The 72,089-nt window shown below is 40.0% G+C and overlaps 2 protein-coding genes across 3 annotated transcripts in view; both read left to right on the top strand.

Moving 5' to 3' along the window:
- The window catches only part of LOC137294304 (DNA repair protein RAD51 homolog 2-like), an 18,422-nt gene extending 7,172 nt beyond the window's left edge, over nt 1–11,250 (top strand). The window contains exons 6-7 of the mRNA XM_067825304.1: nt 10,693–10,749; nt 11,049–11,250. Of these exons, the coding sequence (XP_067681405.1) occupies nt 10,693–10,749; nt 11,049–11,250 (259 nt within the window). The remainder of the gene's footprint in view (nt 1–10,692; nt 10,750–11,048) is intronic.
- Nucleotides 11,251–13,983: 2,733 nt separating this feature from the next.
- Nucleotides 13,984–69,792, top strand: LOC137293722 (DNA repair protein RAD51 homolog 2-like). 2 transcript variants are annotated; one of them, XM_067824431.1, is made up of 10 exons: nt 13,984–14,118; nt 14,499–14,612; nt 15,550–15,663; nt 17,492–17,619; nt 18,024–18,143; nt 21,998–22,181; nt 61,675–61,741; nt 62,041–62,165; nt 67,030–67,108; nt 69,517–69,792. In XM_067824431.1, exons 1-10 carry the CDS (start codon nt 14,035–14,037, stop codon nt 69,606–69,608), a joined length of 1,107 nt encoding a protein of 368 aa, XP_067680532.1. In that variant the 5' UTR covers nt 13,984–14,034; the 3' UTR covers nt 69,609–69,792. The 2 variants fall into 2 exon arrangements, with proteins under 2 accessions (XP_067680532.1, XP_067680531.1); XM_067824430.1 differs by having other exon boundaries at nt 62,038–62,165; nt 69,517–69,788.
- The last annotated feature ends 2,297 nt before the right edge of the window (nt 69,793–72,089 follow it).

Here is a 72,089-nt window from a genome sequence, read left to right as displayed (position 1 = left end):
GTCAAGGCCCGGACCAGTCTGGCATTAAATTGGTTATCAATTAAAAAGGAAATAGAATACTTACAAAGCCTAATTCACAGATGGGTCCAAAAACTTTGGCGCAGTGGCTTGTGCCACTGTGATTGGATCCAAAACAATATCTTCTGGAGTACCAAATGGCAGCTCTCTTTTATTACTGCAGACGCAAACGCCATACTAACGGCTCTTAAATATATTCAAGGACGGCCTACATAAACAGTATATTATCTATTCAGATTCTCTTTCGTGTCTTCAGGCAGTTAAAAACTTTTCATGTAAACATCCACTTTTGAGTAATATGTTCTGTAGATAGATGTATTTTAATGATTGGTAGTTTAAATTAGGAACTTGAATTGTTGGTGGCTGTACCCTCAAAGGGGGCTGAAGTATTGTAAACGTATTGCCCTCCTGAGAGGGTACGTAAGGCCCAAAATGTTCAAAGTCAATGTAAATTTACCAGAATTTTTAAACGTAGTATTTTTGTCTTTTCAATTTTGGCTAAAATTTCTTACAATCACCAGCGGCTGAGGAGATGGTGTTACTCCAGCTAGGGTCCATGCAGGTAGCAAAGGAACTGTAAGTCCCCATTACTTTCAGGGGACTACAGTGGAAATATAATCCCGATGTTAATGGTAAACTGCCCAATAGTGCAGTTGTAAGGCGTCTGCTTATCACGCTGTAGGCACGGTTCATTTCCCGGTTGAGACACCGAGGTTCGGGTCACGAGGTGAGTAGTGCGTAGTATCCTTGGACAAGATACTTACATCCATATTGTCTCAGTTCACCTAGTCCTAAAATGGGTACCCGTGAGGATGTGCTGGCAGTGTTTAGTTCAATGAGTCTAACAGCATGGTTGTATGATTCCCAGGGAGCTGAAAAGGTATCGGAAACTACGACAGTGTCCTATGACAGGGCATAGTACATAGCGCCGTGAGCAGGCCATATAAGCGGACTATCAATATCATTAACTCGACAACATCATAGATCGATTGCTGCTTGTCAGATCATTTGCACAGATTCCAAAACCCACAGTTGGTGCTGACTCAATGTTTTGACACTGACTGGAAAACTAGTTTCTTCCATATTGTTGTTTTTTACAGATAGATGTCCTTTATGACAAAGTCCGGATGGAAATGTTCGTTCTGGGTCGCATGAATTATCAGCTTTCGGTCAAATTGTCCATCATGACGTATCCGGGATACACGACCGATAGGTCTGAAGTATTTCTCATGGAAGGGTTAGAAACCACCGAAAAATCCACACCCGAACTGAAATAATTCATCACTACAACATCACGAGTCTAGCGCCTTTAACCCTGAAAGGTGATGCGTTGTTACGGGAAAGCATTGACGCATCGCTAAAAACTATCGTGCCAAATTGCACAAGGAGTGTTACGGTTAATAATTTGCCGTGGCAAAAGGTAAAAGAAATCCCCTCAGATAAATATAACACAGACAAGTCTAAAATATTCAATATTATGTGCAGAACGAGATACAAGGATTCATAATAGGGGTGTTGAATTAGGTTGAAAGTTTACGAGGAGGCAGACAGAGGGATGCAGGTCGAATGATGACCGGAAGATCAACTGGTAAATAAATTGTCTCGTTCTTTCAAAATGTTCATCAGTTTTAGTTCAGTCAGATGAGAGTAGTCCACAAACCGTCTTTTTTAGCCTAATATCGAAGATCTCTGACGGCCATCATCGTTATAGTCCTGTATTAAACATGGCTCTAAACAGACGCATGGCTCACTTGAAGTATATCAACATATTTTAGAATACGTGTTCTTACGTGCTTCTCGTACAACCGATTTATGTAGGAAGAACTGTCGAGGCCCTCGACTCTGTCAGCAGAAAAAGGAATATGTACAATATATCGTACACATGTGAGAACATAGATCGTATCACACACTTAGAACGTCCTTGATACTGACCTAATCATTAGTAACATACATCCGACATACAAGTGTAACAAGACACACACGGTCTAGTCTACACCAAGCAATTCTCCGTATGACATGTGGTTTCATGTATGTCAGAAACATGGTCAAGGACTGGGTTGGTAAACAAGCCTTGCGAGTTAATTAAACACCGACCCCGTAATACACAAATCGAAAATGAAATATAGGAGTAGATAGTAGAAAGTAGATTATACCAGTGAATATGATGGAAGTGTGTCGGGTATAGAAAGAGCATGACTTTGTTGTTGGTTACGACACACAATTACATTTTAAGTTTGATGCCTATTGCTGGATTTACGGGACTTGGTTATTTATACTAAGTCAACAGACTCCATAAATATTCATAGACAGAATAGAGACGCCGAGGCAGCACGATTTAATGACTGACAATACCAGACTAAGATTTTTGAATACCTTTGGTGAATACCTATCCTAAAATGTAATGAGACCTGTCCTTGGGGAACGACAGATTCTCAACACGTGAGAACACGTACTGATCCATGTGAAATAACATCATTAAGAAACAATTAATTATCTTAATGAATAATGCTTAGTATATATTTTCAGTCGATCCTCTCAGTGGCCCTTACTCATGCGTAGATGCATGTTCTAGGCAAACTATGCCGAGGGACTTGTTTTCCTCGACACAAAACGTTATGTGTATTCACAGAGCTAACGGGGACCCTCTAGTGTTGTTGATCTGCAGAATGAATGTAAGCCTTGATACAAGATGGTTCTGCCTACTTTCCATACCTTGGCGTCCTAATTTTATGCGTAATCGAATATTTCTCCGTGGAAGGACTATGGCCTGAAAGAATATTCCATCGTCTGTGTATCAGTCATGGTTGACAGGCCGTATGAGTGACGGTCTCTGTCGTCATCAATGTTTATGACGCATTACCAAATGTCACAAACAGTGATGTTACTAACACCCCTGGAACAACCATAAGCAACACTATGCTGACAGAAATCAGGAACCGTGACATATGTCAAAGTCAGCAAATCGGACCTGAAATTATGGCATGGGTGTTGACAGGTATAGCCACTTTTGGTGTGTTTGGGAATATTCTTGGAGCAGCTGTTCTACGAGACAAACAGCAATATCCTGCTCCTGTAGTATCTGTCACTCGCCGATATCGCCCTGCTTATTCTTCTGTTATTATACCTCATCTTTCAACCCGTTGCTTACCTACTGCCAATGGCCGTCTACACATTTGAAATTTTACACAAATTTTGACATAGATCTAACGAGTTTCCCTCTCGGAGAAGAAGGTTTCACTGTGTATATTGGTCCTGTGATGTTGGTGTTTCGATGTGTAATTCCTTTGATAATACTGGTAACTTGCAACATGGTTCTGGTGACCTCAAGACGAAGAATGAATAGTGGAAATCCCCAGTCATCTGACAGAGGGAGTGTCAAGTTGACCATGTTGGTCCTGGCCATTACAAGCATGTCTGTGCTCACCCATGTTGTCTCTGCAGTAGATCTGCTATTATTTGCTTTGGACTTCAATCTACTAAACAATCTAATTATCACAAGGATCGCCCAACTTTTGATTGTTATCAATTCTTCAACCAACTTTATATTCAATTACGTGTTTGGGAACACCTTTCTAGAAAATTTAAAATCATGCTTTAGATCACATGTCCGAGCACAGAATTGATGTGAATGTATGAATGATCCTTAATTCCTGTAATGTTATGGAGAGTACAATTTACATGAATATTAATAACATTTAGACATTACGTCATTTCAAAGATTCCAAACACATGACTGAAATTTGACTCAAATGTACATTGATACATTTGTTGCACAGGGTTTAGTCAGCCCCGGGTTTTGCAGGGAGATTACTTTCAAACTGAAGAGCATATTCTACTGGAATAACATGTGTACTAGGTTCCCGGGAGACGATGTTAATGGAGGTGGTGGTTCCTGTAAAGTCCACTTATTTTATGGTGTGTGTACTCATCCCACCAAGAGTCCCAGTGTTTACTTTACCTTTCACACAATCTTGACGAAGCGTGAAATTATCCAATATTTGTACATGCAGTATATTTCCATCGTGTTGTGTAAAAAACCCGTATCGCCACCACTGCGACACAGTAGACACAAACCCGTTGTTAATGGTAAATACCCAATTGTGCGTATTAGTGCAGTGGTAAGGCGTCTGCTTGACACGCTGTTGGCCCGGTGGAAACATCTAGGCTCGGGTTCCGAGATGGGTACATTTGTATTCTTGGGCAAGATACTTACATCAACATTGTCTCTGTTCACCCAGCTGTAAAATGAAAGGGGGTAGTAATATACGTAGTAGGCAACGTGCCTGGATAGGGGCACCATATACAGGTACTGTTGCCATTATTAACTTGACAACATCAACGATCGACTGTTGTTTGTTAGATCAGTTCCAAAGCCCACAGTCTCTGTTGCGTAGCAGATTGTAAGAACACTTTGCTGACTGCAGAAATAGTTGCTCCCGTAGCGCGGTTTTTAAGGACAAGAGTCCATTTACAGAAGCTTGTATATAGTTGAAGAGTTCAGATGTTATCAGTAGATATTATGCATTCATCATATGTATGCAATTCACGGAATCGTGTGTGTGTGTGTATATATATATACTATATACTACCCATTTAGTGTGGATAAGGTGCTATGTTCAATTTCATGTATTCCACTTCGTAATGTGATATTTTCGTGACTTATGTATCTTGGGAAATTCTTTGATATCAAAGCTGTTCCTGGTATGTATCTGTGCTTTTATCAAAGCTCATGGTATATTTTCTATAGAAGTCTAATTATGTATGATCATCCTGTTGCTGTATAATAAACCCATTTTGCTTATTCATTCATGTCTTGTGTTGTTGTGTGGGCTGGCTGTGCGCATTGTTACTCTACAAACGAGTTGGTTCCACCACTCCTGTTGTACCATAAGGACGGAAATGAGCAGGATGTACAAAGCGCCCTGAAGTTGAGCTGGATCTCTATTCACGCCATGTGTGTCGAGTCCACAACTCCGCTCACACTGTCCTTGTCATTTCTATCTCCGTAACAGACAAAATGAAGGTCGAGTAAGGTCCACGACGCCACGGGGTGACCGTATTCTTCACATTCAAGCTGTCAAAGTCTGGAACCAGTTTTTAAACCGGAAGAATGATCACTGTTTCCAGACGCTCTTGGCGCTCATTCTCAAAGACGTGTGGTGGCTGTTCACGTCAAATAAAGGCCTTCGAAACTACAAACACGATGCTCCCGGGAGTTTTAACACGCTGACCACCATAAATGAATTCGAGGGACGCTGAAATATTTTGAAAGCCACCATTATTGAATGGCACGTCCAAGCTTACACAAAATCAGTCAGTTCACTTCTGCCTTCACGCTTCAAAATGTAGGGAGGCTTTTCACCCCAAATAAAGGTCTCCTAAAATACAGAATGCTCGTTTAGATCACGCTGAACTCGATGAATGTGTTGGACATTGAAAAATATGTGTAGAAGCCACAATTGACTATTTTAGAATCGGATACATAAGGTCGCTAAACGTATAAGTTATATACATGTACAGCTTGAATGCACTGAACTGTTACGGCCAGTCCGCTGGTGTAAACAGGAAGTTCCTGATTTTGGAGGGAAAAATGTGTACCTCAAATCACCACTGCACAATTTCCTTGTTTATATTAGGTTGGCAGATAGGAGAGATAGTTCTAGGAACTCGAATCACGTGGCAGAATTTTGTTTTGGGTTTGATTCATACTAGGTTGACATCTACGAAACAGTTTAAGGTCAATCGTATAGGATATCTGTGTTCTTGGTCAGGAAGGCTTGGATGATTTGCTGTCGGCCCTGTTCTATGAGCTTTGTTCTCATTTTCGCTGACGTTAGCAGTAATTTTACGAGTCTTGGTTCTAATCTCTTCCCTCCTGAGGTTGTACTTGGCGAGTTCAGCCAAAATCAGACAAAACTCTTCCTCAGAGAGTTTACTGTCTCACAGCGCCAACAATATGTCCTCGTCGATTGTGTTCAGCTTGGCTTCGGCCAGCACTCGGATCTGGTCATGTTTTAAGGCTTATTATAATTCCAATTAGAGTTTATTGTCGATTATCTGATGTAAATGAAATCCGTCCACAGTTTCAAGCTTTTGAGCCACATCGTCCATGGTCGGATACAATCCCATTTTTCTGTAAGTTGGGAGATAAGGTTCAACTGGTCCTCCGTCAATCATCGACGAAAGTACATTCAGCTGATGAAGTACATATACTCGGATATATGAATGTAGTTGAGTAAAATGAGAAGCTCTAGAAAAAAAACGTGTATCAAATAAAAGTGTAAACCCTTGTATCACATTTACTTTTTTATAATCGTATCAGTTTATATTCGGGTTCTGGAGGGTGAACTAACATATTACCTGTTTGATATAGTAATGCTGATGTGTACACCATCTTTTCATTCAACGAATAAAACCATCCACTAGAACCCCATTACGTTTTTGTTCGATTGTATCACCATCATCACCCATGATGATATAGGGGTAGGTCAGGACCAGATTAATAATCCAGTTCCGCTCGACGATGACTTCACGTCGTGTGTACACCTGGCTTGTAAATGCAGGAGGTACAACATGTTTTCCTAGCCGGTTGGATTCAGGCTTGACATGTCACCCATGATTATGCTCGTATCATGTCTGTCTTCAGTTAATTTCGGATAATCTCTGATGCGTAAACATTGAGCTGAGAATTAAACTTTAAAAAATTTTCGTCAGCTCGATTTTATTATCCAACGTAATCGTGACGCCTCGCTTAAACACTGTCGTTTTGTTTCTGTATATAACTCGAGCAGACGTGATTTTGATATTTTGGAGCCCAACAGAGGTATACTCCCGGTATAGTTTCAATATTTGGGTTGGGCGATGCCTCCCCGAGGAGGACTTCGATATAAAGCGTTTTTGGTATCTCAAGCACCAACTGTAAACTCATATTTCGACAATCCGGTCGACTCGCTAGTAAATGACCCGCCTTATTCAGGATGAGGCTCATGACTACACTCCTTCGTTGCCACAGAGAATCCCCTTATAGAGGACTTTCGTTAAATAATGACCCTTCAACTCCACAAACACGTAGGGATAAACGAGTGTGTTATCGAGTAGCCAATCGACTCGGGGTGACATCAAAGGCAGTTGGTTATCATCAGTTAGGACGAACTGGTACAACGTGTTTCTAGAAACCATCACCTACCTATTTGTTGTCGTTGCGGACAAGATTGTACTGCGTATTTTTTACGAGACCACCGGTCTTGCCATCATCTGAATCTCACCACCACGGACTTCCGCTCTCCTGTAAGTATTGTTTCTTAATTCTAACCTGTATACATTGTCCTCGATGCCGGGCTAGTCGAAACTGACGATGTCGGATATCGTTATACTGGCGCATTTTTCCTCGGCCTCATGACCATTCTAGGATCTTGAGTGTCGCTCAATGCCGCATCACGCTGAGGTATCCTATATTCACTGAAATGTGTTTAATATCTAAATATTTTCTTATGGGTTTTTTTTGTACTGTCAGTTGCGACCTCCGTTGATTTTTTTTCCGTTTTCACAGGCACAGGCTCTCTCATTACTGTGGAGGGGCATTCACTTTGAACATTGTCCGCCGTGCACAGCTGATCAAGATGAATGCTCAATTCCCGTTACGGAACGGTTGGGTTGGTATGGTACGGCTGGGTAGTTTTGTTAAGTGATGGTGGTTTTCGTTGGTACCTCATTTGCTGGCAACCCTAGTGTTCTGGCCAGAGATCGGCTCAATCTTACGTTGGCCTTACTGTTGTTTGATAACACGACCACCCCATTCCAACCGTTCATTTTGAATTCAACTCCCCGCGGTTTGAAGACTCATCGTTGAGCGAGCACAGTGGGTAGTAGGTCAGATCACAGAGAGCGACTTTTCCCAACGTGTCATCAATCGCGCGCAGCAGCGGCAGGGGCTCTCAGCTAGTGTTTCCCGAGAGTGTTAGAGTATATATCACACATGAGACACTGCCATATACATTCAGTATGTCCACACCCAGGTACACACCGAGAATGTTTTATCATATAAACGATAAAAATCGTCACCGCTACCGATCTCACGCGCGTGAAGATCGTGGTGGATGCCAAGACTGGGTCCCAGTTTCGAGTGTGCTCATCGATGTCTTTGACAAGTACAGGCTGACGGTCATGAACGTCAAGGCAGTACATGCATGGTTTCAGAACCCGATGCAACTGTGGCAGAATTTTGCCGTGCGGTGCGCGACGACAGGGAGCGGTGTGACCTTGAATGACATGCGTCGCAATGAAAAGAGTTGGTCCCTCTTATATTTTCAGATACTACCAGATCAGACGGATCCTGGAAGAAATCAGTCGATTTCGATAGGGCAAGGCATGGGATCCATCGAACAAACGGGATTTGCGGCGAATTCAACATGGGTGATGTTTTTGACAGCCTCACCGTCTTGTACCCGACCATGTCGTATTTTCGCATGCGATGTGCTCATAGATTTCGTTGGGTTTCCCCATGTTATTCACGAGTTCTCCACGAACGGTTTGCAATGCCCTGTCTAGCCCTTGCAGTTTCTGAATGGAAAATTTGAAACCTGGCAAGAGCTCATTCCAACATGTGTCCAACAGGTTTTTGATGCTTTCTGACATTTCTTTGGCACGTTGGGGCACGTCTCTCAGATCGTCTCTGGCATTACCGAGTTCGGTCTTTGCATTTTGCAGATCTTGACGACCGTGGGGGGATGTTGTTTGGGTCGTGCACCACTTCGAAGGTTATTCATCATGAGGGAAATTAACACCATGTTTTCCGACCAGAGTCGACAGTTTTCTCATGAGTGTGTTCATGAAATCAACCCCTTAATTGGCGTTTTCAGGGAGCAATGAACAATGCCGCCCAAATGAAAGCGGAAAGGAAACGTCACAATTTGGCCGTGGAGCGAGTACGCGGAAAAAAACGCATGCAGAGAATCGGTTTCATCAAACAGCAACTCCAACGTGAAAAACATGCCATTAGAACGTGCAAGGACGTCCACGACGCCATGCACAAATACTCTATCCTCACCGGCAAACAGCTCGCACCCCTCGATGACGAACCCACCCAGTATTACACCCTTCCAAGGAACAGCAAGATCGGGAGCTGATCTTCGTCGCGCTTGGGTTAGTTTCGGCTGTGTTGGTCGCGAAACAATTAGACTAAAATATATTCAAGTGCAGAAAGAAAACACATGTTAAGTAGGATTAAGGGAAACTACACTGTAATTGTACTGTATATAACACTTATAAATCGACCTATGCTGTATGTCGCAATGCAAGTTAAAACTAGCTTGCCACATGATCCAAGTCATGTGATCCGGAAGTTAACTTTCTGGAGACAGCATAAGTTCGAAGCGATGTCGTATGTTTTTAAGGCATTTTTAATTAACAAAAGAATATGCAATTGCCAAAATAGAAACTTTTTGTCATCGATTCATGTTTTTCATCTAACTTACCATCTGAAGCTCCACACGCTACACTATTACATCCGAGACAACCTGACAAATTGTAACCTGCGTTCCGCCTTGCATGTATTATCGGTACACTTATATGTTAACTTAAGGGTTGGCATACACATGGCGAGTCTCCAAAAGGGTTAGCATACACATGACGAGTCTCCGAAAGGGTTGGCATACACATGACGAGTCTCCGAAAGGGTTGGCATACACCTGACGAGTCTCCGAAAGGGTTGGCATACACATGACGAGTCTCCGAAAGGGTTGGCATACACATGATGAGTCTCCGAAAGGGTTGGCATACACATGGCGAGTCTCCGAAAGGGTTGGCATACACATGGCGAGTCTCCGAAAGGGTTGGCATACACATGACGAGTCTCCGAAAGGGTTGGCATACACATGACGAGTCTCCGAAAGGGTTGGCATACACATGGCGAGTCTCCGAAAGGGTTGGCATACACATGACGAGTCTCCGAAAGGGTTGGCATACACATGACGAGTGTCCGAAAGGGTTGGTATACACATGGTGAGTCTCCGAAAGGGTTGGCATACACATGGCGAGTCTCCGAAATGGTTGGCATACACATGACGAGTCTCCGAAAGGGTTGGCATACACATGGCGAGTCTCTGAAAGGGTTGGCATACACATGGTTAGTCTCCGAAAGGGTTGGCATACACATGGTGAGTCTCCGAAAGGGTTGGCATACACATGACGAGTCTCCGAAAGGGTTGGCATACACATGACGAGTCTCCGAAAGGGTTGGCATACACATGGCGAAAGGGTTTCGCGAACTACACAAGCTCGATGTGCTGAAATGTCTTACGGTATATGTAAAGCCCACGAATCAGTCGTTCATTAACCACAAAACTAAAGGATGACGTTAATCAATAATACTGTGGTGGCGGTCATGGCTGCCTCCCATGAACCAAATGGGAATCCATGCAGGCGTTCCAGCTATCCCACGATGAGAGGTCTCTGGGTTCGACTTCCGGGTGTAGAACGCCCATCTCCTACTGAACGAGTTTCAAAAAGCAAACCCGTTACCATCAACATGATTGGTCACGAAGGCAATAAAGCCATCGAGCACCGAATGACCTTCACGTCCGGAGGCAGAATCAATTTATTTCAGATCGAAAAAGGCGACCAGTATCACTACACGTTGATCAAAAGTTTGAGCAACTCAAACTTTTTTCACTTCAGGAAAGCTTTGTCGGAGAGATCATTGCCACCGGTCCATACCGAGGTGCCGCCCATAACGTGTGTAACCTCCTGCTCAGAATCGATCCCTAAACCCTCCCCATAACAGTGATGTTCCATAGTTTGAGAGGGTCCGATGATCATCTCATGTAGGCAATCTCGAGCATCAAGGGCAAGTTAACATGCATCCCCAACAACATGGAGAAATCAACAGCACTCACTTTCTCGTGTCGTCACCCCACCGTTTGTTCAAGGCCAGGAATACCTCCATGACCACTGAGCGATACATCGACGTGGCAACTCGGTCCCTGCTGCTCCAAAAGATGTGTACCCGTACAAGTGCATGGGTGATTGTCCAGGTTCGACGAGACGACACTACCTTCCCTCGACAACTTTTACAGCAGCGGAACAGACTCCACCATCTCCGTGTACGAGTACGAGCATGCCCAGGACACGTGGGAAAAATTGGGCTGTCATACCCTAGGCTATCCTCACGACCTGTATTTAAGAACGGATGTGCTCCTGCTGGCCGACTTGTTCAGACGTTCTGTACGTGTCTGAAACAGTATCAACTCGACCCCAATAAGAAAATGGATGTCAAGCTGGAATTGTTCACTGATCATGACAAGCACCAAGCTACATCCTGGAAGTGGATACGTTTATATGAGCATATGTGTGATTCCTAGTTCACACGGAGATAATTACATACAGAAAGTGTATATAATCATAGGTGTGATATTTAACTCACTCAGAGATACCTGCATACAGAAAGTTTATATGATCATAGGTGTGATACGTAGTTCACACGGAGATACCTGTATACAGAACGTATTTATGAGCATATGTGTGATTCCTAGTTCACACGGAGATAATTACATACAGAAAGTGTATATAATCATAGGTGTGATATTTAACTCACTCAGAGATACCTGCATACAGAAAGTTTATATGATCATAGGTGTGATACGTAGTTCACACGGAGATACCTGTATACAGAACGTATTTATGAGCATATGTGTGATTCCTAGTTCACACGGAGATAATTACATACAGAAAGTGTATATAATCATAGGTGTGATATTTAGTTCCCACGGAGATACCTGTATACAGAAAGTTTATATGATCATAGGTGTGACACCTAGTTCACACGGAGATACCTGCATACAGAAAGTTTATATGATCATAGGTGTGATACGTAGTTCACATGGAGATACCTGTATACAGAAAGTGTATATGATCATAGGTGTGATACGTAGTTCACACGGAGATACCTGTATACAGAACGTATTTATGAGCATATGTGTGATATGTAGTTCACACGGAGATAATTACATACAGAAAGTGTATATAATCATAGGTGTGATATTTAGTTCCCACGGAGATACCTGTATACAGAAAGTTTATATGATCATAGGTGTGACACCTGGTTCACACGGAGATACCTGTATACAGAACGTTTATATGATCATAGGTGTGACACCGAGTTCACACGGAGATACCTGTATACAGAAAGTTTATATGATCATAGGTGTGATATTTAGTTCCCACGGAGATACCTGTATACAGAAAGTTTATATGATCATAGGTGTGACACCTAGTTCACACGGAGATACCTGTATACAGAAAGTTTATATGATCATAGGTGTGACACCTAGTTCACACGGAGATACCTGTATACAGAAAGTGTATATGATCATAGGTGTGACACCGAGTTCACACGGAGATACCTGTATACAGAACGTTTATATGATCATAGGTGTGACACCTAGTTCACACGCAGATACCTGTATACAGAAAGTTTATATGGTCATATGTGTGACACCTAGTTTACACGGAGATACCTGTATACAGAAAGTTTATATGATCATATGTGTGATACCTAGTTCACACAGAGATAATTACATACAGAAAGTGATATATGATGTGTAGAGAGAATGTGGGTGACACAGCGACGTGTCTAGAAATTCAGACAAAGTTCGGGAATATCACATTTCTTGGCTATGTTTGGTTTCTTGTCCTGTGCGCCGTTGTTTTGGAAGAAAGCTGTAGTTATATTATATCAATTAAATCAATCAAATGGGAAGCTGATCAAGAGCTACTGCACTGAAAGGCACGAATGTTGAGGCAGTAATGAAATATCCTGGCCTCCCTCAAACGGACCATCTGCTTGGATAATTAACTCATGCACATACAACTAATGCAACACCTAATCAAAACAGGCGGCAACAAAAGATGACATATCCTCCGGCTCCAACTTACTTGGAAGAACAAATTGTTTGATAGTTACATGTCCAGCTTGGTGATTTTTTGGACTAGGTCTGAATCGTTTCATGGAAACCATGAAAAATATAAATGCCAAAAATCTGTTAAAGCAAAAGGCACCACATGAAGATCTGCCTCATAGGTTCTGTAGAAAGATATTGAACGGTTTTCGAGTTATGCTCTGGAAACAAAGCCCACCCCACTCTTTTGAGACTATGTCCAAATCATTTCCATGGAAATTGAGGAACAAATATGACAAAAATCTGTAAATACAAAAGACACCACTTTAGCTTATGTTCGGTATATCTACCAATTTTTGGTGCAAAATATAAAACGGTTTCGAGAAAAATAAAAATAACAAATATCTGTAAGTAGCAACAGGCACAACTTACGGATCTGCCTCACATATCTGCCAGGTTTAGCTGAAAGATATTAACAAGTTTTCGATTTGTGCTTCGGAAACGAGTTTTGATCCAGAAACAAAGCCCACCCTCCCTTTTGAGACTAAGCCCGAATCGTTAAAAATATAAATAACAAAAATCTGTAAATAGCAAGAGGCATTACCTTAGGTTCTGCTTGGTACATCTACCAATTTTAGTTGAAAAATATTGAACGGTTGTTTAGTTAAGATCCGGAAACAAAATGATTACGGACGAGGCGAGGACTATGTCATTACATGCCAGGGATGGGGTGGGGTCGATGGGTGATAAAACAGCTTGAAATGAAAAATCTAAAACTTTATTCCTAAATGCTATAGAGACACTATCCTGTTTCAGTAACTAAGGAGAGTTGTTGCTGTTGATCTCACAATGTCTTAACAGTGTTGGATTAAAATTGTTTCCTATACAATTTGTATGTCTATATTATTTTATTTTTCCTATTAGTTAAGAAAAGTAAATATAATATCCCAATAGAAAACAAGACAAACATCATTCAAAATACACACGTATGAATATGGAAGTTGGGTTCGAACATATTTCAGCATCTCTGAACTAATGCTATTTCTGGAAGAGGTCATGACAAACGAACATTTAAGTTACTTCCCTTGGCGAGGTTCCCGCTAGATTCGAAGATGTTAGAGCGATGTCGTCTAAACGATTGAAGCGACTTAATCTACCAAAGGAAGCTCTTGAAAAACTTACTCAGCATAATATTGGGTCGTGTCATGTAGGTGAAGCACCTATTTGTACATGTTTTGTATCACGTAATGAAAACGAATGCAGATTTTGACGTCAATGACTTATCAATAAAGGGGCGTAAGGATTTTATGGTGCTTTAACTATAAGATAAACAGTTACTCTTTACTTTGGTTTTCTTTAACACGAATATCAAAAATCCCTTTGATCACATTTTGTAATTTCATTTTGTCAAGTGAAGTGAATCATAACAGGTTTTATAAGGGTCCACAGTTTACTTGGTTCTGAAGCAGGTAATCAAGACCCATGCACATTCGAGTCATAACGCATGGTCGTTTCCACCAGCGCAAGCTTTAGGAATAATGATGCTGGTGAAGGCTGTGCAGTTTTCATGATTTTTACCTCTTTCAGGATGTGTTGTCACGATCGACACTGGAGTTGCTGAAACTAACAGGATGTGGCTACCCCACAGTTACGGACATCATTGACCAGTGCTGCCAGGCTTGCATACCCCCAGTTGTCACGGTCAGTTGCACAAGCACTGAACTCCTCAAACCCATGGCATCTCAAACACAGGGCTCCTCCAATATGGGACTCCTCAAACACAGGGTTACTCAAACATAGGGTTCCTCAAACAGGGCTTCTCAAACATAGGGTTCAGTGTTTGCGTTAACACAGAAACATGCATTTTTCACGCAAAAAAATAATAAAACCTCGCAAAAAAATATTTTGTGCGCGTTTTGGACACATAGATTCTGATCTACATAATATTAAAAATTACCGTAAAACTGCAACATATAGACAAAGAATCAGTTTTAACATGATTCAGAATTGTACTGAAAATTTCATGCGCAAGATTTGGACTACATATTTATAATTTTATTTATGCTGATCGAGTCCATCAGTCTATTTCAAAATCTGCTGTCTGTGGCCAAGTTATGGTTTTGGAAAATATAGCTTGTTATTTTATTATAATGACAAGTTGGACTTACTGGAACTGAGGGTTTTGCTTGTTTCTAGATCAGAATAAATGAACCTTTCACTGTAATGTGCTGATGACTTGTGATTATGTAGAATTTAATTATTATTTATTTTTATTTTTTTTTTTTTCTTGTGGTTTCATGACGATAAGTCAGGCCTTACTGAAAATGACTGTAGTTCTCATTTTAGGAGGAGAACTGCTGAACCATTGAATATTTCTTGATGAGCCTTTTTTTTTCAGCTCACTGAACGAGATTCTTGTGATGATTTTGGGTATTGGCAAATACAGAAGGGCATTATTTTCTTGTAGGTTTCAGATGTCCATTGGCGATGACCTAACTGTGGAGTATAAGCAGCCAAACCCAAAGCTGCAACAGTCCGAGGGGAAATATCATCTCCTAATTTTTGTGGTAGATATCATAAACGCTTTACTGGGCTTAGCATTGAAAAACAGCAAAATGATGCTTGTCATGTTTCACAGGGGATTCAACTATGGCAAGTCCGCCGTGAAAGCCAATCTGCTTTTCTTCCCACAACTTTAGCCGACCTAGACAAGGTCCTACATGGAGGACTGCCAACAGGAACTATCACAGAGGTGAGGTGGTCAAGGGGAGGTAACTCTTTCAGTTATTTTTTATTGGAGATAAGAGTATTTTGTGTTGTTGTGTGAATGTGATTACTTTCAATCGTAAAACTGAAGAAGACATTTGAAAATGGAAGGTCCAAATTGTGACAAATTCTCCAAAGTGCTAACAGGTGGAAAATGTGGTCTTTATGTGCCACATAGTGTTTTGATATGTTTACGTATGGGATGAACTGCGAAAAAAATTCAATTTTGTGAGAATGAACACTGAAATGTTACTAAGATTGTAGTAGTTCATTATCAATAGGATTTGTCTTTAGTCATCGAAACCAAGTACCCAGGTAGGTACGAGGGTTGGCTGAAAAGTTCTCAGCCTGAGTGGTTTTTCCCCACCAGGTAGAGACAGGTGTTTGCCGCCTATGAGGACAATCATTTAGTGAATCATAGACACAAGAACTACAAACGTATTAATAGTTTTATCTCAACTACAGCTCTTTTGGTAAACCTACCCTCTGAAATCATCAGAAATGGACAAAACTGAATACAGGGCAGTCATCAAGTACTTGCAAAAGAAAGGGATGTCCCCAACACAGATACATGCTGACATGGTCTCCACTCTAGGGGATGATGCTCCTTCATTTTCCACAGTAAAGAAGTGGGCTGCAGAATTTAAGCGTGGCAGACAAATCCTTGATGATGACCCACGCTCAGGAAGGCCTTCAACAGCAACCACTCCAGAAAACATCACGCGAGTGCTCGATATGTTGATGGATGATCGACGATTGACTACTCGACATATTGCTAGTGTAGTGGGCATCTCTCATGAGAGGGTTGAGCATATTATCACCAACGAATTAGGAATGACTAAAGTTTCTGCAAGATGGGTGCCAAAGCTCTTGACAGCAGAACAGAAACGTGTCAGGTTCCAGACGTCCCTTGGCAATTTGCGTCGTTTTGAAGCAGATCCCGATGATTTTGTGGCACGATTTGTAACCATGGATGAGACCTGGATACATCACTTTCAACCAGAAACAAAACTACAGTCAAAACAGTGGAAGCATCCTGATTCACCAGCTCCGAAGAAAGCCAAGTCTGTTCCTTCAGCTGGAAAGGTGATGGCATCAGTCTTTTGGGATTCCAGGGGTATTCTGCTCATTGATTATCTTGAAAAAGGTCAAACTATCAACGGCAGATAGTATGCTGATCTACTGAACCAGTTGCAAGAAGCAATCAAAGCCAAACGACGAGGGATGATCGCTAAAGGTGTCCTCTTCCACCAAGACAATGCGCCTGTTCAGAAATCGGTGGTGGCCATGTCAACAATCCGCGATTGTGGCTTTGAACTCATTGACCATCCTCCTTATTCACCTGATTTGGCTCCTTCTGACTTCCACCTGTTCCCCAAAATGAAAAAGGAACTCGCCGGTCGCCATTTTGCAAGTAATGATGACGTCATTTCCGCTGTGACTGATCTTTTTAGGGTAGCTGAAGAAGATTTCTTCCTGACTGGGATTCGGGCCTTGCAGCATCGCTGGCAAAAGTGTGTGAACTTGGAAGGGGACTATGTAGAAAAATAAATTACAAACGTGGACTTTGTAACTTTTTTTCACAGTGAGGCTTAGAACTTTTCAGCCAACCCTTGTACGGACACTTTACTCATTCTTGTCCTGATATAGATGTTTTTCAGTCCCAGCCCACTTAGACTCCATGTCACAATTTCTATAAGTATGATAAAAATATGATGTGACTCCTACTCATTTGCCCTCCTGACTGCATGAATGCCCAGTTCTACATTATGTCAAGCAGAAGTTCAATCTACTGACTGATTCCTGTTTTCCAGATCGCTGGGCCTTCAGGCTGTGGGAAGACCCAGTTCAGCATAATGTTAAGCGTCCTTTCGGCCATGTCGGGGGATTCAGACACATCAGTGATCTACATTGACACAGAAGGGGCTTTTAGTGCTGAGAGGTTTGTTTTTTGTCACCATCAGTTCACAAAGATTAACAAGTCTACATGAGACTTCCGTCCAGTCCTGTCAAGAACAAGTGTTTAATGTACTGCCGCGATCGGTGTACCCCTGATTTCAGTTGTTCGGTTGATATATTCAACACTGTCTTTCCTTGTATGTGTCATGATACATGTTCATGATGTATTCTGTCAAACTGATGTGAGGACTGGGAGACTGATCGCAAATGTGTTGTAAATCATATTGTTCAGAGTGGCCGATGTGTTTCAGAGGTTAATGAGCTGTTGAGGTAAATCAGTTGCCAGAGAACATGGAGTCTGCAAACACAGGGCACAACTAGTTGACATTTCTCTAGAGATAAGGCAGGAAAACTGAAAGGTAATATAGTACGTCATTTTCATTTCAGACTGGTAGAAGTAGCAAGATCGAAATTCCCATCACATTTTCAAAGTGAACAGGACATTGTGGATCTTGCAAGTCGGGTTCATGTTGACTCCATTCAGTCATGCATCAGTCTGATGAAAAGGTTGGTTCACTTATTCCATTGGCAAACAAATTTTAATTTTTCACAGGCATGCCATGATGACGATCCTTGCCAGGATAAGCCAAACCCTCTCTGCTGCCTATTATCTTAGATGACTTAAACATAGCAATAATGCACTTATATAGCACCTTATGTCCAACCAGTGCTGCTCAGTGACGCTTCAAGACCTGTCAAGGTCTGGGTTAGAAGTTTTATCTTGAGTAACCCATACTTATCATAAGGGGTGACTTCAATATTGGTGGTCAGTCTCTGTGACTTGGTTGACACATTTGGTTTGCTAGGGCATAGATGTCACTGTGTTGTCTGGTCCAGGGTTGATTATTTACAGACCACCACCATATATCAGGAATATTGCTAAGTGTTTGTTTTCAGGTAAACTAACTCACTCACTCACTCACTTACTCAGAGGCGCTTGATCACAGTGTTGCCTTATCCACACATTTTGTCTTCAGTCACATGTGCGGGGCAGTGCAGGAGCAGGATTATAATACCATTAGATCTCACATAGTTAAATATCATGATGGATTAAATTATCACTCCAGTCATACCAGAAGCTACCTTAATGGTCATTTTTGGTTTTTGGTTATCTACCTGAAATTTGTTGGACACAAACATAATTTTAAGTGTGACTTGACCCCATTGTACTTGAGGGAAGTTAAATTCTGATATTCATTATGGCCACTGGAGCAGCCGAGAAAGTTCCGAAAGCCAACAGTCCTGACTGTGAAGGTATCATGTGATATACTTACTTCTTTCTTCTCTAAATGATCTCAGAACATGTTGCAGGTTTATCATGTGATATACTTGCTTCTTTCTTCTCTAAATGATCTCAGAACATGTTGCAGGTTTATCATGTGATATACTTGCTTCTTTCTTCTCTAAATGATCTCAGAACGTGTTGCAGGTTTATCATGTGATATTCTTCTCTAAATGATTTCAGAACGTGTTGCAGGTTTATCACGTGACATACTTGCTTCTTTCTTCTCTAAATGATCTCAGGACATGTTGCAGATTTATCACGTGATATACTTGCTTCTTTCTTCTCTAAATGATCTCAGAACATGTTGCAGGTTTATCATGTGATATACTTACATCTTTCTTCTCTAAATGATTTCAGAACGTGTTGCAGGTTTATCACGTGACATGCTTGCTTGTTTCTTCTCTAAATGATCTCAGAACATGTTGCAGGTTTATCATGTGATATACTTGCTTCTTTCTTCTCTAAATGATCTCAGAACATGTTGCAGGTTTATCACGTGATATACTTACTTCTGTCTTCTCTAAATGATCTCAGAACGTGTTGCAGGTTTAGGCTTCAACAACTTATGTGGACTTATTGCAACAAGCTCTGCATGATTTCACGAGGATAAGTTGTATGTTAGGATAAGTGGATTATGTGATGTGTGAGATATAAAAAAGCTTTTTAAGTAAAGTACATGTATGTCAGCTTTCTGTGACAGTTGTACAAACAGTAGTTTGAGAGAAATATTCACTGTATAAACAATTATCAGCATTATTGCCCGTCTCTGACAAGGGGCGATACAGTTACCATAACTGTGCAATCGCTTGCCACTGATCCGGAACAAACTGTTAATTTTCCACCTCACCTCTCACAGATAAGCTATGATGAATATGTGTTAAACTCATACATATAAACTTTAAGAGAAGAGTTGACGCTTTCTACACATGGTCAGACTTGATGAATCCTTGAAGCTATGTCTCCTGATGTGAAAGATTGACTCTCAACCTCCATGATGAGCTCAGGACTTGGTGTGTTATGATATTTCTGAAATGAGGCATTTTATTCTCCGATTTGCTTTCTTATCATTAGCTCAATCTCACCCACATTTTTACCATAGAACTTCAAGTAAATTTGGCTTGTCAAAGTCCTGGGTAAAGTAGCCGTTGATTTAAAGAAGAAACTGAATTGTGGAAAATATGTTGCTTTGAGTTGGTTTGGTAATTAAGCATCTTGCTTAATTCTTGCTCTCCGGACCAGACAATGTAGCAGTGTCAGCCACCATGACAGAACTCAATTCCTTTCTCACATCGGGAAGGTTGGGTAGACAAGCATGGGTAAAATGTGTGAAGCCCATTTCTGGTATACCCTGCCATGATATTGCTTTAGTATTGATGAAATTGGCTTAAAAAACACCTCACTCACCGGCTCACTAGCCCACTCAGTCACAAGCTCACTCACAAGCTCGCTCACTCACTCACTCACTCACTCACTCACTCACTCACTCACTCACTCACTCACTCACTCACTCACTCACTCACTCACTCACTCACTCACTCACTCACTCACTCAAACAGCAAACAGAGTATAAATTATTACTTGGTTAGTAAGCCTTAATTGATCACTTACACACTAACTCTCTAGAACAGATCGTGAATTGTTATTTCATGGTAAGTGTGCCTTTATGTTCACTCACGCTTGAGAACAAAATATTAATTATTACCAGGTGTATGCCTGAACTGCCATGCTCCACTGTTGAAGATAGTTACATGATTCATATGAGCAATGAGCAGAAACATTTTGAAACACATGCTCCTTTCTTGTAATATTTGGCAAAATGGCAACAGATATCAAATTAAGTTGTTCTGGGTATTTGGGCATGAGATGATCACAGTCAACAATGTCATCATATGGTTGAAAGTCTCAGTTGAAATGAAAGTTTGGAATTAAAGTTACGTTTGTGTTTTCTAATTGTGTTCATTACAACTGAATATTTTATTTCTAGAAAATCACCCCACAACAGTATGAGTTGTACAAATGTGCCAGCAAATTGTACAAGAAGTTAACTGTAAATATAAACTACTGATGAAGTACCAGTTTCTCACAGATAGAAAAGGATTATTCTTTGACAGCAACCCTAATCAGGAAGGTGTATAAATGTCTATATTCCCCATCTCTCCAGTCTGCAAAATGATAACCGAAGACTCAGCACAGTAGCATCTCTCCACCACTTACCTATGTTTACACTCCACGCCCTAGTGTGTACCTGCCCCCTGATAAGCTGCTATTTTGGCCCCTAACACAAGGGGGCCAGTGTGGGAGAAGGAGTGGTATTCCACAGGTATCTGTATCAGACAGGTATCGCCCAGCAGCCTTTGGCAGACCACCACCATGGAATAATGAGGAAAGCTTTGCAAAACTGATCTTATAAACCTGATTTCCCAGTATACATTGATTACCTGTTCTCTGATCAAAAAGTCTTAAGACTGAATTCATATCTCTATATAACCCATGTTTGTATCTGATTTACAATCTTTCCCTTGAGACTCACCATGTGGTTAAATGTAAATGAAAATGTAGAGGAGTGTGCAGCCCCTTCACCTTGTTTCTGCACTTTGGTGCTAGTGTTGTTTTTACTTACCAGACAAAATATAAACTGCTTGTCCTGTCAGCAGCATGTTTGCTGTATTTTGTCTTCAAGATTGTGTGCAGCTGATGTAGACCATGACTGTCATCAACACATAGGACAATGGTCAGGTACTGGGAGGCGGATATGTAAATTTACAGAATCTTAACAGAGAGAAAAAAATATCAAGAATGGGTTGCTGGTGATGGAGTAAATACATGGAAAAATATAAATACCTTTCCAGTGATGATGTGTGATGCACAATGTGTAAAGCGACCATTTTGGATTTACTGTATGCTCCACCTGTCCTTGAATAGAAACAGCAAACAACCTCACTCACTTACCAGAGGATTGATCCAAGCACAGTGGTATGACCAGGGTGAGAGAATTTACTTACAGAAGTAAAGTTATTAATATCAATTTGTGATATTTATATTTTTGCCATGCTTTAAAAATTCAAACTTTTTGCAGGTTGAAAAGTTTGGAGGAAGACATTATCACTAAGAAAGTTAAACTGATCGTGGTGGACTCTATTGCCTCCCTGGTGCGGAAGGAATTCAGTACAACCGTTGGTCGGAATCTGACAGACCGCACCAACTTCCTGTCTCAGGAGGCAGCCATCTTGAAATATGTCGCAGAGGTTTTCTCCATCCCAGTGAGTAGAAGGGAATACTAAAAAGGGTTTTGCAGTTTAGAATATTTCAGGCCCAAAACAAAGTAAATATACTTCCACCATTCATACTTGAAACAAACTGGTACGTTGAAGCTTGGGGATTTCATCAGTGAGTAAAGTACTAAATATCATTGGACATTGGACATTGGACATCATTGGACCTGTGTTCATTGTGGACATTGTACATCATTGGACCTGTGTTCATTGAGAACATTGTACATCACTGGACCTGTGTTCATTGAGGACATTGTACATCACTGGACCTGTATTCATTGAGAGTATCTTACATCATTGGACCTGTGCTCATTGAGAACAGATTCTATCTAGAATATTCCATCAATGATTGTAATATCAGTCTGTCATTCACAAGCTTAACTCCACCCACTGAGATGAGTGGCAATGCCCATCAAGATTTTATCATTTATGCTAATGTCAGTGAGAGATACCAAGCTGTCATGGGTGATATTATTGTATATATCTACATGGGTGTTATTGACGTATGTCTGGGTGGTGTTGATAAATACTGCTATATGTGTACACTGATGTTAAGACCACAGTGACCCTCTTGTTCACAAACCAAGGCAAATCTGAAATCATCTTCAAATACAGGTGGCATGAAGTTTTTGACTGTTTGCATCCCATAGGGTTAAAATGACAAAAGGACAAGTGGAAGATAAACATATGAAAAACTCTGGAAAATACAAATACCAAGTGAAGATTATATATGATTAAAAATATGATAGCTAAAAACATTGTGTTGATCAATGCAATGCTTGATGGGCAGATATAGATAATAACATGGCAAATAGGCCTCACACTGGAGACACACTTTTGTCATGATCAACATGCTGGGATCTGTCATTGAAATTTGTAACCATGAAGTGCACCAGTATTAGATGTCATAAAGAATCTGATGATGATTCAGAAGTATTTTAAAATTTTCATGCAATGCAATATTATATAGGTCGATATTTTAATTTCTCTGTGTTGATACTGTTAGCAGTACAAGTTTACAAGCTAAAGTATTGGGAATGTTTTGGTCCGGTTTGGCGAAAACAACATTCATTCACCCGAAAAGAGGCATATTTATGTCTGTACTTGTCTAGAATAGTCTTTGTGCTGCAGACATATATCAGTGTTTTGATGTGACAGACGTGTTATCTGTGCTGCACCTCTCAGTCCCAGACTCACCTACATATATATCTGTATACCGCAGTAATCAGACCTTGCTTACCAGGCCGCCATCAACATGCGATGTTTACTGTCTGAGTAGAGGAAGTCACCTCATACAGTCTGTCTGGCCATTCTGTGAACGTCATCCTGTTTCAAGTGCACCGCATATCTGATACGTGACCGAATACTTGAAACCATTGTACTCCATTCATCGTTGTAGGGGCTGTCTCAAAATATATTTACACTTTTTGTCCCTCACAACGCATTTTGCGGGGGGGATGAAAATGCACCCTGTCTGTCCATCCGTCCTTGCACATTTATCTTTTCCGGAGCCAAACTTTAAAACCATTCAGTATTTCTTCACCAAACTTGGCACATAGATAGATTTGGTTGTGTATTAGTGCCTTTTGGTAGTTTGGGTATACTTAATAAAATATTTTTCGCGTTTCCATAGTAACCAGTGTGACTTGAACTGAAATTGGAGGTAATACGGGGGATATTGATGACTCTGTCTTCTTGTTTTGACTATATTCTGGAGTATTTGTTGTATCTACTCTATTTGTCTTGATGTTGATCTATGTGTCCTCTGTACGAAACTCTTCCAAAGTATTCATCATGCTGATGTGACATTTGGTGAACATGTTCTGTATGCCCCTCGGTATACCAAAGAGAATTTCTGTTTAACTATTTCAAAATAAACATAATCAACATTACATTGCCATACCGAATTCGTGATTAAGCAAACCTTTGTTTTGAAATATTTAGAAGATTTGATTGACATCCTACCTTCTTGTGACAGCTGATACAGCTTAAGAAGTCCAATCATGTTCCGAGAAGCATGCTTGACGTCTGTTACATAAGTTGTTCTGACCATGTAGGGCCAAGCAGTCAAAGGTGTGTCTGTATGTAGATCAGTGTCCTGTGGGACCTTGCATTTTCTTCCCAATTAATGTTTAATTGAAAAAATTACTCAAAGTAGTTTAAAACATACTCACTAGCTGACGTACTGTTTCATGCCTGAATTCATAACTCAGATGTAAGGGCTGACATGATAGAAGAAATGATAGGGGAAGGTATTTCTTCTGCTAATTACCAGCAAGTACCTGACTCTGAAAGTATGGGTTTGAATCCTGGATGAGGCTCAACCCTCCAGAATTACTAGAATTTGTACTTTACTAAGAAAATGTAATCCCAAATATAACATATGTTACAGTATTACCACATACCAAAACTCTAAATGAATATATCAGTTTTACGAGACTAGGCCATTACTACATATCATCCCCAAGTTACCTGTACTTCAGGTGTATACAGATGACCTGTTCCATTACAGTGTCAGTCAGTGCTTGCAGTGACATCTGATGTTAAAAATAGTTACATGGTACGGATGTTAGTTTTCCTGGATGTGAGTCAACAGGTATACCTGCCACCTAGATAGCCACTTGATTAGTTGCAATCAGCATTGATGTTTAATATTTTCACACAAATCACACAAGTGAACTTCATGCTGAGATCTAATGAAATTCACCAATGATGTCATGAAAAGAAGAAACTAACAGACCAAAGTTCAACTCCCCAGTTTCAGAAGTTTGCAAAACACAAGGAAAACAATTCAAAATTTTAAATACAGCCAAGACATGAAACAAATGTTGAACCCTTGACTAACTTACCCAGTTGTATTCCATGTATGCAAGATGGCTAAATATTGTTTTATTACAACTGGAGAAATATGGTATCATCATTGGTTCTGTGGGCTCTGAGGGGAATATGTTTGTGACAGACAAAAGATGATACTTGGTTAATATTTAGTGAAAAGAGCAAAAATAGCAATTTTCTATTGCCCTTTTCCATGAACACGACGACAGGGAGAAACGTTCTGTCAAAAGCTGGATGGAAGAGATCCACCTTCAGAGCCCTTCTCTTTTGGAACTTGCTCCCAAAGACAACTTTTTGCTTTGACACTGTCAATGGGAAAATTTTTAAGAATTAGAAAAACATTACTGTAGCAAAATTCTGTTTTAGGTGCTGAATTTTGTATGTCTTGTATATGTATGACGGATGTTAAATAGTGTGTTTTATTGATTAATTATGCTGGAAGTGAATGTGTAAAAAACTGTGTCCAGTTGGTTAATCAATGCACCAGTACTGACCTATGTCACATACATTGTCTGTGACTGAGAGATATGGGTATATATTTCCCAGCAGTTTGTGGGTGACTGTGTGGTGTGATGTCCATGTTCTAGAGTGTCTGCTGGCTGACCTAGCAAAGTGCTTGAAGTGTTAGCCATTATCTCACATCATGGCCAGACAATGGTAGATAATCAGCCAGCCGGTAGATAATGCAGACAATGGTGATAGCATATGGGACTGTAAATCGGGCACTATATTCCTCATTGACGTTTTGCCATTTGGTGTCATCATGAAAATGGGGGGAGGAGGATGGAGATTTAGCTCCCTTTACAAGGAGCAGGATTTGATATATTGAGCATGGTGGGAGATGACACAGATTTAGGCCACTTTACAGGAAACAGGATCTGCATAACACACTCTGCTTCTTCAGCCATGAGTACAAAGGATCCATCTGTTTGACCTGGAAATCTCAGTGCATGATCATTCATGTTACAGTAAATTATACATCAGTACATGTAATAATTCGGAAACTGGATATTTTGATAGAATATCGGATGTTTACTGATAACAAATTTAAAACCCGTAGGAAAGGATTAAAAGAAATCCAATAGACAAATTTTAGTAGTTTTTCAGAAATCATTTTTCTAAATTATGAGCAAGCTAAAAATCACTGACATGGAATAGATAGGAACCCTGGTAACCAGATTCTTGGGGCAAGGGTGGAAGATTTTTGTTTGAAGTTTTTCCCTTACATTAAGATATTTGTATAAGTAAGAGTCCTAATGCATTATATATGCTATTTGTGGATGTTCCAGTTTGGACTGATTGTATCTGGGAGCTGAGTTGTATGATTGTATATTGATTTCGAAAATGACTTTGACAGTCACCATGCATTATGAATTTCATGCAAGCATGTTTTTTGTGGAAGCATTTTGAGGTGAATGGGTGAATGAGTTTAGTTTTATGCTGCACCAAGCAATATTCCAGCTATATGGCAGCGGTCTGTAAATAATCGAGTCTGGAACAAACAATCCAGTTACCAACAGCAAGAGCATCAATCTTCCTAACTGGGAACTGATGATATCTGTCAACCAAGTAAGCAAGGCTGACCACTCAATCCAGTTGCAGCCCCTTACGTTGCGTGGATTACTGAAAACTAATGGTCTTACCCTGTTCCTTCATGGGTAACAAGCATTTTGTGGTGAACATGTTTGGGATATAATTAAAAATTTACTTTGAATGTATTTGTGTGGTTACTCAGTGGTGAACACCGTCACAGAGTGACAGACATGCCCCAGTGTAGTGTTACCTTGACAACATCCAGGAGCCACACACAGTGACAGACATGCCCCAGTGTAGTGTTACCTTGACAACATCCAGGAGCCACACACAGTGACAGACATGCCCCAGTGTAGTGTTACCTTGACAACATCCAGGAGCCACACACAGTGACAGACATGCCCCTGTGTAGTGTTACCTTGACAACATCCAGGAGCCACACACAGTGACAGACATGCCCCAGTGTAGTGTTACCTTGACAACATCCAGGAGCCACACACAGTGACAGACATGCCCCAGTGTAGTGTTACCTTGACAACATCCAGGAGCCACACACAGTGACAGACATGCCCCAGTGTAGTGTTACCTTGACAACATCCAGGAGCCACACACAGTGACAGACATGCCCCTGTGTAGTGTTACCTTGACAACATCCAGGAGCCACACACAGTGACAGACATGCCCCTGTGTAGTGTTACCTTGACAACATCCAGGAGCCACACACAGTGACAGACATGCCCCTGTGTAGTGTTACCTTGACAACATCCAGGAGCCACACACAGTGACAGACATGCCCCAGTGTAGTGTTACCTTGACAACATCCAGGAGCCACACACAGTGACAGACATGCCCCAGTGTAGTGTTACCTTGACAACATTCAGGAGCCACACACAGTGACAGACATGCCCCAGTGTAGTGTTACCTTGACAACATCCAGGAGCCACACACAGTGACAGACATGCCCTAGTGTAGTGTTACCTTGACAACATCCAGGAGCCACACACAGTGACAGACATGCCCCAGTGTAGTGTTACCTTGACAACATCCAGGAGCCACACACAGTGACAGACATGCCCTAGTGTAGTGTTACCTTGACAACATCCAGGAGCCACACACAGTGACAGACATGCCCTAGTGTAGTGTTACCTTGACAACATCCAGGAGCCACACACAGTGACAGACATGCCCCAGTTTTGTGTTACCTTGACAACATCCAGGAGCCACTGAGTGGTCGTCCATCGTACATGTCTCAGATGTACATAACAGTCAACAAGCACTCTCAACAATGGCACTGTCTGTCAAGAAACCAGGGATAGAATGATTAGGAGTATGTTTTTTTATACTCCTTAAACCACTGCACAAAGCTCATTTAGCTTACATGTGTCTTTTATAGAACTCCAGAGGTGTACATCTCATTTTTTGTGTTTGTATTTTATGTTTTTTTGTATATTTAGAGACATTTGAACTCACATAAATTTTGTTGAATATCTCTATGATGATAGTGAAATAGTGGATTAAGTCTACCCACTTCCCCACTAAAACTGTTCAACAGATTTGATTATGCTCATACATATGTTCCATTGGGACTCGAAAGGTGTGCATATCATAATTGTATACATGTTTATTGAACTTGTTCATTAATTTTGTTCAATTATTGTTCAATTATATCAGAATAGGTTGTGTTATCTATCCCCTCAGCACATTGTTTTTAGTATTTTCAAGTACTTCAGTGGGACTCTAAATGTGTTAGCTTTTAACCTACCATATTGAATATGTTCCAGAATATGCCAAAACTTACTTTAGCTTCTACAGCAGTCTATTGCTTTCACTTGCCTCCACAGTGATATTACTATTGCTAGTTTATTTACCCTTGTATAATGAACCCTAATGCTATAGGTAAGCAAAAACAACATATGTGCCAGTATTTTTTCTTGTGTCACAACGAAGACATTCACATTGCCTTAACCAGTCTATTGCTTCTTGTGAAAGAATCAGCTTCAACTGCTCGTCTGAGGCAAAGTTGTCTCCCTTTGACCAGTGATACTAGTTATCTGGCTGCGTTATCAAACCAGGGAGCATGTAGTCGGCCATCACTGATGCTGCCACCAGTTGACAAGGTGAAGTTAGGATTGTTGCATGAATGACTGTCATTGGAAACAGAAATAAGGCCAGTCATATTTTTTCAAGAGTAAGCACAAAAAAAAAAAAAAAGCTCACTTGAAAAGTATTTAAAGGTCACATGCAACCAAAAATACAGACATATTTAAAACACAATTATCACTTATTCATGACATACAATATGCATTGCTGATTGTGAAAATAACAAATAAACAAAATTATGAATCAAAATTGCAAATCAGAAGTGCAATATTTGTACTTGGGTTTACTTCTCTCGAAATGAAGCACCCGGGGGACCAAACACGGTCAAAGTAGGTGGGTGGGCACTCATGTGCAACAAGAAATTTTCATTGGCTGGTTCATTTGCTGATACGCAGAAGGCTCATTGTGTGCGTACAGAGAAGATCTGTTTGATTGGCATTTCAGAAGTATGGTGACTAATAAGAAATTTGGATAACAACTTCTTTTATTGTATATGATGTGATGTTTCGGTATGGATTCATATACCATTGTCAAGCAAGAATGATAATGGTTCAAGAATCCATACCGAAACGTACCATCATATACAGTAGAAGAGATTGTTATCCATAGAAAATGTGTATAGAGATGTTTGGTTCTGCATTTCCATTCGATCCAATCAAGGAGACTCAAAGATTCTAATCAACAAGTACTGAAATGGTGAACTGCTGCATGGCTGGAAACTGTCGTTCATCCAAGTACAAAGCAGAACTTGAAAGTGACAATCTGAGTTTGCACAGGTTTCTGTTGGATCCAGTCATCCGGGAAAAATGGATGCAGTTTGTTTGCAACCCACAGATATAATAACATGTCATGTGTACAAGTGTCACACCTGCCTGTCCGTGATGTTACATAATGTGACAGAGACAGAACCCAGGTGCACAAGCCATGAAGCAAGGTATCCTGTTTATGATGTACAGCCTGATAGGTGTTAAGTTCAAATGGCATGTGGTCAATGATTGAGGTTGTGTATTGCATATTGCCAATAGCAGGAGGCAGACACACAGGTGTCATTAAAACAGACATTGAGTTTTGTCAGTGACAGAGGCAGCTTGTCACAATCAACATGTTTCCACAGACATGTACTAAAACATTTCAGTGTTCATACCGTGCATTTTTTAGCTATAAAATTAGACTTCCTACTCTCTGCTTTCTTAAAAACTTGGTTTGCAAGTCTGCAAGTCTGCAGTGTACACTTATTACTGCAGACCCAAGATGTTTGTAATCACAAGAAACATCTCTTGTTCTCCAACTTCGACCATTGCGGCAATCCTTGCACACATCACTTGCTGTGTTTTCACTCAGGCACCTTCCAGGTTCAAGCCGTGTGAACCTAATCACTGTGCATGCCTTATGGGCATAGCACAGCACAGGTGTTGAAACCGCTTTTTCCCCCAGCACTGGGGGAAAATTAGTGAATCGTTTGAACTGCGATTTCGCTGGCTTTGTGTCATTGCTTTATTTTTCAATTTATAAGTTGAATTTGCAATTTTGATAGTTTGTCCATACTGAATGGTCTCAGAATCTGCAAAGTTGTGTTTTGTTTTGCGTGTGATCTTTAATCCTAATTTTAAGATATATGGGAGTGAGACTTTGACTACACATGGCAGTTTATTGAACACTTAATATATAACAATATTCGTGTTAGAAATCAGTGCTTCAAGCACCTCAACTTGGAAAACTGTGCCTTGAAAAACTCATGTGTTTTGTTGCTCTGAATGGTCCTTTTTTAATTTTTTTTCTCCCCTCCAGCCTTTACGTTTTATGAGGACAAAAATCCTGATACAATAAAAATTGGTCTGGCTTAAAGGGTCTTTTGTTACGTTAAAAACAAACCAAAATGCAAGTCCCAAGATTAGAACATCTGACAAGTTACCCTCAACTAATGATTAACATGTCTCCAACTGATGCAGTAAATTACTGGCAACTTTCAGATGATACAATTTGATAACAACACTCAATTAAATTCAAAATCAATCTCAAAGCAAATGGTTATTTTTGTTTCTATAGTAGGATTCTTGTCATTTCTTGTCAGAAAGGAGGTATTAGCCATCAATTATTGGACACACAGATAACATGGTATATAACCAATGATTGATGATTAACTGCCAACAACAGATTGTTACAAAACCACAGTCTTCTTTACATTGGTGGCATTCTGTAATCAGTGAAAATTATAAGTACTTCTGTATACTTGGAGGCCAAATTACTGCAATATGTTTTTTGCCTTGGTGTAAGTTTATAGGAAACTGACTTTAGTTATTAGGGTCTGTATCCTCCATATATTCCATGTTTTGTTAGATTATATCAGGTCTATCTTTCTGCGTAGTTGTCACTCAATAAAGAGCAGCTCCTGATGCCAGAGATTCCTAGTTGTAACTCACTAATGTTTTATAAAGCAAAGCAGCCATACTTTTCACCATGCACACACCAGATATTGTACAAAATAGAACATGAATGAGAATCACACAGAAGAAAATATGCTCCATAAAAAAGGTCTAATGGGAAGAGTAAGTCAATATGGCTGTCATCAGAAAATGGTAAATGAAATCTCAAGGCCAATTTGAAATATATCAATCTCACAAATAAATGTTCTTGCAGCCTGTAATTGGGGGCACATTATCATTAAGAAGATCCACGTTTCAGGTTTAGTAATTGTGGCCATTTTTTTGTGAAAGTCAAGTGGTTTACAAAAGATTACTTCCAGATCTTGTAGTCATTAACAATCAGTTATCATTCGTTGTCTGCGAGAGAAAGGCAATTACATGGAAGTTGTGACTGCTTAGGAGGGACGGTGTGGATTTCAAAGCATTGACAGTACAGAGTTATCTCCCCTCTAGCCTCCTGCTGCGGATAGGTGAACATAGAAATGATAAAGAATTCTAATTAGAAACCGGTGGAAAATAAAGATGACACAAGCTGCTGATATTTGGAGAAAAAGTGATTTTATATGTGAGGGGAATGTTTCATAAATTGAATGCTATTTCCTCCTCAAACTTCATTTCCTTAGGTAAATATGTGAATTACGTTAGTCCGAAATTTTCCAGTGTCATTGTGAATAGAGTGATAAATTTGAAGTTCTCAGAGATTTTGTATCTGAGGTCATTTTAGTTTCTTGCATTTTGCAAGAGAGCGTTTGGTATATGACTCCAGAACAGGGACCTGCCCATGTTGTAAGGCCTTGCATCCTATGGGGATAGTGTTGATACAAAGTCAGTCCTGCATGGTTAAATAGATGGGACAGGTAAAGTGTGCAACCTTCCTGATTGAGTTCATTGTGGAGGTACAATGTGCAACTGAATGGTTGTGTTGATTGTGGCTTGAGGTAGTGTGTGCTACTGCTGCAGATTGTGTTATGTTCAAGTATCTATCTTACCTAATAATTTTTGAAGTTATCTCAATAATCAGACATGAGTGAACAATAACTATTGAAATTTGATAAACAAATTTTCCAGTACAAGTTTAAGAGAATTACCGACAGAAAATCCTCTCTTATCACTGAAACTGAATGTATATGGAAGTCGTTCACAAACCAAAAAACACCAAACCATTGTTGACACCACCCCTCCACCTGTGTCTGTTGACTACAAGATATGTGAAAACAAAATTTACTGTGTTACAACAAAGACAGTTTTCTTGATTGCTAATTAAGAGCAGTTCTCATCATGTTTAACATATGTATTGTTATCAGGAAGACATTATTCCCCTGTAATAACATCTCTAAGAGATAAGGTCATGATTTCTGTGTATTGTTTCACTCATGACATTTCTCAAGCTCGGATTAGGTAAATTTGTTTTGATTGTAATGATGGGTTTTGTTTTCGGAGCTGATAGTACTGAAAGTAATTGTTCAGATGAAACAGCAGACAATCGGTTCCAAATATATCTCAATCATTGCTTCAGAATGATCTAACACTTGGATACTGTGTATCTGTTGGAGGTATGTAGTATTTCTGGTTTGCTGCCTTTCCAAACACCATTGATCTTGTGTCACAACACATTTGCAAAATACTGGTGGGTGTGTCTCAGAATCACAACTATTGTCATCACATCTCATAACTGAAAAGTTGGATTGAAATTATTTTCAAGTTAACCGTAGATTTTGAAAATAGCAGAACTTTTCATGAACAGCCATGAAGCAAATGACTGACTCTACAACATATGGTCCATTTGGACTTTTAAAAAAATGAACGAAAGGAAGAAAAGCAAGGAATTTCATTACTGATGAAAGTAAGAGGAATATATTCTGGGATATATCACAATAAATGAATTATAAAACATGTTAGGTCTGTATTCATGTCTTAGCTTTAGTAGTGGTGAATGTCAGGTCTGGATTCATATCTTAGCTTTAGTAGTGGTGAATGTCAGGTCTGGATTCATATCTTAGCTTTAGTAGTGAATGTCAGGTCTGAATTCATATCTTAGCTTTAGTAGTGGTGAATGTCAGGTCTGGATTCATATCTTAGCATTATTAGTGGTGAATGTCAGGTCTGTATTCATATCTTAGCTTTAGTAGTGGTGAAAGTCAGGTCTGTATTCATATCTTAGCTTTAGTAGTGGTGAATGTCAGGTCTGTATTCATATCTTAGCATTATTAGTGGTGAATGTCAGGTCTGTATTCATATCTTAGCATTATTAGTGGTGAATGTCAGGTCTGTATTCATATCTTAGCTTTAGTAGTGGTGAATGTTACATTTGTATTCATATCTTAGCATTATTATTAGTGGTGAATGTCAGGTCTGTATTCATATCTTAGCTTCAGTAGTGGTGAATGTCAGGTCTGTATTCATATCTTAGCTTTAGTAGTGGTGAAAGTCAGGTCTGGATTCATATCTTAGCTTTAGTAGTGGTGAATGTCAGGTCTGGATTCATATCTTAGCATTATTAGTGGTGAATGTCAGGTCTGTATTCATATCTTAGCTTTATTAGTGGTGAATGTCAGGTCTGGATTCATATCTTAGCTTTAGTAGTGGTGAATGTCAGGTCTGGATTCATATCTTAGCATTATTAGTGGTGAATGTCAGGTCTGTATTCATATCTTAGCTTTAGTAGTGGTGAATGTCAGGTCTGTATTCATATCTTAGCTTTAGTAGTGGTGAGTGTCAGGTCTGTATTCATATCTTAGCATTATTAGTGGTGCATGTTACATTTGTATTCATATCTTAGCATTATTAGTGGTGAATGTCAGGTCTGTATTCATATCTTAGTAGTATTAGTGGTGAGTATCAGCAATTGGTATCAGCCATTTTGCCTTGTTTTTAGATGGCACTTTTGTCTTTTTAATCCAAGGAAAGTTGTTACATGTAAGGTATTTCCAGATGAACATTGTTTTTATCGTGGAACATCTGTTTTTTGCTGAAGTAAATAATTTGTTTATTTTCACAAGAAACACTTACTCTATGTAAGTTAGTATATGAAGATAAGAACTGCAGTGATTTATGTGTTTGGATATGCTGTATATGATGGAGTTTGTGGTGTATGAAAGGGAGTTTAGTTTTGATTGTAATTCAATGTCTTACCACATCACCTGGAAGGAGGAATCATTGCTAAAATAATAAGCTTTGAATAAAAGGGCTTTGTCATGTAAGAAATACATTCAGGGTTGATCTGAAGATAATTTTAATTTTCTTCCTAACAGTGGAGGTATATTGTCATAACCCATCACCCTTTTCCCACCCCAACCAAACACTCCTGCCCTCCATCACCCACCCACAACCCTCTGTCACCCCAACCAAACTTCCTGCCCTCCATCACCCACCCACAACCCTCCATCACCCCAAACAAACACTCCCGTCCTCTGTCACCCACCCACAACTCTCCGTCACCCCAACCAAACACTCCTGCCCTCCATCACCCACCCAAAACTCTTCATCACCCCAACCAAACACTCCTGCCCTCCATCACCCACAACCCATCGTCACCCCAACCAAACACTCACTCCCTCCCTCCATCACCCACCCACAACCCTCCGTCACCCCAACCAAACACTCCTGCCCTCTGTCACCCACCCACAACCCACCAATCCCCCATCACCCTGGTGTTGGGTTTCCTGTCTGGTGCACTTGCTGTGTGACTGACATACAACAGAGCTGGTCCAGTACTCCCACATGTTGGTGTTGTTGCTGCTACTGTTGCCAGCTGTGTGTTACCAGTGGTGTGGTGTGGGTTACTAAGGGTAAAAAACAGGGACCTTTTGTTGGTAATAACTGAAGGATCACATTAACTAAATGTTGCCACATGTACTTTGTACAGGGGTGTTTCAGACGTTAGATTTATATGAAACTTTACTCAGTGTTTGATAGATTTATATGATTACGTCTCAGCCTGTTTGGATTCCAGTGAGTTCCAAAATGAAAACCGGTGTAGGTAAATGTTATTATTTCATATGTCAAGATAAAACATTGAATATTTCATATGTGAAACTATTAAATGTGCAATGTCTTTGAAGATGAACAACACCGTTTAATATCGTGTACCAAGTATAGCAAAGAAAGGGAATCACTTCTACAAACTTAATGCTTTTTCATGATCGTAAATTTGCTTCACTCTCTAAGAAGTTGAACAGTTTTGAACATTTTTTAGGACAGAAATCCTGAACCAGTTTCTAAAATGTATCGTGGCATTTACAATTTAAATGAATTTTGTTTATTACCATAGACTCCTCATGTTGTTTCCATGTGATTGTACTACATATAATTTGTAAAATTGTTGTAATGTACATCATTTATGTATCTGTATTTCTATATGTTTGTAACTATTGTGTTGATAATTGTAGTTCATAGAATATTGCTACTGTTTCTTAATGGAAAGCTATGCAGTAAATCCCTTATATCTTATAAATATCTTTTTCGTCAGTAGCCATATTCGATAAACACAGTAGTTACAAATATGTAGAAATACAGATACATAAATGATGTACATTGCAACAATTTTACAAATCATGTGTCTCATATTTTATATCTTTATGCGTTCCTGAATGAATTCACTTTGCTGCAAATGCTACCCTCTGCCTGGTCCTTTCCCCAGTATTTTAGCTGATCTGTGTAGTGCTTGTAATATTGAATGTATTTCTTGTATGTTTTGAAACTAAGGACCTGTGAAGGTCCCGGGGTATGAATAGGCCTTCAGCAACCCATCCTTGCCATAAAAGGCGACTCAGCTTGTCGTAAGAGGCGACTAACGGGATCGGGTGGTCAGACTCGCTGACTTGGTTGACACATGTCATCGGTTCCCAATTACACAGATCGATGCTCATGTTGTTGATCACTGGATTACTTACAGACCGCCGCCATATAGCTGGAATATTGCTGAGTGCGGTGTTAAACTAAAACTCACTCACTCACTTTGAGACTAAGTCGCAAGTGATTTCATGGCTTTTGTTTGGTTAACCAAGCAGTTGATTGAGCATTTAAAGTCCCAATAGCTGGAAAAAAACTGATTAACACCCACACACAGACTAGTACCTGTTTCCTGACAGGCAAATAGTGTAATGGTTGGGTCATTGTCAAACTGACATAATATTGTTTTGATGCATGTTGTGTTTTTAGTGTTGATAAAATATGTTATCATTCTTGTAATAATTTATCAAAATTGGATTCAGTATGTTTTGGCCATTGGGAAATTATGAATTTGTAAAACACTATCAGACCTGCCTACCTGGCATATTTTGGCATATTTTGCACAATGTTTATAATTAAATACGATTATATGCCTATGTAGCAGATTGAGTTATATCAGTCAACAGATAGTTTCATTTCACACTCAAGTTCAATTTTTTGTGTTAACCATCAATGAGAACGTCCTTGTCTGTTCTTCCAATATTGTTTATCATTGCCATCATCATGCATATGATACCCGAGTCCTACCCATACATTCCAAATGCCTATACATGGCAACAGCATGGCTGACCAAGCCATTGACAACCAACCCTCTGGATTAAATAATCCAAAATTTATCTTTCGATCAAAAGTTTTTTGAGAAAAAAACTTCTATCCCCGGAGTAAGCTCGTCAACTGAAGGAGCCAAGTATGTGTATTGTACATGTTGCCATACAAACATCAATGTTGTGCATTCGGGAGACAAACTGGGGGGAGTCAGATTATATTCCTTATGAGATTGTACACCACACCTTAAAATACACTTTTTAGCCACCATGAATACACTTTGAGGGCAAGTGTGGTAGGCAGGTGTGCACTGTTCACAACTGTATAAATAGGCAACATGGCAACATTGCCACACAGTGTACAAACCAATTTTTAACCACCCACCATGTAATGATGGGGGATATAGTGGACTCCTCATCCGTCCGTCCGTAATCATTTTGTTTATGGACCATAACTCAAAAAACGCTCAATATCTTTAGACCAAAATTGATAGATATGATAATCAGCACCTATGGTTGTGCCTTCAATATTTTTCTGTAACACTTGGTAGATATATCAGTTAGAACCTATAGTAGTGCCTTTTGCTATTTACAGGTTTTTGTGATTTATTATTTTCTCGGTTTCCATGGAAACGTTTCAGACTTTGTCTCAGAAGTGAGAGGTGTCTTTCATTTCCGGAGCACAACTCAAAAACTTCCTAATATCTGTCATCAATACTTGGTAGATGTATGTGGCAGACCTCAACGCGGTGCTTTTTGGTAGTTACAGGTTTTTTGTTTATTTATCATTTCTTTGTTTTCCATAGAAACGATTCTGACTTAGTCTCAAAACGGAGGGATGGGCTTCATTTCCAGAACACAAACAAAACATTTCATGATATCTTTTTGCAAAACTTGGCAGATATGTTGAGGAGACCCTAAAGTGTGGTGCCTTTTGCTATTTACAGATTTTTGTGATTTATCATTTTCTGGGTTTTCATGGAAACGATTCTGACTTAGTCACAAAATGGAGAGACTTCGTTTCCGGAGCACAACTCAAAACTATTTAATATCTTTCAGCAAACCTTGGCAGATATTTGAGGCAGACCACAAAGTGGTGCCTTTTGCTATTTACAAAGTTGTGGCATTGTTATATTTCCCAGTTTCCAATTTTCATTGGAGACAGTTCGGACTTAGTCTCAAAATGAAGGGATAGTCTTCGTTTCCAGAGCAGAAATCGAAAACCATTTCATATCTTTCAACAGATCTTGGCAGATGTATGAGACAGATTTTGAAGTGGTGCCTTTTGCTGTTTATATTTGTATATACTTTTGCCATTTATATATTTCATGATTTCCATGTAAATGATTCAAACTTAGTTTAAAAATCATCAAGTAACTGTCAGATGATTTGTCCTTTCACATATGTGGGGGCCGAGGGGATATGTCATCTTATGATGACTCTTGTTACGTTTATGCTTCCATAAATGTTGGAAAATGAAGGCAATGTCCATCTTTTCCTTTTTCAAAGCTGTTTAATTTTAAGAACAAACCATTTTTCTCTGTGTTTCTAAATGCTAAGTCTTTTTAAAGCACACTGAATGTTCAGAATGACAAATAATCCCTCACAAGTAAGCCATACTTGTAGTCCTGGGAGAACTGGATATGTAATCTTATTCCAGTGGATCCTGGCTCGTGTTTTGTCCTCTAGGACCAGACTTGATCATTTAGACAGGGAACATTGCTGACAGTTACTCAAAATGTTAACTTTGGACTCTGTGACATAGTTTCACTAGAATCATTTTAGTTCATTATTTTGTCATTTTATGCCTCATTTGGGATTATTCCAACTCCCCAACAGTATTGAGGATGATATAAGTCTGCAAAGACAACCCAGTGGCTGATAGTATGAACATCTTGCCACATCAGGTCATAGTGACATAGCAAATCACCAAACCAACAATGTTGGCACCCGACCTATTATAGACATATTCAGCTTAGGTATACAAGATATTTTATTGCACAAACTTTCCATGTATTAACAGTGACAATATTCTATGAACTACATAAATCAGATGTATAATAAGTCAGATGAACAGTACATAAACTAATACAACTTTGTATAATAGCCAAGGCCAATGTAGAGATCTTCTACATCCACTAGAAGGTGTATATATATGATAGCAGATTATCTATCAGGTAGATATCAGTATCTATCAGTATCCTATATCTTGCTTTAAAGGAAATGAGGGAGGATAATTCTATAGGTGTGTCATCCATTAGATCTATATCATTGTTCTAGTTTGTTACCGATGTTCTTTGTTTACCCAAACACAGTTGTGATTGTCAGGTTAAAATGTCAAATGTACATGTGCTGTAAAAAACACATTTTCAGAATATTTGTGTTGATATGACGTCAAATTGAGTTAATTGCTATAAAAGGTTGAAAACTTCAGTTGAATTCCACATTTGTGGTGTTTGTGAGAATACCCACCTTTATTCCACCATCTCTGCCTCCCCAACCTTTACCTATTTCTTTCTTGCCCAGCAGCAACTGTAACAGCTGCACAGCCTGTCAAATGTTTCTCTTCAAATTAGAGGAATTTGAGAGAAACTAAAAAATTATTTATTGCCGTGGGTGATACCTAAAAAATGATAGCAATAGCATAAAGAAATTTTCATTTAGGGAGCTAAAGAATTTGAAAGAGAATATAAAAAATGCTGATGAATTTGAGATATTAGGGAAAAAACATGTCTGAAAAGCTGGGGAAATATCATTTTATGTCATTTTGTCCCAAATCTTTGTTCGTTACATTCCATCAACATTCTTCCTAAATATTTGAAACAACCATAATGAAAAAATTACTCTTTACTTCAATCATTTGACCATGATGCATTGGTGGTTTGACTCTTTAATTTGCCAGTATCACTTGCTTTGTCATCTGGCATTGGCGAACAAAATTCTTTAAATATGTTGGATGTTCTATAGGGTTGGGTTTTTTGTCCTCTTTATGACACCAACTGGCTTATGCATAGAAGTGTGGAGATGTTTGTTGACTTTACACAAGATGCAAGAGGACACATATATTGAGTTAAATCAGAAAAACGTTGTTTCTTTGTCTCATTCCAATTTATCAAAATATGTTCTGGTTTTTCACAGTCATGAATGTTAGAGATAAAGATTGCAGGTTTCAAGCTAATAAATGTCAAGAGCATATTTGTAACTAAAAGGTTTCCAATGCTCTGAAATTGAAGAGGGCAAACCATAAGCTAGCTGTTAATGTGGTCAGGCTCAGGGGCTCAGGTTGATAGTTTAGACAGTGTTTAGATCCAGACTGATGTGCTTTGTTTTTTCAGTCTCTCCTTCTCTTTCCCTCCTTTAACTTTTCCTCTGTCATTGTATAGTTGAGCCACACCCATGATTATCTGGGTTAGAATTGATTCATGTACACATGTAATTGTATCCCATTTGTACGTGTTGATAGATGCTCATGCTGTTGATCCCTGGACCTGAACTCGATTGTTTTCAAACCACCACCGTGTAGCTTGATGGTAAGTGTGGTGTTTAACAACAGTCTGGTATGTGTATATCTTTCTCTCTCTTCATGTATGGTGATAAATCTTTCCTCACTCCATCCTGTTATTTATTCTTCTTTGCTTACTCAGTCTATCCCAATCTTCTCTCCTTTGCTGTTTTATTCTTCCTTGTTCTTCTGTTCCCTGCACTCCTGCATCTCTCTATCTCTCTCTCTCTCTCTCTCTCTCTCTGTGTCTGTGTGTGTGTGTGTGCATCTCTGTGTGTGTGTGTGTCTGTGTGTGAGCACACCACCCTCAACCAGCAGTGTGAATAGCTGTCTTGCTCAACACATCAAAGTGTGGGAAAAAATGTGTGCACCTCTGAGGGCAAGAGGTTACCGACTATACCAGTCAGAGCATCATCGGCCAGCTCAACTTGCTAACGACATAATTAGTGCTGATGGCAGTAGGAAAGGAATAACTCGGCAAAGGCTTGCTTGAAACAGGATGGATATTTAGACTAAATGAGGCATCTTGTTGAGGATTTTAGCATGCATGCAGGTTTTGATCCTGAAGTAGGGAACAGTTCATGGTTTGCCAGTACAGAATGTGACATGTTTAAGATGCTGTTAGCGCCTTTGTTAACACGATGTAGTCAGTGGGTTCAGTGGCAAACCCCCATATATACGCTATGGCACACTCCATGGAAATAGAATACATCTTGTTTGGGAAGGGCTGTGTATCTTAGATCATTATGATTCTTGTCTGTTTCCTGCTTGAAAAGCAAAAACAGGTTTAAATAAAACTGTGGAAAGTTAGCCAGAATGTATTGTTAGAGGAAAGGATAGTCAGTAATTTCCGTTGAAAGTTAACAAATGTCATACATTTTAAGAAATCCTTCAAGAGGACATTGTGTTGATTAAGTAACTCAAATGGTTTTGATCATGAGCAGGATCATCAAATAGTAAGATAGCCTGTGTTTGGTCACTGAAGAATATAATTAATATGCATAAATGTTCTCTGCAGTAACTGTAAACCGGTGCATAATTTCTTCCCATCCAACATTTGAGGAGATATCTGTAAATCACTCAAAAAGTTGGAATTTTGCACTCCACCTACGGGCTAATCTAGCCAAATATTATTCAAAACATGAGGCGGAATCTACAGCCATCTAACCTGAGATAGCTCTAAGGAGGATAAAGAGCTGATGTATTGTCTCTTGTGTGTTAACAATCTCTATGGAAATAGCCTCGGGACAGTGGATAATGGCAGTGTTTATTATTTCCATGTGATTCCAATGCTTCTTTCAGTGATAAGAGCTTCAATCTGTTCTTATCAATCTTAAATCGAGTGCTAGGGTGTAGGCCTTGGATCCTTTTCCTCATTTTTTCAGCTCTCCAATTTATATTTTCTTAGAGGGTGTTGTTGTATATAGTTGAATAAAATGTAAATAGATAAACAGCAGATAAAATGGGGAAAAAGAAACGATGCTGAACTGATGCTTCTATCAGAGCCGACATCATTCATGTTCCCAGCACTTTTCTGTGGAATTGTCCATTTGAGTGTTTACACTGCTCTTATCAGAAACACTCTTATTTTGCATGATGTAACCTTAGATATTGTTGAGTGTAACACCTTGCTTTGTAAATGTCAAGGGTGCAGAATTACATTTTGCATTATCTGATAAAAACATTGTGTTCAGTGACTTGTAATTGGCTTAGTTAGTCAAGAGATTGTTTCAACAGAAGGCTCTATGATGGAACTGGTGTTCATCTCAGCTATCAGCTTCAAGACACTGTGCTGCTTTGAAAACTGAACTTCCTGAAGATATGTGACTTGTATCTATGCACATTTAGCAAGAATAGACCATTAGCCGGATAGGTAAGGTTAGCTTACTACCTATGTGAAAGGTATCAAACAACAGACAGAATGACAGCGTTTGCTGCAAGAGTTTTGTGTTTTACAGGATTTTTCTTATTTTCTCTTTGTGGGGAGAACCAATTATTTTAATTGAAAACCAAATTAAAAACCGTAAACAAACGTATTAAAATTCAACATGAAACATTATGGCCAGAATGTGTGAAAGGAATGATTTTCACCAAAACAGATCTGCTCCTACCATTGGCGTAAAGATTCTAGTTTGTGAAGCAGAGGTATCGCATGACCTGAGACATTGTATCTTATCTACATATATTAACTGTAACTGTCCATGAAGAACCAAATGTACCGATTACATGTACCTCTCATTTTTCACCAACATTTGCCATGACAAAACTTTCAGCATTTTATTAAGCACATGAACATTTATCCCTGTCACTGCCTGTATGTTAACTGTGCTTCTGGGTGGTGAAAGGGTCCATGAACATTTATCCCTGTCACTACCCGTATGTTAACTGTGCTTCTGGGTGGTGAAAGGGTCCATGAACATTTATCCCTGTCACTGCCCATATGTTAACTGTGCTTCTGGGTGGTGAAAGGGTCCATGAACATTTATCCCTATCACTGCCTGTATGTTAACTGTGCTTCTGGGTGGTGAAAGGGTCCATGAAGATTTATCCCTGTCACTGCCCATATGTTAACTGTGCTTCTGGGTGGTGAAAGGGTCCATGAACATTTATCCCTATCACTGCCCGTATGTTAACTGTGCTTCTGGGTGGTTAAAGGGTCCAAGAACATTTATCCCTGTCACTGCCCATATGTTAACTGTGCTTCTGGGTGGTGAAAGGGTCCATGAAGATTTATCCCTGTCACTGCCTGTATGTTAACTGTGCTTCTGGGTGGTGAAAGGGTCCATGAAGATTTATCCCTGTCACTGCCCGTATGTTAACTGTGCTTCTGGGTGGTGAAAGGGTCCATGAACATTTATCCCTGTCACTGCCCATATGTTAACTGTGCTTCTGGGTGGTTAAAGGGTCCATGAAGATTTATCCCTGTCACTGCCCATATGTTAACTGTGCTTCTGGGTGGTGAAAGGGTCCATGAACATTTATCCCTGTCACTGCCCATATGTTAACTGTGCTTCTGGGTGGTTAAAGGGTCCATGAACATTTATCCCTGACACTGCCCATATGTTAACTGTGCTTCTGGGTGGTGAAAGGGTCCATGAAGATTTATCCCTGTCACTGCCTGTATGTTAACTGTGCTTCTGGGTGGTGAAAGGGTCCATGAAGATTTATCCCTGTCACTGCCCATATGTTAACTGTGTTTCTAGGTGGTTAAAGGGTCCATGGACATTTATCCCTGTCACTGCCTGTATGTTAACTGTGCTTCTGGGTGTTTAAGGGTCCATGAACATTTATCCCTGTCACTGCCCATATGTTAACAGCGCTTCTGGGTGTTTAAAGGGTCCATGAATATTTATCCCTGTCACTGCCTGTATGTTAACTGTGCTTCTGGGTGGTGAAAGGGTCCATGAACATTTATCCCTGTCACTCCCCATATGTTAACTGTGCTTCTGGGTGGTTAAAGGGTCCATGAAGATTTATCCCTGTCACTGCCCATATGTTAACTGTGCTTCTGGGTGGTGAAAGGGTCCATGGACATTTATCCCCATCACTGCCTGTATGTTAACAGCGCTTCTGGGTGGTGAAAGGGTCCATGAACATTTATCCCTGTCCCTGCCCATATGTTAACAGCGCTTCTGGGTGGTGAAAGGGTCCATGAACATTTATCCCTGTCACTGCCTGTATGTTAACAGCGCTTCTGGGTGGTGAAAGGGTCCATGGAGTGATGCATTTATCTGTGAAACATACTGGGAATAAGAAGCCTTAATAGTGCCTTTCGTTTCTGATTCCAGAGCACTGGTTCTTGACTGACAGGAACAACTCCACCTGTGTGTTCAACACCACTACCCTCCTAATTGTTTGACTGTGTTAAGCTTCCACCCAGGGAATCGGTCATGAATTCTGGGATCAATTGTTTTGCGATTACATCAGACTACTTTAAATGTATTTGTGGGAAATTATTAGTAATTTCAGATCAACTGTCTGGATTGTAATAATGCTGTAATTTTTTTTATTACATATATTCAATATTTTCTGTTATTTTTTTATATTTTTTTTGCTGTTGAAATTGAAAATGTCATGACCTCAGAGAGATCCTTCAAATCAGTATCTATTTTGGTTGAACAATGACAATACCTAAGATCAGATAAAATATGATATTTATTGCATAGCATTATATTAGGGAACAGTGGCAATTTTCTATAAACTACAAGCATAAACACATAATCATCTTTCTTGAGTCCATGTGCAATGGAGGGTGTCATTTTCCATTATTAATGGGTTTATATGTAACATGTTATATTTGGGATAATGCTTTCTAATTGACATTGTTTTCACAGTGGGGTCCTGTGATGTAAACAAAACTACACAGACAGTGAAGACAGTGGAACAAGTATTATAATGCGGAGTGAAAAGTAATGAAATAATAATTCCCCTGAGGGTCAGTATCATTGACTACCACTGGTGTTGAGACAATAGCTTATTGCAACAGACATGATCCAAGGGTCCACAATCAGTTGTACATATGGTGAACCTCCCACTTGCCACCTGAGATGTTTCCCCTGATGATTATCAATGACTCTTACTTTACTTTTCAAAACCTGTGATTATAATCTCAAATAATTAACATATTTCATCTCTCTCTCTCTCTCTCTCTCTCTCTCTCTCTCTCTCTCTCTCTCTCTCTCTCTCTCTCTCTCTTCCCCCTCCCCCCCCCCCCAACACACACACCTCTCACACCCCCTAACCAGGAATGCTTAAAACTTTTGCCCTCATATGCTGTAAATGGAAAAATTGCAGTCCTTCTCAATATCATGGAATGCTAGAGTGTCGACATTGGAGCTCGCTGTTAATCATGTTTCCCTAAAAAAATCAGTCTGGCTACAGTCTCTAGCCATTGGGTCCCATTTCAACAAATTTATATTGTCACTTTAACAGTTAAATTTTTTTAACAAAGTCCTCTCTTTGTTATCAACCAATCTTTAAATGTAGAAGTGAAAAACAAAGTCACATGTTAAATGTAACATCAGCAGATGTTCACTGAGTTCATGCTTGTTGTTGCAGTTTTTTCATAAGTCACACGATCCTGAAGACAACTGTTAGCAAGGAAGATTAGCTAAAGATGCCTATCAGAGCATTAAAGATTCACTTGAATGAGCTACAGTGTGTCATTGGGCTGGTGAGCAGTCATTCGTTGCTCTGATATACTGTGAAGATTGAGAGTGACAGCTGTTTTTGCCATCTTGAACTTATTTGAGTCCTGGCACCAGTCCCTTTGTTATACTGACAAATTAGTCATGCTATATGTTTTTCTGCAAAACGTTTGTCAAAATTTGTTTGCTGACAAATGGAATTATTTAGTGCCAGGAAGCAGGTTGGACTTGGAAGACATGACTGTCATTCAACGTTCATTTGGATACATTACCAGACTTTTCACATACAAACCATCCTTCGTTAAAAAGGCAATTTAAGGCGATGTTTTTTTAGTGAAAAAAATAATTTAAAAACATGTTATAAAATGGTGAAGTGTGTATCAGTTGGTTGAAGGAGCCTTAAGGAAAACATGAAACGCGTATCTTTGTTATTGACCACTCAAGGATCTACATTTTTTTCCATACTTGATTGTGTTGAATGTTGTGTTTACTTACTTTACCAGCAGCAAACTTTAGTAGTTTCTTGTCATTGCATTCCCTGTCCCCCAAGTGACTGAAACTTCTCAATAGTAATAGACGTGTACGGCAGTGCGGTAGCCTACTGGATAAAGTGTTCACTTGTCACATGGAAGATACAGGTTCAATTCCCCACATGGGTACATTGTGTGAAGCCTGTTTCTGGTGTCCCCGCTATGATATTGCTGGAATGTTGCTAAAAGTGGTGTAAAACCATGCTATAAACTTATAGGAATGCTTGAAGGTCATGCTTGGCCTGGTCCTGCTTCTAGCATATCAGTTTGTTCGGTATTGAGGCTAGTCTTGACACAAAATATACGTTCTAAATATTGATGGTAGTCTTGACACAAAAATATACGTTCTAAATATTGAAGGTAATCTTGACACAAAATGTACGCTCTAAATATTGAAGGTAGTCTTGACACAAAATATACGTTCTGAATATTGATGGTAGTCTTGACACAAAATATACGTTCTAAATATTGAAGGTAGTCTTGACACAAAATATACGTTCTGAATATTGCAGGTAGTCTTGACACAAAATATACGTTCTAAATATTGATGGTAGTCTTGACACAAAAATGTACGCTCTAAATATTGATGGTAGTCTTGACACAAAATGTACGTTCTGAATATTGAAGGTAGTCTTGACACAAAATGTATGTTCTAAATATTGAAGGTAGTCTTGACACAAAATATACATTCTAAATATTGAAGGTTGTCTTGACACAAAATATACATTCTAAGTATTGAAGGTAGTCTTGACACAAAATATACGTTCTAAATATTGAAGGTAATCTTGACACAAAATATACGTTCTAAATATTGAAGGTAGTCTTGACACAAAATATACGTTCTAAATATTGATGGTAGTCTTGACACAAAATGTACGTTCTAAATATTGAAGGTAGTCTTGACACAAAATATACGTTCTAAATATTGAAGGTAGTCTTGACACAAAATGTACGTTCTGAATATTGATGGTAGTCTTGACACAAAATATATACATATGGAAATTAATTAAGCAACACCAAATTCAAAGACACATAAAAACTTAACAAAGTTTAACGAAGTAATTTTGATGATTGATTATTCAATTTTGATGTATTGACATACAGCATGAGCTTTTCATGGGTTGATATGACGCGCGTGAAGCTTGCACAGCGCACGTGCATTGCTTTAACCTCAACTTTCGAAAAATGCACTTTTTCCCTGGGGTGTTTACAAGCGCAGGTTGTCGATTGCATTCGGTTTTTCATTCATTTCAATGTCATGGCACGTAGGAAATTATCAGAGGCCACTCGTTGGCAAATAATCGGCATGAGGAATGCTGGTATGTCTCTAAGACAAATCGGGACTCAAATCGGACGACATCATTCCATAATTTCAAAACTTTTGAAAAAATACCGGGCCACTAATGAAGTTAAAGACCTGCCTAGACCAGGAAGACCCAGGAAGACCACAGTCCGGGAGGACAGAGCTTTACTGAGACTTGTACGGCGCAGGTCCTTCGACTCGAGCTCTCGGTTGAGACAGGAGTGGCTTCCAGGGAGACCCATCTCGAACAGGACTGTTCGGAATCGTCTGAAAGCTGCAGGATACCGGGCAAGGAGGCCAATCAAGCGACCCAGACTGTCTCCAGCCCATAAGGCAGCCCGACTGGCCTGGTGTAATGACCGTTTGCACTGGAACATTGCCTCTTGGAGGAAGGTCCATTTCTCAGATGAGAGCCGGTTCTTGCTGCACATGGTGGACGGTCGTACTCGGGTCTGGAGGCAGAGGAACACAGCAATGGCTCCACGGAACATCCAGGAGACTGTGGCCTTTGGGGGAGGTTCCGTTATGGTATGGGGGTGCATTTCCATGAACTGCAAGTTGGATATCATTACCATCCGTGGCAACCTTAACGGTGTTCGTTACCAACAGGAGGTTCTTGACAGGGCTGTGGTACCTCATTTTGAGAACCATCCTCTGGCAACGAGACCCATATTTATGGACGACAATGCTAGACCTCACAGGGCGCATGCTGTAAATGATTTTTTGCGGCAAAATGCAATTGACAGAATTCCATGGCCTGCCATGAGCCCTGACCTCAACCCCATTGAACATTTGTGGGACTTTATTGGCCGTCGTGTGAGGCAGAGAGACCCACCAGTCCATAATCTCAACGAATTGACGGCTGCCCTGCATGAGGAGTGGAACAGGATCCCCCAGAATCAGATCCGGAGACTCATCCAAGGAATGAGGAGGCGTCTGGAATCGGTGGTGCGTGCGCAGGGAGGACACACTAGATATTGATGAAAGTCGGTGTGCAGACTCTCAGATGACTGTTCTTTCTTTCCATGTGACATTTGTGTTAATACACCTGACAACAACGTCTGTGGATGAATAGTAAATTGTGTCCATTTTTTCATGAATTTAAGACAGTTTTAAGAATTTGGATTTCGTTGCAATAAAGCAAAGTCTTGATACTTTTTCCCTTTAAGTTGTTTGTCAGAGATCGTCTGTTGAATAAAAAAGTGTCAAACTATATCAACCCGGCATATTTTGATTGTCAGAACACTTCAAAGTTGCTCCAATAGAAAAAATTGGGGTGTTGCTTGATTAATTTCCAGGTGTATACATTCTAAATATTGATGGTAGTCTTGACACAAAAATGTACGTTCTAAATATTGAAGGTAGTCTTGACACAAAATATACGTTCTAAATATTGAAGGTAGTCTTGACACAAAATGTACGTTCTAAATATTGAAGGTAGTCTTGACACAAAATGTACGTTCTAAATATTGAAGGTAGTCTTGACAAAAAATATACATTCTAAGTATTTGAAGGTAGTCTTGACACAAAATATATATTCTAAATATTAATGGTAATCTTTACACAAAATGTACGTTCTAAATATTGAAGGTAGTCTTGACACAAAATATACATTCTAAGTATTTGAAGGTAATCTTGACACAAAATATACGTTCTAAATATTGAAGGTAGTCTTGACACAAAATATATATTCTAAATATTGAAGGTAGTCTTGACACAAAATATACGTTCTAAATATTGAAGGTAGTCTTGACACAAAATATACGTTCTAAATATTGAAGGTAGTCTTGACACAAAATGTACGTTCTAAATATTGAAGGTAGTCTTGACACAAAATATACGTTCTGAATATTGATGGTAATCTTGACACAATCTTATACATTCTAAATATTGTTGGGGGTGGGGGGGTTGTGTAGTATTGTTTTCCTTTTTTTTCTATTTGTTTGTTTGTTTGTTTGTTTGTTTATTTATTCATGCACAGCAGTTATCAGTATTCCAGCTGTGAGACAATGATAAGTGATCAGATCTTGATGAGCAAATACCATTATTGGCAATGGGGCAGGAACAGATAACCTGGACAAGTGAGTTTTGAACTGGACCTGGGTACCCATCAGAGTACCTTCACATGTTATAGTCATGTGTCTAGTAGATCAAACAGTGAAATATGTCATTTTTCTATTATTAAGATGCTGTATTGTCTTTGAAGGTTAAGTGTTAATTTCAGTCACTTCTTTTGAATATCAAACATGGTGAAGGTATTTAAAAACTGGAACTTTTATCCTCCAAGCTGGAAAATATGATGCCATTTCTTACAAACCTGATGTCAGGAATTCACATGATAGGGTTAGGTAATGGTGGGTGTGGTACCCAGGTAGAAAATTTGGGGCCATCCCAGATCTATTTGGCACAATGGACTTCATGCTACACATTGAACCAAGTGATGGAGTCCGAGCACCTGTCTCTTACAACATGCATGTTTCCTTGAGACCAATTCCAGTTTAGGATCCTTAAGGGGTTCGGGTATGATTAACAAAAAAATCATAAGTTTGTAATTCAAAGAGCTTGGTTACCAGAAGAAAATGTTTTCAAGATGATAAATTACTTATGTTAAGAGCTGTATGTTGCATTAGCAATTAGCATCACAACATATGCTCTTTAACAATTTAAAATGTGTAAAAAGATTCAGACTGCAGTTGATTATTTGAAGATAGAAAAAGCAGCTATATTTTATGCTAAATAAATTATGACTTGTATGTAAACATATGATCATTACCCCCAGCACCTGTGTAGAACCCTGTTACAGATGCACATACATCAATCTTAGGATCATTCACGCTTAAGTACAAGTCTTGCTGAAGAGCTTGCAAAGATTGTGAGTTTTTGTCAGTTATGAGTGTGCTTTATCTTTTCGTCCTGAAAATATTTGCCTCATGATAACTGAGTACCTCATTCTTGAGTATTAAACATCTTTAATCATTCAGTGATGTGAGGATGGCAGTTTTTTTTCTAAATGTTTGTTTGCTTTCACATTTTAGTTTGACATGCGTGTGTTATATAATATTGTCATGGCTCTTTACATCTTTGCAGTAAGTCATTTTTAGTGAGCACAACTGTAACAAGGTTGAGTTGAGTTGGGCTTTAATAGGCATTATTTCACACATGTAGCCATGAGCACTGGTCTGCATTCATAAACTTTTAAAGTACAAAGTCTACATGAGTTTGTTTAAAAACATATCTTCATTACATTATTATTCACAATAAAAGTGGTCATAACACCAAATTTAAAAGCATGTAATTGGTCATTCACAGTAAATAGTTATGGTTTATGATACAGATCAACTTCCTTAAGATGCCCAGTCGCACTGGGGAAAATACCCTAGCTGTGTCATTAGTTAGTGGCTTGTTTAGACATCATGTGCTTCAACTGAATTCTTGTCAACCCAGCTACATCACACACTCAACATCCTTATAAGCAAATCCTATGTGAAGTATGATTTCTATTACTGAGAACTAACTGAGGTGCAGAAGGTATGAATATATACCCCTAGACAAAACATTGTATTTAAACTCTGCTGATTGAGTTCGTCACTCCATACATCATGGTGTGTGCTTGTTTACATGATTTACATATGACTGCATGTGTTGGATCACCATACAGATGTAGTGTGTCCCAGGTCAAAGATGTAGCATGCCCAGGGTGAAAGATGTAGTGTGTCCCAGGTCAAAGATGTAGTGTGTCCCAGGTCAAAGATGTAGTGTGTCCCAGGTCAAAGATGTAGTGTGTCCCAGGTCAAAGATGTAGCATGCCCAGGGTGAAAGATGTAGTGTGTCCCAGGTCAAAGATGTAGCATGCCCAGGGTGAAAGATGTAGTGTGTCCCAGGTCAAAGATGTAGTGTGTCCCAGGTCAAAGATGTAGTGTGTCCCAGGTCAAAGATGTAGTGTGTCCCAGGTCAAAGATGTAGTGTGTCCCAGGTCACAAGATGTAGTATATCCCAGGTCAAAGATGTAGTATATCCCAGGTCAAAGATGTAGTGTGTCCCAGGTCAAAGATGTAGCATGCCCAGGGTGAAAGATGTAGTGTGTCCCAGGTCAAAGATGTAGTGTGTCCCAGGTCAAAGATGTAGTGTGTCCCAGGTCAAAGATGTAGTGTGTCCCAGGTCAAAGATGTAGTGTGTCCCAGGTCAAAGATGTAGTATGTCCCAGGTCAAAGATGTAGTGTGTCCCAGGTCAAAGATGTAGTATGTCCCAGGTCAAAGATGTAGTATATCCCAGGTCAAAGATGTAGTATATCCCAGGTCAAAGATGTAGTGTGTCCCAGGTCAAAGATGTAGCATGCCCAGGGTGAAAGATGTAGTGTGTCCCAGGTCAAAGATGTAGCATGCCCAGGGTGAAAGATGTAGTATATCCCAGGTCAAAGATGTAGTGTGTCCCAGGTCAAAGATGTAGTATATCCCAGGTCAAAGATGTAGTATATCCCAGGTCAAAGATGTAGTATATCCCAGGTCAAAGATGTAGTATATCCGAGGTCAAAGATGTAGTATGTCCCAGGTCAAAGATGTAGTATATCCCAGGTCAAAGATGTAGCATGCCCAGGGTGAAAGATGTAGTGTGTCCCAGGTCAAAGATGTAGCATGCCCAGGGTGAAAGATGTAGTGTGTCCCAGGTCAAAGATGTAGTGTGTCCCAGGTCAAAGATATAGCATGTCCAGGGTGAAAGATGTAGTGTGTCCCAGGTCAAAGATGTAGCATGCCCAGGGTGAAAGATGTAGTGTGTCCCAGGTCAAAGATGTAGTATATCCCAGGTCAAAGATGTAGTATATCCCAGATCAAAGATGTAGTATATCCGAGGTCAAAGATGTAGTGTGTCCCAGGTCAAAGATGTAGCATGCCCAGGGTGAAAGATGTAGTGTGTCCCAGGTCAAAGATGTAGTGTGTCCCAGGTCAAAGATGTAGTGTGTCCCAGGTCAAAGATGTAGTGTGTCCCAGGTCAAAGATGTAGTATATCCCAGGTCAAAGATGTAGTATATCCGAGGTCAAAGATGTAGTGTGTCCCAAGTCAAAGATGTAGCATGCCCAGGGTGAAAGATGTAGTGTGTCCCAGGTCAAAGATGTAGTGTGTCCCAGGTCAAAGATGTAGTGTGTCCCAGGTCAAAGATGTAGTATGTCCCAGGTCAAAGATGTAGTATATCCGAGGTCAAAGATGTAGTGTGTCCCAGGTCAAAGATGTAGTATATCCGAGGTCAAAGATGTAGTATATCCCAGGTCAAAGATGTAGTATATCCGAGGTCAAAGATGTAGCATGCCCAGGGTGAAAGATGTAGTGTGTCCCAGGTCAAAGATGTAGTATATCCCAGGTCAAAGATGTAGTATATCCGAGGTCAAAGATGTAGTATATCCGAGGTCAAAGATGTAGCATGCCCAGGGTGAAAGATGTAGTGTGTCCCAGGTCAAAGATGTAGTGTGTCCCAGGTCAAAGATGTAGTGTGTCCCAGGTCAAAGATGTAGTGTATCCCAGGTCAAAGATGTAGTATATCCGAGGTCAAAGATGTAGTGTGTCCCAGGTCAAAGATGTAGCATGCCCAGGGTGAAAGATGTAGTGTGTCCCAGGTCAAAGATGTAGTATATCCCAGGTCAAAGATGTAGTATATCCCAGGTCAAAGATGTAGTATATCCGAGGTCAAAGATGTAGTGTGTCCCAGGTCAAAGATGTAGCATGCCCAGGGTGAAAGATGTAGTGTGTCCCAGGTCAAAGATGTAGTATATCCCAGGTCAAAGATGTGGCGTGTCCTGGGTGAAAGATGTAGTGTGTCCCAGGTCAAAGATGTAGTGTGTCCCAGGTCAAAGATGTAGTGTGTCCCAGGTCAAAGATGTAGTGTGTCCCAGGTCAAAGATGTAGTATATCCCAGGTCAAAGATGTAGCATATCCCAGGTCAAAGATGTAGTATATCCCAGGTCAAAGATGTAGTATATCCGAGGTCAAAGATGTAGCATGCCCAGGGTCAAAGATGTAGTGTGTCCCAGGTCAAAGATGTAGTATATCCCAGGTCAAAGATGTGGCGTGTCCTGGGTCAGAGATGTAGCATGCCCAGGGTGAAAGATGTAGTGTGTCCCAGGTCAAAGATGTAGTGTATCCCAGGTCAAAGATGTAGTATATCCCAGGTCAAAGATGTAGCATGTCCAGGGTCAAAGATGTAGTGTGTCCAGGGTCAAAGATGTAGTGTGTCCCAGGTCAAAGATGTAGCATGCCCAGGGTCAAAGATGTAGTGTGTCCCAGGTCAAAGATGTAGTGTATCCCAGGTCAAAGATGTAGTATATCCCAGGTCAAAGATGTAGCATGTCCAGGGTCAAAGATGTAGTGTGTCCAGGGTCAAAGATGTAGTGTGTCCCAGGTCAAAGATGTAGCATGCCCAGGGTCAAAGATGTAGTGTGTCCCAGGTCAAAGATGTAGTATATCCCAGGTCAAAGATGTGGCGTGTCCTGGGTCAGAGATGTAGTATGTCCCAGGTCAAAGATGTAGTGTGTCCCAGGTCAAAGATGTAGTGTGTCCCAGGTCAAAGATGTAGTATATCCGAGGTCAAAGATGTAGTGTGTCCCAGGTCAAAGATGTAGCATGCCCAGGGTCAAAGATGTAGTGTGTCCCAGGTCAAAGATGTAGTATATCCGAGGTCAAAGATGTGGCGTGTCCTGGGTCAGAGATGTAGTATGTCCAGTGTCAAAGATGTAGCATGCCCAGGGTGAAAGATGTAGTGTGTCCCAGGTCAAAGATGTAGTATATCCCAGGTCAAAGATGTAGCATGTCCAGGGTCAAAGATGTAGTGTGTCCAGGGTCAAAGATGTAGTGTGTCCCAGGTCAAAGATGTAGCATGCCCAGGATCAAAGATGTAGTGTGTCCCAGGTCAAAGATGTAGTATATCCCAGGTCAAAGATGTGGCGTGTCCTGGGTCAGAGATGTAGTATGTCCAGTGTCAAAGATGTAGCATGCCCAGGGTGAAAGATGTAGTGTGTCCCAGGTCAAAGATGTAGTATATCCCAGGTCAAAGATGTAGCATGTCCAGGGTCAAAGATGTAGTGTGTCCAGGGTCAAAGATGTAGTGTGTCCCAGGTCAAAGATGTAGCATGCCCAGGGTGAAAGATGTAGTGTGTCCCAGGTCAAAGATGTAGCATGCCCAGGGTGAAAGATGTAGTGTGTCCCAGGTCAAAGATGTAGTATATCCCAGGTCAAAGATGTGGCGTGTCCTGGGTCAGAGATGTAGTATGTCCAGTGTCAAAGATGTAGCATGCCCAGGGTGAAAGATGTAGTGTGTCCCAGGTCAAAGATGTAGTATATGCCAGGTCAAAGATGTAGCATGTCCAGGGTCAAAGATGTAGTGTGTCCAGGGTCAAAGATGTAGTGTGTCCCAGGTCAAAGATGTAGCATGCCCAGGGTCAAAGATGTAGTGTGTCCCAGGTCAAAGATGTAGTATATCCCAGGTCAAAGATGTGGCGTGTCCTGGGTCAGAGATGTAGTATGTCCAGTGTCAAAGATGTAGCATGCCCAGGGTGAAAGATGTAGTGTGTCCCAGGTCAAAGATGTAGTATATCCGAGGTCAAAGATGTAGCATGTCCAGGGTCAAAGATGTAGTGTGTCCAGGGTCAAAGATGTAGTGTGTCCCAGGTCAAAGATGTAGCATGCCCAGGGTGAAAGATGTAGTGTGTCCCAGGTCAAAGATGTAGCATGCCCAGGATCAAAGATGTAGTGTGTCCCAGGTCAAAGATGTAGTATATCCCAGGTCAAAGATGTGGCGTGTCCTGGGTCAGAGATGTAGTATGTCCAGTGTCAAAGATGTAGCATGCCCAGGGTGAAAGATGTAGTGTGTCCCAGGTCAAAGATGTAGTATATCCCAGGTCAAAGATGTAGCATGTCCAGGGTCAAAGATGTAGTGTGTCCAGGGTCAAAGATGTAGTGTGTCCCAGGTCAAAGATGTAGCATGCCCAGGGTGAAAGATGTAGTGTGTCCCAGGTCAAAGATGTAGCATGCCCAGGATCAAAGATGTAGTGTGTCCCAGGTCAAAGATGTAGTATATCCCAGGTCAAAGATGTGGCGTGTCCTGGGTCAGAGATGTAGTATGTCCAGTGTCAAAGATGTAGCATGCCCAGGGTGAAAGATGTAGTGTGTCCCAGGTCAAAGATGTAGTATATCCCAGGTCAAAGATGTAGCATGTCCAGGGTCAAAGATGTAGTGTGTCCAGGGTCAAAGATGTAGCATGCCCAGGGTCAAAGATGTAGTGTGTCCCAGGTCAAAGATGTAGTGTGTCCCAGGTCAAAGATGTAGTATATCCCAGGTCAAAGATGTAGTGTGTCCCAGGTCAAAGATGTAGTATATCCGAGGTCAAAGATGTAGCATGCCCAGGGTCAAAGATGTAGCATTCCCAGGGTCAAAGATGTAGTGTGTCCCAGGTCAAAGATGTAGTATATCCCAGGTCAAAGATGTGGCGTGTCCTGGGTCAAAGATGTAGTATATCCCAGGTCAAAGATGTAGCATGTCCAGGGTCAAAGATGTAGTATATCCCAGGTCAAAGATGTAGCATGCCCAGGGTCAAAGATGTAGTATATCCCAGGTCTAAGATGTAGCATGCCCAGGGTCAAAGATGTAGTATATCCCAGGTCAAAGATGTAGTATATCCCAGGTCAAAGATGTAGCATGCCCAGGGTCAAAGATGTAGCATGCCCAGGGTCAAAGATGTAGCATGTCCGTCAAAGATATAGTGTGTCCTGGGTCAAAAATGTAGTATGTCCAGTGTCAAAGATGTAGTGTGTCCAGGGTCAAAGATGTAGCATGTCCCCAGTCAAAGATATAGTGTGTCCTGGGTCAAAGATATAGTGTGTCCAGGGTCAAAGATGTAGCATGTCACGGTCAAAGATATAGTGTGTCCTGGGTCAAAGATGTAGCATGTCCCCAGTCAAAGATGTAGTGTGTCCAGGGTCAAAGATGTAGGATGTCCAGGGTAAAAAATGTAGCATATCCCAGGTCGAAGATGAAGCATGTCCAGGGTCAAAGATATAGTGTGTCCTGGGTCAAAGATGTAGCATGTCACGGGCCAAAGAAGTAGCATGTCCAGTGTTAAAGATGTAGCATACAGCATGTCCTGTGTTAAAGATGTAGCATGTCCCGGGTCAGAGATGTAGCGTGTCCCGGGTCAAAGATGTAGCATGTCACGGGCCAAAGAAGTAGCATGTCCAGTGTTAAAGATGTAGCATACAGCATGTCCGGAGTTAAAGATGTAGCATGTCCCGGGTCAGAGATGTAGCGTGTCCCGGGTCAAAGATGTAGCATGTCACGGGCCAAAGAAGTAGCATGTCCAGTGTTAAAGATGTAGCATACAGCATGTCCGGAGTTAAAGATGTAGCATGTCCCGGGTCAGAGATGTAGCGTGTCCCGGGTCAAAGATGTAGCATGTCACGGGCCAAAGAAGTAGCATGTCCAGTGTTAAAGATGTAGCATACAGCATGTCCGGAGTTAAAGATGTAGCATGTCCCGGGTCAGAGATGTAGCGTGTCCCGGGTCAGAGATGTAGCGTGTCCTGGGTCAGAGATGTAGCGTGTCCCGGGTCAATGATGTAGCGTGTCCCGGGTCAATGATGTAGCATGTCCCGGGTCAGAGATGTTACGTGTCCCGGGTCAGAGATGTAGCATGTCCCGGGTCAATGATGTAGCATGTCCCGGGTCAGAGATGTAGCGTGTCCCGGGTCAATGATGTAGCATGTCCCGGGTCAATGATGTAGCATGTCCAGTGTTAAAGATGTAGCATACAGCATGTCCTGAGTTAAAGATGTAGCATGTCCCGGGTCAGAGATGTAGCGTGTCCCGGGTCAGAGATGTAGCGTGTCCTGGGTCAGAGATGTAGCGTGTCCCGGGTCAGAGATGTAGCATGTCCCGGGTCAATGATGTAGCATGTCCCGGGTCAGAGATGTAGCGTGTCCCGGGTCAGAGATGTAGCATGTCCCGGGTCAATGATGTAGCATGTCCCGGGTCAGAGATGTAGCGTGTCCCGAGTCAATGATGTAGCATGTCCCGGGTCAATGATGTAGCATGTCCAGTGTTAAAGATGTAGCATACAGCATGTCCTGAGTTAAAGATGTAGCATGTTCCGGGTCAGAGATGTAGCGTGTCCCGGGTCAGAGGTGTAGCGTGACCCGGGTCAGAGATGTAGCGTGTCCCGGGTCAGTGATGTTTGGAAAGATAGGATCAAAGTGTTCTTTTTAGTTTCACATGGTTACTTTTTAATGGAAGTATGTTACACCTGCAGATTTTCCAAAAATCAGTCACTCACATACTTATTTCCAACTGTTAGTTTTGTACCATTTACAAATTTTCCATTTGAAAGAAAGTTTTAGTTATGCTAGAAAACACAAGTACTTCAACATATTTCTCAACGTTTCCGAAAGAAGTGCTACACTAATTATCTAATCTGAAGTCCTACATTAGTATTTGACAAAGTGGATGAATGTTCAAATCCTTTAAGTGTGCAACACACATGTTTAGCCTGTGGATTACTTTGAGGCCAGCTGCACACCATCACACATGTGTCTCAGTCCTGGAGAGGCCAAACAGGTTGTGTTAGAGTGAGAAAAGGGACCTGGACTGTGTGTTTACTAACAAACTATCACGCTCCCTTAAGGTGGAGGGCATGACACACACCAGCCACTGCTGTTGAATGCCAGCACCTGAATGTTTAAGGTATCCAACGTCAGAGGCAAGCCTGTGAGAGATATTTTTCAGTTGTGGTATTGCAGTATCAGAAGGTGGGATGGGATAGTGTTGTGGTGTTACAGTATCAGAGGGTGGGATGGGATGGTGTTGTGGTGTTACAGTATCAGAGGGTGGGATGGGATGGTGTTGTGGTGTTACAGTATCAGAGGGTGGGATGGGATGGTGTTGTGGTGTTACAGTATCAGAGGGTGGGATGGGATGGTGTTGTGGTGTTACAGTATCAGAGGGTGGGATGGGATGGTGTTGTGGTGTTACAGTATCAGAGGGTGGGATGGGATGGTGTTGTGGTGTTACAGTATCAGAGGGTGGGATGGGATGGTGTTTTAGTGTTACAGTATCAGAGGGTGGGATGGGATGGTGTTGTGGTGTTACAGTTTGGTGGCAGTATATGTTTGGTATATTTGGTGGCAATGCTTGTTTGTTATATTTGGTGGCAATACATATTTGAGATGTTTGGTGGCAAGTTGGCAGTGCACATTTCATATATTTGGTGCCAGTATATGTTTGGTATATTTGGTTGCAGTTCATGTTTGGTATATGTGGTGGCAGCATATGTTCTGTATGTTTGGTGGTAGTACTTGTTTGGTATATGTTGTGCCTTGGTTCATGAAGTGTATAAGGGTGTATGGGTGGGTGTATAAGTCACAAGAGTGAAAAAGACATATTTTTCTTATCATTTTAGTTGTGTGAATGTGTTTTTTTTTTCACAAACAAACAGAACTATTATTTGTTTTATAGTTGAATGAAACTATTGGATATTTTGTGTTTAATCTATATCCCTATAAGGTGACTTGAAATGTAAAGTATGTTCTTGAAAACTACTTGTATCATAACAAACGAGAAACAAGATATTGTAAGATTTAATACTTTCAAAGGTCCTCTTATCATTGGAGGACCTCTTCACATTTTTGTGAGGACATGCAATTTGGAGATAAAACCCTACAAAATTCAATAGTGTTTTTCTCAAAGGCACTTGTTAAATATGATGAAAGAAGCAACAGTTAAATGTTTAGATCCAAAGGAAACAAGGGCGTGGTATTGTAGATTGCCTGTCAACATCACCTTCATTAAACTCCTTTTCCTGACACCTCTTACTGATTCTGGAATGGGATACTTCTGTTTACAGATAGTTACATACAATCTCAAAGGTTGGTTTTAAATAAACATTAAGTATGTCCATATTTCCCGTGTTTTGGAAGTCTTTGGCTTGGCTCTGTGAAGACGACTTCAGTTTCAAATGGTTTCAAGTAGGAACCTGTGGTGGCTTGTGAACACATTTATAGCGTGGGAGACAGAACCACATGTTCAGCATCAGAGCTGTCTTTGTAGTGTAGCCACAGTTACTGCCCAATAAGTGGATCCTGCAGAGGGAGGGTGCTTGAGGACTGTGTCACTGCCAGTACAGTTGTAAACCTGTAACACAATGTTCTTATTGGCTTCAAAACTTGCTTTGGAAAATAAAGGAAAAGGTTAAACCAGTGATAATGATCATTTGATTATTATCGTTGCTCTCTCCCTCTACATCCCCATACTCAGCAACACTCCATCTATGCCACCAGTTAGTGATCCAAGCACAAGCTAGGCAGGAAACAATCTCAATTATCCATATGTCCTGTATGAATTAAAAGAATTATTTTTAAAAAAAAACAATATATTCTTTTTCTTTCCCAAATGCTATAAAATCAGGCAAAACTCCAGTAATAATTTGCATCAAAAATATTATTTTTTTGCAGTTTGTATGAGAAATTGCATTCCCAAATATATCATTTGTTATGTTTACCTTTAATTGATAAATCATTTGTATGTTATCTAGAAATAGGAAAGGTGTTTGAGACTGTGTCAATCATGCAAGCAGTGATTGTAAAGAAATACTGAATTTCTGTACATAAAATAAAAGCCATCTTGGATGTGGTGTTATGTTTGGGTGTATAACTTTACCAATGGAAAAAAAGAAATAAAATGAAAAAAAATATTTGGGTATATATTCGAATGAAAACTGAAAGAATTAGGTGTATTTTCTGTTCATCCTGTGATGTTCCCGTATTAAGTATTAAGCATCATTGCCATACGAGGAGACTTACATGAGGTGAGGATCAGGTGGTCCAACAGGCTGACTTGGTTGATCAATGTCATTACATCTTATCTAAAAGTCTTGATGCTATAGATGTCAATCACTGGATTGTGCGGGTCATGACTTGAATATTCACACACTGCCATGATACAGCTGGAATATTGGTCACATTGGAGGAGTGACAAACAAAAGCATTTTTCAAGGTCATATAGATAAACACAGTTTTTTAAAAGGAAAAAAACACAAAAATACAGAGAAACCTAAAAGTCAGGAGGATTGCCTACAGAAAGATAAAAGAAAGCTTTCAAACTTATTAAGACTGTTTGTCTGTGTCTCATTTAACTTCCCCATCTGCTTCAAATGAAAGTACTGAAACTCAATGCTGAAAGATAAATATTTATGTCATCTCTGTTTAAGGCAATCACTGGCATTTGGGTTAGGAGTTTTCCTTCTTTTATTAGAAACAAAAGATTCTGCGATGACTATATCGCATGTTTATCATCACTCTGGGAGAACTTTTGTTAGTTTTTCCAGCATCATATTGCATCTTTAATTGAACTCACAGTCTCGGGAGATTTTGTCAGGGCTTGAGAGAATCCCCCATTAGGACTCTCTCTGGTGTGTTTGTTGAAGGACATTATCACATAGTGATTGCAAGGTTTATGTGGGAATTATGATGGAATCGGAAACTCTTGAAGGATGTATTATCTTGGATTTCCAGAGATAAAATTATGGCTGGTGTTTGTTTCAAGATAGGTGGAGCTGTGTGAAGATCTATGTTTATTGTTTTCACATCAGCGTTATCAACATTTTCCTGGAAGTTTCGCAATGTTTTACATATATTTATTTTTGTGGTACCATTTTTCATGTAGTATGTTTAACAGTCTGGGAAGGGAACACATTTGGAACACTTGTTAATAAAATCAGATATAATTATCTCTACATATTTTGAATGTTTCCATCATCGTTATACTTCTGAAACAGTGTACTGGACACAAGTGCAAAGCTCTTGCCTAAAAATCAAAATCATTTGCTTGAAGATGTTGTTTTTAAAGTCTCTTGTCAAGGTCCTAGATCAGGCAAGGTTTTGTGTAGTCAGAAAGAATCCCCTGCTTCTGAAGAAATGAAAGAACATCCAGGTCTTTCAAAAGACTTGAGTTCATCTGTGCAGGTTGTTTGGTATTGCATCCATAACCTTCCAATATAAGATGTTCCTTGTATTGAGTAGTGTACCTCAGAATAGGAAGTGAGTCCTTAACACTTGATTAATTTTGCTTTAGTAACAGTTTGGCTTTGAATTTTAAGTGGCTTAATGAATTCGCTCTTAAACTCTTGTAGAGACAAATGATAATCACATTGTGCCCATCATGTTGAGAGAATTGTCGTAACAGCTAAGAAGTCTCATACTGAAGAGGAATGCTTTAGCATTGTGGTTTTTGCCAATTTGAAAGGTTCTGTTTAAGGGAGGTTCCTCTAAATCTGGGGTAGCCTATTGGATAAAGTGTTTGCTCCTCAAACCAAAGACCTGGGTTCGATTCCCCACATGGATACAATGTGTGAAGCCCATTTCTGGTGTACCCCACCGTGATATTGCTGTAATATTGTTAAACATGGTGTAAACGCGCACGCACGCACGCACATACACACACACATACACTGACCCACTCTCACTCACTCCTTCGAATCTGTTTACAGGTTGTTTGGAAGTTAAACAGTACAGATATTCACAGGTTCTTTTAAGCAATATATATTACTTTTATGCTAAAGTAAACTGACTCACATGTTGTTTTCAGGTGGTTGTCACTAATCAAATTACAACACGGTATGGCAGATCAGATGCAGTGGTGGACAGTGAGCTTGGTACGTGTTTCAGGCATAATGTACACATATTGTTTATAAACAAGGACCCATGCAGAATAGGTGGGACAGAACCTCAGTACACCATACCTCAACTTGCAAGGTTCCATGGTAGAATTCTCCCCCTGCACCCAATGCTCGACCCTCGATAGTAAAATGGGATTTGTGCTCAGTAGAAGACAAACAATGCATGACTCATTTAGTTGTTAACTGAAAGATCCCAGTTGTATCAGCAACATAGTAAAGTTTGAAATGACTGAAAATTGAAATATAACGTAAATATATAAATCAAACCCCAGTAGATGGCAGCAGCAGTTTGATAGAAGAGGGAGACAGGAGCTTCGTGACAGCAGCACTAGGCAACACATGGAGTCACAGTGTCAACACAAGGCTTATTCTACAGTACCTGGAAGCTGGGCGGAGACAGGTAAACAGACTCATTACACAGGTCATCACTTAGCTAACACAAAACATTTCTAAAACGCTTTCTAGTGGTTTCTCATGGACATGGGGTTTTTTTGTTGCGAGAGTGTATTTTCCGTGATTTGGGTTGTTATTAATTATTATTGCGGTTGTTGTAGTTGGGTCACAATATTTAAGGTTTTCCTACAGAGAATTATTTAAGCGGCACGCCTCTAAAGCAGTACTTTAGAGTTACCTCCCTTTGAAAAACATAAACACGAGACCACTGCGATTGTTCTAGAGCTTTCCATGTTTGTGGCGATGGTCGTAAGTGCTTGAACGATGTAGAAACTATGACAGTATATATAAATGCTACTTGCCGTGTTGTCGATGGACACAGACACATTTACTGGAGTACACGTCATCAATATCCGTCAACGCCTGATCTACATAGCCACTGCCTGACCGCTCACTGTGTTACATTCTGCGTTACTGTTTCTCACTATCATATCAAGACTTTGGTGAGTTTGCTATATATTTTGTGAACCAAACGCCTTGGATTTTGTCTCATTTGTACTGTATTTGAAATTGGTATTATGAAATTGACTTGTGACTTTGTATAACTTGCTCTCTTTGCTTAATAATACAATATTTGAATGTTTTAGACTTGTCTTTGTTCTGTTTTGCTGGTTCACAGGGGATTTCCTACGCCTTTTGTCACGGCAAATTCTTAACCGTAACATTTTTATCCCCCGGCATGTAATATGGGGGTATATAGTCGATGCCTGATCTGTCCATCCGTCCGTAATCAGTTTGATTCCGGAGCATAACTCAGAAACCATTCAATATTTTTAGACCAAACTTGATAGATATAGTATTCTCAGCCTATGGTTGTGCCTTTTGCTATTTACAGATTTTTGCCATTTATATATTCTTTGGTTTTTCCATGGAACATTTTGATGTTAGTCTTATGGTGGAGTGGGCCTCGTTTCCAGAGCAGAACCCCAAAACCGTTCAATATTTTTCTGCACAATGTGGTAGATGTACAGTCTGAACCTAAAGTGGTACCTTTTGCTGTGTACAGGTTTTTGCGATTTATTATCTTCTCAGTTTCCATGGAAACGTTTCAGACATAGTCTCAAATGTGCGAGGTGTGTTTTGTTTCCAGAGCAAAACTCAAAAACTATTCAATGTTTTTCTGCAAAACTTGGTAGATATATCAGTGAGAATCGGAAGTAGTGCCTTTTGCTATTTACAGGTTTTTGTGATTTCTTATTTTCAATATTTTTCTGCAATACTTGGTAGATATATTAATCTGAACCTATAATGGTGCCTTTTGGTATTTACATGTTTTTGCGATTTATTATTTTCTCGGTTTCCATGGAAATGTTTTGGACATAGTGTCAAAAGTGAGAGGTGTGTTTTGTTTCCAGGGCAGAACTCTAGAGTGGTGCTTTTTGCTACTTACAGGTCTTTGTGATTTAATATTTTCTTGGTTTCCATGGAAACGTTGTGGACTTAGTCTCAAAATGGAGGGATGGACTTCATTTCTGGAGCGGAACTCAAACACCCTGCAATAATTTTCTGCAAAACTTGGTAGATATATCAATTGGAACCGAAAATGGTGTCTTTTGGTGTTTACAGGTTTTTGTGATTTACTATTTTCTCAGTTTCCATGGAAACGTTTTTGACTTACTCTCAAAAGTGAGAGGTGTGTTTTGTTTCCAGAGCAGACCTCAAAAACTTCAGAATATCTGTTGCTAAAACTTGGCAGATATGTGTTGCAGACCCCAAAGTGGTGCCTTTTGCTATGTACAGGTTTTTGTAATTTACTATTTTCTCAAGTTTCCATGGAAACATTTTGGACCTAGTCTGAAAAGTGAAAGGTGTGTTTCATTTCCAGAGCAGAACTCAAAAACTTCTTAATATCTATCAATAAAACTTGGCAGATATGTGTGGCAGACACCAAAGTGGTGCCTTTTGGTTTTTAAAGGTTTTTGTGATATATTATTGTCTTGGTTTCCATGGAAACGTTTTGGACTTAGTCTCAAAATGGAGGGATGGGCTTCGTTCCCAGAGCACAACTCGAAAACCATTTCATATCTTTCAACAGATATATGAGACGGATCTTGAAATTGTGACATTGCTGATTACAGATATATGGCATTTATAATTTTCATGACTTCCATGGAAACAATTCAAACTTAGTGGACAGAAGGTCCAAACGAACCCAAAACATTCCCACAAACGCATCACTTGAAGACGGTGGCCAGCAAATCGTGAAAAACGTGCTTCACGCGAAGAAGCCTACATTGGTGTACACAGCCATTGAGCAAGGAGAGTTTAGATATGTTTTCGTTAGGGTAGCCACGCTGCCGTTGACTGTCTCACACACAGTGCCAAATCAGGGCACAAATATTAGAAGTCAAATAAGGACTTCAATTTAAACCGTATGGTGGTTCAGTGATCACATGAAGACCGTGTCGTGTATCATGTCAAATCAGGACATACTTGGAGATATAGTGACGTTGAAATATTTCGTTGATTCAAAGGTATGCAAGTAAAACTACATGAGCTTTGAAAATTGTTGAGTTATTTTTAAGTCTTCCACTGCTGCTCACTTAATCTAAAGAAACAATGAGTAACTCTCAGATGATTTGTCCTTTCAAACATATGGGGGCTGGGGGATATGTCATCTTCTGTTGACTCTTGTTAAAATGTTATTTTGAAACGATTCAAGTAACATTAAAACGTTATAGAGAAACAAGATCCAAACATTTACTCACCAACTTTTCAGAAACATTATTGAAACGTTGGCGAAGGATTTCAAAAAGTTTGATTGAAACCAAATCACAATGTTAAAAAATCATTAGTGAAACATTCTAAGGTTAAATTTTCCTGATAATAATTCTCCGTTCACCACATTAACTGTAAAATGATGCTTATGGAATTACACTTGTTCAAAAATATTTGTGAGAAACTTAAAGCCTTTGTGAACATTTTGTCGAGAGGAATAGTTTGTTATGTGTTTCAGTAGTATCACTTGCTTCTGTACTGTAATACTTACTACTTATCCAACATTGTATGGTAAATATAATTCCCTGTTTACTGCTGTGCGGCTTCTCTGGCAGACAACTCGCAATCTCATGTCAACTCAGAGGAATGTTCCCTGATACAAAATCAGACTCTGCAGGTAGCAGGTGGGAAGACTCGTCACACTGCTGGATGTAGAAGACTGTACCAGACGACAGTTTTCTGAAAGGAGGTATGTGTATTCACATTATTGTTCTTCAGTCAAGTTCTGTATCTAGCCTTGTGAACATGCATACTTTTATTTGTAACTGTATATATTCCTATGATGTTTTATCAACATATGTGCGATAGATATTACTTGTGGTATAAAATCTTTGTGACGTAATGTTAAAATGAGTGCTCAGTGTTCACAAGATCAAAATCAATAGTACAAGCAAAGTGAGATAGCCATTTATATAGATATGCAGAGTGGTCAATTAACAAATGCACATTCATATCCAAACTATGTCACAGTGTTTCAGTGTTTTCAAATATTGCAATGTAGAGTGCATGGTGATATCCACTGACAAAAACCTGTTGTCCTTAGACAGTCTGGTGTATCAGTGATGTACAGAAATTTGGGGGATAATATAATAATGGAGTCTGTGACTCCAGTTCCTTACTTTGTAGTGAAAACAATATGTCACTTCCCTAACAACTAGACCATGATTCCTCACAACAAATATCACCCCCTCATAAGTAAATATATACTGTGCGACTTAAGAACAAGATGAAGATGTGTCATGAACAAATACTTTTCAATAGAAGTTCATCCTGCCATTACAAGGCAAGTGATTTCTAACGTGGGCCATATGTTTGAAATACTCAATATTCATTTACGTAAAACTGTGGCACAACTTCCTAATGTAAATGATGCCTGTATTTTGGGGAAGTATCATATATAATCAGATGAAATCACTTGCACAATCTGACAGATTGTTTTTATATGTTTTATTTTATATAATGTTTGAATATGTTTTTATATAATGAATTATTTCCTACTGTATATGATTTATGATCTGTTGAGGTTGATTGATCTGTATTTATTTTATTTTAAGTTTTCGATAAGTACTGGTGGGAATTTGAACTCTTCAACATAGATTCAAGACACAGGAACTTTGTTTAACAGCAATTTAGCTTCATCAAAAGTGGAGTGACAGTAAATATTTATTTAACTTCTTTGTGTTTATTTCAGAAGCCAACATAGATGCAAGGAGAGTCCAGCAACAAATATGAATGACTATCCTCCATATGTATTGATGAAATAAAGTATTCTTTAAAACATGTCATTGTCTTGTTTTCATTTTCACTGTTGATAACGGATGAAATGATTAATAAATTTACTTATGCTTTGGATGGGCTTCAAAACACTTAGTAAACTAGCCTTGCAACGACATCTGAAGTTGACATGTCTCTACAATTGCAAGAGGGTTCAACCAAAACATATCTGAGACGTTTTGGAAACCTCATGAAAAAAATGTTTTCAGATAGTTTCTTGCCAAGGTTTCATCAAAACATAAAAACATAGAACGTAAAACAAAAAAATCCAAAAATTACGTTTTAAAATCTTTTTTTTTTAATGATATGGAAATGTTTTCAAAACATTTCTGTGTTAGCTGGGCATCAGGATTATCCTACAGATTATCTGACCTAGAAGATGACCAGAGACAGGTAAACAGACTAATTACATCAGTCATCATCAGGCTTATACAGGTGTACCTGGATGATGACTAGGGGCAGGTAAACACGTGTATGTATCCTTAGAACAGTTAAGAAATGTCATTTCAATTAAGCTTGTTTGATGTGGATTGTTGTAGGTGCTGGTAGCCAAGTCACCTGTTGCACCTTTCACATCCTTCATCTACACAGTGCAGAAGCAGGGCATTGTACAGGAAGGTAGGGTATTATTCAGGGAGGATTGAAGATTGTACAGCGAGGTAGAACATTGTACAAGAAGACAGAACATTGTTCAGGGAGGGTTGAACATTTTACAGGGAGGTAGAATATTTGTTTGAGTGGCATTTTAGAAGTTGAGGTGTACAAATAGGACAAATTGTTATGGGTAACAACTTCTTTATTGCGTGATTGCGACGTTTCGATACAGATTCTTGTACTGTTGTGAAGCAGGAATGATCCATAAAATCCAGAACTTGTATATATATATATATATATATATACTAATTAAAACAGTGAGATAACATAGTAAACAAAGAAATCACAATTGACAACCGGAGCAACATAATGCCATGATTGGAGAAGCAGAAAGCTGGAGAAGCCAGTAGTACACAAAGGATAGTGAATGGAAGCCAGACATGTACAAATAAAGGGGGTTACAATGAAGGAATTACAATGGAGAATGAGATGTTTATACAATTGATTGGGCTTGGTAGAGGAGTGCATCATAAGCAGATGGAATGAAATATCCTTGGGTCACGGATGATGGTGGGCTTGTGGCGTTTGATGTGAATGGTTTCGATGAGCTTGCATTTGGTGAAGTCCATTGTGTGGGCATTGTGTGTGAAGTAGAACATTGTGCAAGTAGACAGAACATTGTTCATAGAGGATTGATGATTGTACAAGGGGTAGAACATTGTTCTGGAAGGATTGAAAATTGTACAGGGAGAAGTGAACATTATACAGGTATGTAGAACATTGTACAGTATGGGCATTGTACATGAACAATGGGACATTGTACAGGAAAGCTGAATATTGTACAAGAATGTATATAGAACATTGTACCGAAAGTGTACACATTATTTGTGAAGAATGGGGCATTGTACAGGAAAGTGGAACATTGTATTGGAAGGACTGAACATTATTCAGGGAGGAGTGAACTTTGTACAGGTATGTAAAACAGTGTACAGGAAGTATGGGCATTGTATATGAAGAATGGGACATTGAACAGCAAAGTGGAACATAGTACTGGAAGGAATGAACATTGTACAGTGAGGAGTGAACATTGTACAGTGAGGAGTGAACATTGTACAGTGAGGAGTGAACATTGTACAGTGAGGAGTGAACATTGTACAGTGATGTAGAACATTGTATAGGAGGTATGGGCATCGTGTGTGAAGAATGGGACATTGTAGAGGAAAGTGGACCATTGTACAGAAATGTAGGATATTCTACAGGAAATATGGGCATTATATATGAAGAATAGGACATTGTACAGGGATGTAGAACATTGTACTGTCACATCTTCCTACATAACCTCTGTTCTAATACGACCCTTTCATGGTGCGAGTGTTCAAGACTTGTGATTGGAGGTAATCAGATTTAGTTGTGCAATCAGCAACCTTGTGTCAAAAGTGATCGTTCACAAGATCTCGGTAATTTCCAGATGCATCGTGAAAACTAGAACCTCTTCCAGAGCACGATACTCAAATGTTTCCTCTACACAGAACTCAGTCATGTTATATTCTTTCTCCACATTGCTTGCATTTGTCAAGTTGAATCTAGGTCGATGTAACACGTGTTCAGATTGCACAGAAAAAAGGGAAATAAATCTGTTACCATTTTTTGCCTTTAGGGGATTTTATAAGAACCGCCAAACATGGCCATATTAGAACAGTGGTTCATAGAAGATATAACAAGTAACCTCTGTGGGAAGAGAATGAGGGAGGAGTGGACATTGTACAACGAATTTAGAACATTGTACTGGAAGTATGGGCATTGTATGTGAAGAATGGGACATTGTACAGGAAAGCTGAATGTTGTACGGAGATGTAGAACATTGTATTGGAAGTATGGGTGTTGTATATGAAGAATGGGGCATTATACAGGAAAGTGGAACATTGTACATTGAAACATTACACAGAAAATGTGGGCATTATATGTGAAGAATGGAACATTGTACAGGAAAGTGGAATAATGTACTGGAAGGATTGAATATTTGTACAGGTATCTAGAACATTGTACTGGAAGCACTGGCATAGTATATGAAGAATGGGACATTGTACAGGGATGTTGACCTTTGTACAGGAAGTACAGACAATATGTATATGAAGAATGGGACATCGTACAAGAAAGTGGAAGATTGTACAGGGATATAGAACATTGTATAGGAAGTATGGACATTGTATATGAAGAATGGGACATTGTAGGGGAAAATGGAACACTGTACAGGGATATAGAACATTGTACAGAAGTGTGGGGATTGTATATGAAGAATGGGACATTGTTCAGGAAAGTGAAACATTTCACAGGGATGTAGAACATTGCACAGGGAGGCAGAACATTCTACCTAGGGAGAATGGGACATTGTACAAGAAGACCTGAATTGATGCAAATGTTGATGTTTTTAGATGATGGTGCTGGTCACTACCATGGAACAGATCCCAGCATGCAACACATCAGAGTCCGATCATCTCTTCCTATACAGATGCCCCAAGTCTGAGACTGCATGACATGTTGTTCGAACCCAGTTCCAGGGCTTTTGTGAACAACCACCTTATTAGAAAGCTGAACAGTGTCTGATGTCATTGAAAGCCAAGTGATGAAAGTGATGTAATATTATAGTGTTTGTGTTTGTAATAGTGTATGACAGTATATTTCAGAATAAATAATTTGTTCCAACTGTTTTAGCCTTTCTGAATGACAATACTATTCGTGGCTGATTAAGAGTTATTGTCTGCAGACACACCATGTGTTTTCGTCTGATGGTATCGTAGGTTATGCGTAACGTAACGTAACGTAACGTAATGCTAGATCTATGCTAAATGCATGCTCAAAGCACAGAGTGTAGGGAAGTTTGAGAGAGAAAAAACTTGTCTGAAAAGATGGTTTTAATGCTTGATTTGAAGGTTGATAGAGTTCCTGGGAGACAGATGATCTGAGGAAGAGAGTTCCATCATGAGGCAGTGGCAAAGGGAATTGAACGTTGTCCATAAGTTGTTCTGACTTTAGCCACATTGGGGAGTTGCTTTGATTCAGAGTGCAGAGAACGACTGGGGACAGAGTTGTTGAGTAAATCTGAGAAACAGGAAGGAACTTGATTGTTGAGGCACTTGTAGGTTAAGCTAAGGACATTACCAAAAGATTTTAAAATATGGTACTTGTTTGACCCTGCCTGGAGCTTGGCATTAACGGTTACAACAAGGGATGATCAGCTTGGAATCAGTTTAATGTGCCTGATTGGGGTATTCATGTGTAACTGTGCATGGTATCTGGGTGATCTGGCAGTACAAAACCAGTGTATGTCTGGGCTAGTACAAGCAGCCACTCATACACACGTCCTCATATGAGGAAAATAGTCTCAAGTACGACATAAAACCCCATCTGCCCACACCTCAGTTTGTACATGGCACCCTGGTGTGTCTGATGCCAAACATTAGCAACAGATGAAGGCTGCAAAAGGTGACTAAATCCAGCAGGTGGTCAAGCTCCATGTCTGGTGTGATGGTGTGTCGTTCTGGCCTAGTGACATGGATCACTTCTCATGATATCAATCACTGGATTTTCCAACCCTTGATCACTTACAGGCTGCTATCAAATACCTGCAATATTTGTGATTTCAGCATTACCCAGTAATCTTGAAACAAACTCACAAACTGACACACCTACTTACATGATGTATCAGGAGATAATAGCCCAGTTTAACCACTGATTGATTGCATGAGCAACACCCCACTGCTGGGTGCCTTGACAACCAGTTAGGCAAGACATGCAGCTTGACCACAGAGCAGACTGATGGAGTAGAATGTCCACAAAATTGCACAGTGATCAGACCCTCTTGAAATACTCCTGTATGGCCTGATGTAAAGACACCAATACCCCATAAGTAGTCAAAATCGATGGTCATGCTTTTGAGTACTGGATTGTCTGGTCCAGACTTGATTATTTACTGACGCTGCCATATAGCTGAAATATTGCTGAGTGCAGCGTAAAACTAAACTCACTCACTCTCTCACAAGTAGTGAAATACAATGGGTCTACTAAACTTTATATCATATTGCAACCTTAAGAGCATAAGTAATATAAGAGCATTATCATGGGCTGGTCAGTTGATGAAATAGCACTTTTAAAGCTAATGAAGGTGACTTACACAGGTAATATTAAGCTATGTATTTGCTTCATACATTGTACCCATGTGGAGAAACAAACCCAGGTCTTCATTGTGACGAGTGAACGCTTTAACCACCAGGCTACCCGACCCTCCACTCACAGAAGTAGCAAACATGTGTAGATGTAAGCAGGTTACCCGACCCTCCACTCGCAGAAGTAGCAAACATATGTGTAGATGTAACCAGGCTACCCGACCCACCACTCACAGAAGTAGCAAACATATGTGTAGATGTAACCAGGCTACCCGACCCTCCACTCACAGAAGTAGCAAACGTGTGTAGATGTAACCAGGCTACCCGACCCTCCACTCACAGAAGTAGCAAACATATGTGTAGATGTAACCAGGCTACCCGACCCTCCACTCACAGAAGAAGCAAACATATGTGTAGATGTAACCAGGCTACCTGACCCTCCACTCACAGAAGAAGCAAATATGTGTGTAGATGTAACCAGGCTACCCGACCCTACACTCACAGAAGTAGCAAACATATGTGTAGATGTAACCAGGCTACCTGACCCTACACTCACAGAAGTAGCAAACGTGTGTAGATGTAACCAGGCTACCCGACCCTCCACTCACAGAAGTAGCAAACATATGTGTAGATGTAACCAGGCTACCCGACCCTCCACTCACAGAAGAAGCAAACATATGTGTAGATGCAACCAGGCTACCTGGCCCTCCACTCACAGAAGAAGCAAATATGTGTGTAGATGTAACCAGGCTACCCGACCCTACACTCACAGAAGTAGCAAACATATGTGTAGATGTAACCAGGCTACCCGACCCTCCACTCACAGAAGTAGCAAACATATG

This window comes from Haliotis asinina, chromosome 8 (assembly GCF_037392515.1).
Source record: "Haliotis asinina isolate JCU_RB_2024 chromosome 8, JCU_Hal_asi_v2, whole genome shotgun sequence".
Classification (NCBI taxonomy): Eukaryota; Metazoa; Mollusca; class Gastropoda; order Lepetellida; family Haliotidae; genus Haliotis; species Haliotis asinina.
This window is presented reverse-complemented; position numbering and strand designations above follow the sequence as displayed.

Bases quoted from the DNA above. Each gene is read 5' to 3' on its own strand.
- LOC137293722 (XM_067824430.1), top strand. From the start codon at position 14,035: ATGTCGTCTAAACGATTGAAGCGACTTAATCTACCAAAGGAAGCTCTT. The intron at 14,613-15,549 runs GTCAGTTGCACA...CATGTTTCACAG, and splicing joins GCATACCCCCAGTTGTCACG to GGGATTCAACTATGGCAAGT. The intron at 61,742-62,037 runs GTACGTGTTTCA...ATCAAACCCCAG, and splicing joins AGTGGTGGACAGTGAGCTTG to TAGATGGCAGCAGCAGTTTG.